The sequence below is a fragment of the Balearica regulorum genome, chromosome 3 (assembly GCF_011004875.1).
Source record: "Balearica regulorum gibbericeps isolate bBalReg1 chromosome 3, bBalReg1.pri, whole genome shotgun sequence".
NCBI lineage: Eukaryota > Metazoa > Chordata > Aves > Gruiformes > Gruidae > Balearica > Balearica regulorum.
In genome coordinates this window covers 111318402-111390490 of record NC_046186.1, presented here as the reverse complement: position 1 = coordinate 111390490, position 72089 = coordinate 111318402, and positions in this window count along the sequence as shown.

Here is a 72089-nt window from a genome sequence, read left to right as displayed (position 1 = left end):
GTATGTAGATCCATATGGGATAACATAAACCTGGCTCCATGTGCACACTGTCTTCAAGTAGCTTCCAGGGTTTATTTGCATACCTATATCTCTGTAAACCTTTGTCTGCTTTACATTTTATAAATGACTATTTGCTTTAATGTTTTGCTCTCATTTGAGTTTAAAATGATTTTGAGGTAATGGGCAAACACAAAAGCAAGCACCCCTTTGAGCAATTGTGATCCTTACAGCTGAGATGTCTGAGCATTTGTTCTGTTCTAGGGCTTGCTCTAGTGTATTCAGAATAACTGACAAAACTGATATTCTTTCCAGGCTTGCTTAGGAGATGGTTGCATGGGGGTCTGTGGTCAGAGGACAGTGACTAGCACTGCTTATCACTGGAGATAATGCCTCTGGAGCAGTGCCTTCAATGTGAGAGAGGTGTTGACGCATGAGAGGAGAATGTAAGGGAAAGCAGAAGATTGTCAGGAGATGGCATTACAAATGAGGAAATGCTAAGGGGGGGTTGAGGAAAGGCAGACAGACATCTCTCGGGTGCAGTACAGAAAACAAGGCATCACAAGTTGAAACAAGGGAAATTCCAATTTCACGTAAAGGAAAAATAGATTTCGCCATGAGAGTGGTTCAGTACTGGAACGGATTACCCAGAGAGATTGTGGGATCTCCATCTTTGGAGGATTTCCAAACTCAGCTGGAGAAAGTCCTGAGCACCCTACTCTAACTTGGAAGTCAATCCTGTTTTGGACATGGGGTTGCTCTAGGTGACCTGGTCCTGGCCAGCCTGAAATGACTCTGATGTTCCCTAGAGTGACCAGCCCTATTCAGCAAATCTTCTCTGCAGTTTGGTCCAGGGGCAAGCCTCGTCCTGATGTGCAGGTGAATTCAGGGTTTGTTTACAAACAATTCTGAGCGTGTAAGGCATCTCTCTGATTTATGTTACTTCTCTCAATTTCTGAAATGACATAAGAAAAGGAAGGTGTGTAATCAGCTATACCCTTCCTCATTTTCACAGGGAAAGGATAGCATATCCTGAGCTCTTTCTATGTCCTGCCTGCTAGGCTCAGATTTTCTTTAGGTTAAGTTGATAATATTTCACAAAGGCAAACCACTCAGTGGATGGTATGGTTATGAGGCACTTTGAGCTTCTCAGTGCCCTTCCTTGCCTGGACACCATTACGCAGCTGAAAGCCAGCTCAATTGTCTTCTTTCAGTGCCTATCATCTGCCTCCTGAAAAAGCCACATGCAGGTTGATTCAGGAGGATTAAAGGACGAAAACGGAGAGAGCAGGAAGATCTCTAATATAATAAGGAAACGGATTTTTCAGTTCCTGCTGTTCTTTCTTATTACTCTTTTTTCCAGTGTATTCACTTAACCTGCTGCCCTAATTTTGACATTTGAAATTTATCCATTAGCTATGATTAAGATCATACTATGTTCATGAGGAGTGACTTTGCTTGCCAAGAAGCTTTCCTGAGGTATTACAGCTCTAGCGAGGGGCCATACCTCACTCTAGTCAAGTTTAATCATTTCTAAAACGTTCATTTAGAAAAAACTGCAAATTTAATTCCATCTCTTTCCTTACTAATTAAATGGTATTTGTTATGTGTATAGTCATGCAATGTAATTATTTCATTACTAGCAACATGATGCACTGTCTTGCAGTAGAATGACCCAGAAGGGCAGATTTGATGAACAGTTTCCCATGTAGTTCTTGCTTTCATCATAAAGAAAACTTTACATGTTATTTGAAAAGCATGTGATACAAAGGTTTTTTGAGACAGTTAAGTTTTGCACGGTGTAAAAGGAAGGGTACTAGTGGGTTATACATGGTCCTCTCCCTGGTTACAGTGATAGGACACAAGAAAATGGAATGAAGCTGCATCAGGGGAAGTTCAGACTGGACATTAGGAAGACGATGTTTGCTGAGAGGGTGTTCGATCACTGGAACGGGCTCCCCACGGAAGGGATCACGGCACCAAGCCTGGCAGAGTCCAAGGAGTATCTGGACGGCACTTTTAGTCGTATGGTGTAGTTTTAGGTAGTCCTGCGAGGAGCAGGGAGTTAGACTCGATGATCCTTATGTTTCCTTTCCAACTTGAGATATTCAATGATTTTGTGATATATATATATAAAAATACAAAAGCCTAACAGGAAAAACCTTAAAAAGGTTATGCACCATATATATGGAGCAAAGAATTGATTCATGCTACCATTAATGCTCTAACGTACTCCAAGTTATCAAATGAATATAGAAAAGCCTCATTAATAACACAGTTAAAATTGTTACACAAAGACCTCCTTTCTCTCTACCCCTTTTCTCTAGTGCTTTGCTCTGCTCCCCAGCTCTGGGTCCTGTGGTCGGCCACCTCAGCCTGCCTCCAGCAGAGCAGAAGGGGGGCTGTGACAAGTCTCAGGCCACCTCGAGGTCTTCACCAGCAGCTGTATGATGTTCGTCGTGGAATTTCTGCCTCCTTGGTCTTTGGTCTGGGTTTATTTTAATACGTTTCTCATTAGAGTTTGCTTCCTTTTCATTGGTTTCCTGCTCAAATGTGCAAGCTGCGCTCCCAGCATCAACTAACATAAAGGACTATTGTTTTTATGCAGCCACTACCTGGGTTTGTCAGACTTCTACCACGTATTATTATTTATTTGCAGAATTTAAGATAAAACAAATCAGGGAATTATCACTCAACCCACTAGACAACTGCTAACACATGCTAAAGCCAGCTGAGGCCAAGGCAATCCCAGACATCTGCAGAGACCATGCACTGTCAAATCAATGTAAAACCTATGGCCTTTTATTATTTATGGCAAAAATCACATTTACTGGGTTATAAGGGAGGGGACAGTGCTTTTACAGTTGGCCATATGCTGTTACGCAGTGAAGGCTGATTTATTGCTCCATGTGGAGAAAGGAGGCCATGAATACAGCTGCTCCAAGAGCAGAATGTTACAGATGTGCGTGTGATAGCACAAGCTGCACTGCCGTAACTAACACAATAGACACTTGAGATGTAATACTCTTAGTGCCAGAAAATGCCTCGTGCTAACTTCAGTGGGGCTGATGAACAGGAGTGAAAAAGGAGGTGGGATCTGTATTATGTAGGCTTGAAATTAGGTTACTTTCTGAACTTGAAATTGTTGCAGCATTTCTGAGAAATTTCATTCATACCATGTCACACAATGCAACCAAATTCAATTTCCTAGTGTTGCCCTTGCTTTTTTTTTTTTTTTTTTTTTTTTTTTTTACACATTTTAAAAGCAGGATAGTGCCTGACTGTATTTGTGCCATGAGTAGGAAGAAAGGATACAGAGCTTGTCTTATCACTTGTACCGCTACATAATAGCCAAATGTATTATGGCATTTACTCTCTTGGACAAAGAATTTGCTGATAACTTACCTGAGACTCCGACTGTGGTCAGAGCTGCCCTGGCTGGCTAAAAGTACTTCTTAAGCTGGTGGGCACAGACAGTATTGTGACGCCAGATTGCTCTTTGCCCTTGTCTGCTTTGCACCAGCAAAGTGCTGTTATTTCACCATCTGACATGGAGGCAGGCCATCTGCATGCTTTTTCTGACACTGAGAGTCATTTTTTGATGTTGTATACAAGATCTTGCATCATTGTAGTCACAGAAACATGGTTCTTGAAATTGTTTGTCTATTTGTTATGTACTTATGTTGATTATGTCCTAAACTCTCAGGCACGTTTTTTATCTGATCTGGGGAGTTTGGATTCACATCTGCTATCAAACAGTTGATGAATGATAGCTGACCAAGCTGAAATGATCAGATCTTCTAGCAGGCACTTTCAAGATACACTAATGGGTTTTCTTCTGTCATCAAGGGCATGCTCAAGAGCTTATTTTCTAGGCATGTAGCTGAACTTCAGCTGTGTGTGGAGTTTAGAATGCAAATGCCCTCATCTGCTGTTTCTGTTTGTTGTTTTTTAGGGCAGAAAGTAAATGAACATTATGTATCTAGAGGTCTTTCATCAGAAATCTTAGCAATATTTTTTGGTTATATGTTTGTTATATTGAATACTGAAAACGATTAAGAGCTACTATCTATAGTGTTACATATACATACACATTAGGTAAATGCTGAATGAAAGTATATAACGTATGCAAGGCAAATCAGATGGGAATGAAGGTAGAGTTAACTTTTCACCTTGCTATAGCTCTGCAACTGTATGGTTTAATCTTCCCCTCCCATGTAATTTCTATATTCTTTGCAAAAAGATGAAGTTTGCAGTATGCCCCAAAATGATAAGATTCATGCTGTTTCAGGAAAGTGTTTGGGAGTAAATATTTCTGTCATTTGAAAGAATTTCTTTACAACTATCTAGGTAAATTACTGTGTTCATGTTGGTTCTCAGACTAACAACGTAAGCATGCAACAACAACAGTGCAAGTTGTCCTGATACAGTGTGCTAATGCGCCTTCAGGAAAGGTGCCATGGGGATTTAAAATTAAGTTAAATTCATTCTTTGGCTCTGTCACCAAGAGGAGCAAAAATGATGTGGAAAACGTGGTGGTCAAATTAGGAAAGAATGGTAGATAATGCTTTTATATACCTTAAAGATGTAGCGCTGGATGAAGAGGAAGGGGTCTGAAGAAGGAAATAATGAGAGGAAATTATTAAGAAGCAAAATTTAGATAGAATATCAGGGAACTCGTCGAGACAAGGAAATCTGTTACAACCTGGAATTGTCTCCCAAAGGAAGACATTGAAACTTAATTGCTTTGGGCATTTTTAACAAGTCTTGTCAAGCTACGTGGAAGAAATGTAGAGAACAATCACGGACTTGCAGAGGGTTACACTAGGTGATGTGCTCGGCTTTGCCACCTGTTAGTGCTCTGATTCTTTAACTGCCAGCAGGAGTGACAGTAATTACGGTGGCAATTTTTACTGGGGGGGAGACCTGTTGTTTAAGAGCTCAAGTGCATTTCTGCATCAGTCTGAACTAGCCTTCAGGCATGGAAGTTCAGAATGTGCTGTATTTGGGATGATACACTGAAACCTGCAGGTAATTCACTTGTATGGCAAAACTTCTTTTAGGTGACCACAGAAGTGGTCAGGGAGAAACGTTGATTGGACTGGAAAAAGTGGAAAGTAGTTGGACTGCAAGGTACAGGAGGTGTGTGCTGCTTGCCTGTAAGACAAGAGGAGGAGGAGGGGAGGATGTCCTCATTTGCCCTGAGGTCCAGGTGGAAGTCTGATACCAAGTATTATTTTATAGCTTTTCTCCTTACAGCAGGCAACATCAGAGTAGGTAGGCAATAAATTACAGCCATTCCAGATAAGATCATCTCTTTTCTCTATGGGACTGTTAAGTGAAATTAATAAAGAAAAGTTGTTAAAGTTTAATTATGCCCTCCTTCTGCACCAAGCCACAAAGACACTCAGGATACAGGACTGTAAACACAAAGAAAGTGAGCTTTGAGAACCTTATAATTAAACAAATTCGTATTAGTTGCAGTGCAGATTTTTGCATGGTCGCATTTAAATCCTATTAACTGAAAGACAATGTAAACTCATTTGTATTAATGTATGCCAGTGTACAGGCACATAAGCGTGCCAGAGAAACAGGTAATAAGAACATTGCAATTTCTTGTGGAAATATCTGTCACAGACATCAAACAAAGACGTCGAAGAGCACTGACCCAAGATAGAGAGGAAAACAGTTCTTTTCCCAGGAAGTGAATCCACTGGGATTTCTGTAGCCAATAGTCCTGGTCTTCAACAGGTAAGTGACTGGAGCTCAGCTCTTCTCTAGGCTATGTCTTTCTTTGACTGAAAGGCCAGTGTTTCTTCTATTTGTTTGCTGGTGAAGACTGTGGATTTTTGATGAAAACAAGCATGGAAAGTGGGGGAAAGGAGAGGCAGCTGGGTCTGAATATAAATATCATGCCCCACCAAGAGCGAGGAGCCCCTGTGTGTAATTCACCTGCAGATGTGATGGACAGGCAGAATAAAGTGTATTTGTACTTGCTGTCCTCTGTTCTTGTGCATACAGCGTTTTGCTTGTGCAAATCTGCCTGGACCCCAATTTCACGTTTATGCATCTCTGTTTCGGGTACGGTGGTGGCTTGCTGGGTATGTGGCAGAAGCGTTGTCTCTTTCTGTCGGGTGCAGCAGGGACATGCTGTGATTTGTCCTCACAGCGTGCTCTGCAGGTGAGGAGCCTGTTTGCCCGCTTCCACTTAAAGACTACCCACAGTATTTTACAGCAATATACATTTACCTGTCATCCAATGCTCTCATTGCTGCCATCTGTTTAGTAGATTAATTTGTGGTTTCTGATTCTACAGTTACCATGAAAGGTCTTTGGATCAGGGAATCATAATTTTATTATGTGTTTGTAAAGCATCCAGCATGATGGGTGTCCAGTTCCATTTTGGGACCAAGAGCGAGTATTACATTTCCAGTTATGCCTGTTATTGTTATCCAATGTAAACCAAATTCTTTTCCCACTCTGCGTAGTGGGCGAGATGTTTCTTGTTGTCTTGCATGGGAGTAGGATTTACTCATCAGAATATACAAAGTGTGTGTATTTTCATCAGATACACTACTGCATTTTTACTCTCTTAATGTGATGAAATTACAAAGCTCAAGCATTTGCTGAGTTTAATACCTGTTGTAAACACTTACACATTGACCTGTGGAAAAATTTAGATGTGCCATAGGTCAGATAGATTTCAAAGAGCTCTTAAAAATAGCGACAGAAGGGTGGCAGTGTATGTGCCAACAATACATCATGTAAATTACAACAATAAATTTTAATTAAAAGATACTAAGATGCATCTTCAGAGGGATAAAATGCTACTCACAGAAAATGTGGCAATAAATGTAAATGGCTTACTGTGCCTCTGCCTTTGCTTTTGGAGAGAGTGAGAGGGGTGGCACACTTCAAAGATTCTGCATCAGTTCAGCAGCTCTATTAGAGATATGCTGAGCAAAGAAATATTGATCCTAACAGCACAGTGAATTTAAGATAAGATCTGACAGTATTAACAAGAATAAGCCTTGATGGTCTCTTCTATCCTAGTAAATAGCATCTCAGGATACTTTAAAAAAAAAATCAGATAGATTTAGATTTCAACACGTGAAAAATCCAGACAGTGTCTGTGATGTACAGGCTGTTTTAAATTCCTACCTGTAAATGACTTATTTCAAGATAATTATTTTGAATTTGCAGGGTGTGTTTTATATTCCATATTGCTGCAAAGCATTTTTCTTTAGTTAACAAACACACACAGTTGCAGATTACATAAATGATCTTTTCATTAAGCTTCAGCCACAACTGTGCAGCCATGGGCAAGTTATTTTTTAAAAATGTATACTTAAATATATCTATTACTTATGCAACTGTTTAAAATCGAACGCACGTCTCAGATTTGGGACACGAGGAGCTTACCTTCTGAAAACATAAGGGAGAGTCTTGGTAAAACGTGGGAAGTCTCCGTCACAGGAGGAGGCTTTGGAGATACCGTTTCTGCGCCCGGAGAGGTGGCACGTAGGTGCTGACTGACAGATGCCTGCCCAACCTTTGCCTGATAATCCTAGTGAAGAAGGTTTCATCACCTGGGCTGGCAGCCTGCTCCACTTCTCACACAGCTGTGTAGAGTCATATGTTTAAATCGCGCTCCTCTGCTCCCATCCCCCTGTGCACGTGGGGAGCGATGGATTGATCGTCTCCTCAATGCCTTTTGCGAACCGAGACATCAGCATCGTGTACCTCCCTAGCTGTCTCTTTTGCAGACCATCACACCCAAGTCCTTCAATGCTTATTCATGGCTAGATGATGAAAACCCACTTCGTTCAAAGCAGCTTGTCGATTTTGGTTCCTTCTCCTGGCTTCTTACCTATTTCTTCTCTGAGAATGGACTCCAGGGGAGGCCTCACCAACACTGGGAAAAGAATAATAACCAGCTCCTGTGTTTTGCAGAGTGCATTACTGTCACTATAGAGCAGTGTAGGATTTGGCTGGGGTTTTTTTTTTTGCTTTTTCAGCATGGGTTGTGTTGGCTTTGAACCTTTGGAAATAGGGATTTACTTACGATCTGGGAATAGCAGCTTGCTCCTGTGACTGCGCCTGGGTCCTCGGTTGTGTCACTGCTGAAAATATGGCACTTCTGACCTGCTGCTCCTGTGGCACTCTCTGCTAACACTTTTTAAGCCTTGGGGTGCATTAGGGATGTTTCTTGTCCAGTCTGACAAATGTGATCTTTAATAGTTTTGGGAGCTGTCCTGGTGAAATCACCAGAAGGAACTGCTCTCCTTTGTCGGGTTTCTATTGTCTGGACCAGCCAGGAACTGGTTTGGGTCAGGGCTTTTAAATAATAGTGGCTATATTGATACATCTGTAAGTAGCTTAGCCAAGGAAGAATTTTCTTAACATCAATTTAGAAGTTAAACGCTTGCATTCTGGAAACCGTCACAGCAAGAGAAAGTAGAAGCAAAGTCTCATAAAGAAACAAACGCTGATATTTTATTGATTAATTTGAACAAAAGAGGAAATTCATATTGCATCCCGGGTCTTGATGAAATGTGGATCCTCTGGAACTTTTGAAACAAGAGGTAGCCTCAAGCAAAGGCAATTGCTCAGAGTCTAAGGTCAGCTGAGACAAAATAGAGGTCAGATAATGGCATCAGACTTAATGGTAGATGTTTTCAATTCCACAGAAAACCTCTTAAGACAAGAAATGAGTTGCCAGAGGAACAAGACATCTGAGGAAATTTAAACTCTAATTCTAAAAGACCAACTTCTTAAAAATATATATTCTTAGGGACAGCTATGGAGAAATTAAGTTATATAGTTTTGTGTTTGTCAATCTGTTGGCTTAAAAAAAGCCTGAATTAGCATATATTTATCTAAAGATTCATATACATTTTTGCCTGGTTGAGAAAAATCACAATAGCCATTCCCTCATCCAAAGTGGGCAACAACTCTGTTTTAAAGATAGGAAAAGGAATGTACCTAACTGCTAACAGTGATGAAGATTTCAAGGCCAGTGTAATTGAGTGAATATTTTGGGAGTCATTACTCTTGTGACTAATTTATACATAGGATATTGAAGCCAAAGACTAACTATTGCAAAATTGTAACTTACTATATGAGATCTACAAAAGACATATCTTTTTAAAGCATTTGTTTTAACTTTACTCTTCTCGGCTCTACTGCTATTTTGTATGGTATATAATTATACTGTTGAACCTACAGAAGCTAGAAACATTGTCTGTGGCTTTAGAGATGATACATACACTTTCAAATTACACTTTATGACCCGATGTCCAAAATCTAATTTTAGCCTGTCTGAAGTAGTGAGCAGTTTGAGTAGCCGCTGGTTGATGTGACAGAGTCCCCTAGTAAACTGATAGCAGCAGGGTCTGCACTTCAATTCCCTGTTTTCAAAACCATCTTCTGATGTGCCTGTATGTCATGGTTATTTTCTGTGGGAAGCTGGGAAGAAACAGCGAGTAGGTGGCTGAGAGATGCCGGCACCAAAAGCGTGATGATTTAGTCAAACTACTGGGGTTAGGGCAGAGAGAGCTTTCTTGCCCTGGTTACATTGTTGAGGGAGTAAAAATGTAGTGACCAAATGGGAATGTGAACCTGATGCTGCTTGATTTGAATTTTCCCTGGCCACAGTCTCTAATGCAATGATATAATTTGAATTTGTAGAAGAAAGAGGGAAAAAAATATTAATACGTGTGTATTTTTTCTATAATTGAAGAACGAGAGAAGCATCATCCCCAAGAGGGCCCTTTGGTACTCCATTTGTATTGCAAGGAAACCTGATAGTCTCTGGAAATATCTTTAAAGCAGCAGTTCCCCCACCTGCGTTGCCTGCTGCTCGTGAGTCAGAGCGGTCTGGGCTGCTGTGAATCCTGCCGTCAGGGTAGCGCTGCCACGTCGTGCTCCAGTCTGCGAGAGCAGCCTGGCAGAGGGAGGCACGCACTCTGCGGTGCAATTTTCCTCTCTTTTCTTCGATGCCGATGCTCCAGTCAATCTCCTAACCTGGTACTCCATTTTTAAATCTCCCCTGTAATAAAACTGCTTCAGGCTGATCTGAGGAATACCAGGTTACCTCCTTTTCTCTGAGAGTGGAAAGCTCATGGACACTGGTCACGACACTCAGATTATCTCTGAGTAGTTATGATTTACCAAACACTTTCTACCAAGCTATTCTCAAAACTGAGGATGCCAGGTACCAGGTTAATGTGGAGTACCCTTGCAAAGGAAAGCAGTGCTTGTGGCAGCTGTTAAATATTGAGCTGTTTTCTTCACTGAGAATATTTTATTATTTACAGGTGGCTAACCAACTTGCACAGTTTACACAGTGATGAGGATAGGTGCCCAAAATTTCACTGGAATGTGCTCAAAGGACCAAAATGACTTAAACGATGGTTCTCTGAAGATCTGATAAATTGTTAGATGTCAAGAAGGTCTTTTGATATTGTGCAGGGTGTCCGTATGCTCCCAGCTGCTGAAATTATAACCTCTGTACAGACTTAGATGCCCAGTTTTAGAGATTTGTCCTTTATTTTTCTAAAACAAGGTGGGAGTGGCAAGAGGGGCATGGGGAAGTAGAGGAAATTATGATGAATCATGTGATACTTTGAATTTCTCCTAAAGCTAATTTCAGGATATAGCTATTTTTAAAAGAAAATGAACACCTCACAGTGTGTTAAGATGTCTTTTAGGAAAATCTGTTGTTCAAGAATTGGAGCTGATACTGTCTTATTGGGAAAATATGCCGATGATGTATGTGACTTTTAACATGCTGTTTGTTCTGGAGCATTCCCATATGGTCTTTTTCATTCATCTCAGCAATCTCTTGCTGATTCTTTTGTCTTTACTGCCTCTCCATCTTCTGCTTTTCATCTTTTTTTCTCTCATTTGGTGTATTAACCATTTACTTGTGCATCTTACAGGCATCTCTCTTCCATCTACCTTGGTGTTCACTTGTGCAGGGGGAAGGGGGTGGTTGCCAGCTGCCTCGAGAAGATATGTTCTCATGGAGTAACTGGCTTCGGTTCCCTGTGGCACCCCAATAAGCATTCCTGTCTCTGTCAGTTTGGCAGAATGACTCACAGGCAGTAAATGCTAGCAGAGGAAACATATTTCCAAAGTTATATCATGTGTATAAGAGTTGATTTTAAAGGCTGGGGAGTTTCATTCTCTGGTTTATGTACTGCCAGTCTGATCTGAATGAGATTTATATTTTGTAAAGGAGGGATTGCAGCCCAAACCAAAGCCCATTGAAAACAGTGGGAATCTTTCCATTGCCTTTGCTGCGCACTGGATCTGGTCTTGGCAACCATGAAAAGTAAGAGGCAGAGGAATATTGAGTCCACAGGTTTTTTAGCCAGTAGCTCTTCTATAACTGAACAGAAAATGTCCTGAGAATGAGCAATTCTGCACGTATGTATTTAAGCATCCAGTGAGAAGAAATTGTAAATAAAGATATCCTATACAAACACGGGGCAGATTTATTTAAATAGTTCTATCTTTCGATATCTAAGAGCCATTTATTGAGAAGATTGTGTGGGAATACATAGGCATGTCTTAATATAAATATTTATTTAGGGTAGCAGCTATGGAAATGGATGAGCAGATTACTGCATTGCTGCACTAATTTTTATTTTTTTCCTAAGATTCATTATGTTTTCAGTTTCTCAGCATAGTTCCACATTTATGTGCATAGTTGGAATATCCCAACCTCATTTCTGATAACAGTTTTCACTGTCTGCTGAGATTGTGGCTGGCAAAAGTGTGTTTCTCTGCTACCTTCTTTGGAGACCTTCCTACCAAACAATATGAAGATCCTTGTTTCAGAAATACCGCCCTTTGCACGTAGCAGCAGCTCCTACTACTGAAGCCTAAAGCGTCTTCATTTTAAAGGTGAGAGGATTAAGATCAGTGCAATGGCATCTGGTTCCTCCTGAAAGCCAGCTGGAGACAAACTGTCTTACACATTCAAAATCCCCCTGTTGGCCTTTGTCTCTGTCTGTGTGTCTCGCAGCCCTGGTTATGTTATAAAAGTCCTTTGGGAACAGTAAGAGCACGTGCAGTCCATGCATGTGCAACAAAAAGAGAATTGCATTTGACATAGACAAGATCAAGTTAAAATGAAAGGTGATATAAATGTTTGCCTCAATTCAGAGCAAAACTCAGAGACAGGAATATGCAATTAGAGTGTGTGGGAAATGACGAAGGGACTAGCTACAGCAATGGCAATGCCAAAGGAGAGCGCCCAGAGTTCACTTGCTTGCAAATAAAAATTGGTCAATAATGTAATGGTAAGGTGAATGCTCTCATCTTCTTGAGATAATGATCCCTTATGAGGCAGGTTGACATCCTTCTCTTCCCTTGGCAAAGCTTATTTACTGTACTTTCCTTTTGGAAAACACAATTACGCTTAAGTCTGAACATTGCTGGCAGTAGAGAGGGGAGGTAACAAGCTACAGGGGAAAGCAGAGGCAGCTCGGCAAACTGCAGCTTCACCCCGTGGTGGATTACCCTGTATCCTCATGTAACAGTTACTGTTTGATGGGGACAAATTAGGTCTTTATCCTAATTCTGGAAGCTAGGGAAGCATTTTATTTTACCTTCTCTAGAACAAGTAGACTGATATCTTACGAGCTAGTACATTTCTGGACAAGAGGTATCTCTGTGCTTCTGCAGTTGCCCGTTATTCTTTTGCAATTGAGCTGTGGCTCTACAATTTCAGAGAAGCCGAGACCACCAAAATGTAAAGCAATAGGACAAAATTCACATCCATCAAGCTTTTGTCATGCACACTCGTATCTGTCAAAGACAATGATATGTTATGCATTTTGCAATTTAGATAGCGTGTACTGCTGTGCTGTACAGTTAAATGTTATTGTTGTGTATTCCACAACTTGAGTTAAAATTGACTCGACTGCAGCTTAATAGGACTTGAGCAGACTGTATAAATGCAAGTCATTACTGCCTAAATGTTGTTGAGCGTTATGGTGAGCGAAGACAAGTGTCAAATAAACCCTTTTATCCAAAGACAGAATAATTCTCTGCTTTAATCCTAAAACAAATTGAATTTGTGAAAAGTCAGACTTGAGACTTGTATTTTGATAGGCTGTATAAGCAGATACTGGGGTAAATGTGATATTCGGAGAGACATGTCATGCCTGTGGGTTAGAACAAATTTTGTTAATAATTAGTGGGGTAAAGCTGTGACAAATAAATGGTAGGTGCTTAGTTTGAGCTCTGCCTTTGCGTTTGTGGGTTGTGATTAGACTATCAGTGCTATATCAATGGTATTTTTTTGTTCTGATGTAATACTACATCACTTCTATCCCCAGTCTGGTGATCTGATAAACATACCTTGAGTCTGGGGAAAAAACCAGCATTCTCACATTTTAGTTTATCCTTCCTGACATTAAATACATTCCAGACACACTTTTCTTTTATATTGCAGCATCTGAATTTCAGTGGATGTATTTGTAATAGGAATTTTAACAGATACATGCTTATTTTTGACATCTAGTGTTAAATGTCTTCAGTATGTACTATGGCATTAAATTCCAGCTTGCATTTGCTACTGGGTTTGACTTTGAGATTGCAAACAATATTCTAGTAGAAATTGAAAGCTTACACATCAACAGCTTGTTTCAGATATCTCAAAGGTATTGCATAGCCTTTCTTTTCATAGGAAATATAGTGGCAGATGCTATCACTAATAGTGCTAAAAAAGCCTCGCTTTGTGTCTCTCTGTGGACTAAATTCAAGTTCCATTAAAATCAATGGGAAGGTTCTGCCTGCCTGCAAGGAAAGCAGAGCAGTCCTCACATCTTTGAACTACACTGACTGCAAATGTCTTCAACACGCACAACATCTTAGTCAACAGTTCGGAAGAAACTGATGCTGACAGCAACTGGGATTATTTTCATTTTCCCATAAATACTGCCTTAAAAATAACTCGTGAATGTGCACTTAGTTGCAAACACATTTTAGAGCATTGCTAATTCCGAAAGTGTTGAGGTGTTTTAGAAGTTTGTTGGTTTTCTTTTTATAAGTTGCAAGAGACACAGTATTAGTAATAGTGAATTTGTCATGTAGACATACATTGCTGCTGTGCCAAATATCTTTTGTAGCATTGGGACTAATGTTATGAGTGGGCCTAATTAAAAAGTGTGTGGTTTTGTATTCTGTTTTTTTTTCTATCTTGAGCAAAGTTCTGACATCTTGTGTTTCCATTATATGTCGTGATAACATCTAATTAACGTCTTTTTTGCTTGCCTGGAAATTACCGCAGGAAATCCTTCCAAACATCAGCTGCCACTATCTGTTTGTCAGTCCAGATCAAGCGCCAGCTTCGATAAAAAGCTAACCGGTTCTGGGAATTGCGGTGCAGTTAACTGTAGCGAGGGTGCTAGATATATATATATATGTGTGTGTGTGTGTGCGCGCATGTGCCTGCAGCGATGCAAGCCCAGAACGTGGGATGCCTGGGAACAGACCTGGAGGTGCGATTGCGACTGACTGCGCAACCATCAGGAACGGAAAGATTTCTATGAAATTCATTCTCCATAGATTTACGGTCACCTGACTTTTATTAACTCACTGCTTGGCTCCTGCACGATGATTTACCTTGCTGTGTTATCGGGCCTGATGCAATTCTCTCGTCTTTAGCTGAAGTCTAGAGTAACGGCGAAGCGCAAAACCCAGGGAAGGTGGTGCCTGCTTTGGCATTTCAGTGCTCTCTGTACCGTCCCTCATAACTCCCGGGCTTGCTCAGCGGATTGTTTCTGCCAAGCGGCAGATATTCTTTCTCCCTTCCAGTTGCTTATGTTGAGTCCATTGCTCTGCTGTTTTATCTTATATTTGCTGTTCAATTAGCATTAAAACAAGTACCGCTTTGACTTCACAGAGGCTGTGTCAGGTGGCACATCTTGGGTGGTTGTCAGTGGTGGTCAGAAGTTATAAAAACACCTTTCCCACCACCGCATTGCCCTCACAGTATAGGAGTTCTGTTAAAATCTCAAGCCTTTTTAATTTTCTTGTGTCCATTTTCTGCTTCCCCCAGGAACCAGCGGTGGTGGAGGCCATCTGGGAGAGCAGGGGATGTGCTTGCATTGCCCTCTGCGCCCAAGGGCTCCTTTACACCCTCCTTTGGAGCAGGAGGCCGCTGTGCTAAGGCAGAAAGGGCTGCTCTCCTGCACGAGCTGAGACTAGGACTGCCTTCCCCACTGCCGGCCTTGTATGCCACCTTTTGGGGGGCTTTGAGGGCTTTTTGGCTGATCCTTTCACTTACTGAAAGATGAAGAGTGAGCAGTAACAGATGAGTTATTGCCAGCTTGTTTCCCGCATTTGTTGAGTGAATAGATTTAGGACCTGATTAAACCACAGTCTCAGTCACCTTGTTCCTCCTCCTGCAGTGTCGGGGCCGATGGATGAAAGCTTTGCCAGAGAAAAATCCCTTGTCGTGACCTATGTAGGATTTTCAAATTCGGGAAATGATTACATCATCTTTCCTTCACACAGCAATTTCCTTTTAAATTGTATAGAAATGCAGTGGACAGCCTTGTAATCTGTTTATAAAAATACATTTCCTTCATAAATATAGTTTTATTGTTACCATTAGGAAAGAGAAAAATATGCGTATATCCAGATAGATATATGTTCAGATGCAAGTAGTCCGTGAACACCAAAGGCAGTTTTTAAACAGCTCTAGAATTGCAAGTCGTATTAATGCTTTCTAATATGTGTGCATATAGTTGTTCACTTTTCTGCTGACATGTTTTCCCAGAGGAAATAAACACATTTTACCAGTTTGCCCATAGCATTCACTCCCTGGCTTTAATTTCATAACAACGGAGCAAAAAGCCACATAAGAGTTTGCCTGATAAACAGAGATGTTTCTTTCCTTATCTAGCTATTATGAGGCAGTCATCAAAATTAAGTTAGGAATGAAAGGAAATAAAATAAATGATAATGAAGCAAATGTTCTAATACATGTTTAGCATTTTACTAAATGGCAATGGTGTTAGCTCTTAGCAAGATGTTGTTTTGTTCTGGACTTATCATGCCAAACCCCACTGCATTAAAGTTATTAACACTCTATTCCAGCTTTGCTCCACTGTAGAAAAGGTACCCAATCAGTTGTATGGGCACCCTTTTAAATTTAAAATATATGAGCTGTTACCTGAAATGTTATGGGATTTCTCTGGCAACTGTGAATTTTGCTGCAAAGGTGTGTGACTGTCAATCTGTAGGTACAGTTTACCTGCTAAAATGCTGTCCCAAAGCTCCGGAGCCTGGGTGCTACTCCTGTCTCTATTGCCGGCCTTTGGGTGATCTGGCACAAATTACTTCCTCTGGGTTTTACATGCAAATTAGATATGATGATGCTGGCTTTCTTTTAAAACGCTTTGAAAGAGCAAGATGCAAGGTATTGTTTGTTAAAGCCCAGGACAGTAACAATGAATCAGAGATGGTTTAATCAATAAACTTAATATTGGCAAAAAGTTTTCTGATAATCTATGTGTTTAATGGTACCAGTCTTTGAAAGCGCTAAAAGCCTATATAGATACTCTTTGAGGTAATGCAATGAGTAAAGAAACAACAGACAAAAAGACTCCTCTCCAGTCAACAAAGAGGTGTTGCACGCAATGTTAATAATAGGTTATTATCAAGATGATTTGCTTAAAACTGATACATTTATGCCAACAACAAGGCATAAATTCCTGGCAACAAGAAGGAAAAAAATGCTTTGGAGTCATTAATGCTCACTTTGCTCTCATATTACATAGGTCTGTCCAGATTTTTAGATGTAATTTTATTTTTTTTAAAGAAGAAAGAGCTGACTCTTACTCTCCTGTTGTTGAAAATTCACATAGGATGCATGTTATAAATTGGTAGTCTATAGCTGTAGCCCCTTAGGGTTTAGAGTTAGAACATATTAGCTGCCACGGAGGAAAGTGAACTTTGTTGTCAGATATTAGCTGTCCAGTCTCTTGAAAGCCTTGGGGTTTATGAGGCAGGATTTCAGTGTTTGTGGTCATGGCAAAAGCAGCAAGATAATCAACTGGCAAATAAAATGCTTAGGCTGGAATACAATCTAAAGGACAATAGTTGCAAAATGAAAAGCTTTACAGAACCCAGAGGAAGAAGGAAGCAAATTAAAGATGTTGGGACTTATTACAGAGTCAGGCTTATTACAGATTCAGCCTTAAATGATCTGTGAATTCTGTTTATGAATCTGGAACGGTATTTATTCTGAGACATAAAGAAAACAAACAAAACACAATAGTAGGTTATCCAGAGCAGTTGGAGAGGAAATGAAATGAAACTGCAAATGGGGAGCTTTCTACATTTTCATTTCTGATGCAATTTCTCATTCTAAGGATCTTTTCCACACAGAGACTCTCTTTAATAATGGCGCCTTTTCTTTGCCTCTGAAATAAAATATAAGGCAAATCAGGAGGTAGCTGTCTGCAAATTTATTTTTACCTTGCAGTGCAGTTACTTTTTAATGAGAACTAAAGAAGCTGATTAATTGTGGCTTCTGCATCTATAATTTAGGCAGGACACATTTGCAAACAGACTGCCCATCAACCTGAACTCATCAGGAAATTCTTCTGTTTACAGTAATAGAAGAGCATTTAGGCATTCCTCCCAGTACCAAGATTATAACAGAGAGCCAAGGCTGTGTTGGAAGTGCTGAGAATTTGCACCTTCCATTAAAACCATTGAGTTGGTGCTGTGTACCCTGTATTCACCATTAAGTGAGCATTTCTTCGGGTCAGTATTAGCAGAATTGAGTAATACTGTTTTACCTAATATGTTATCCTATTTATTAATGTGTTATTTATCCCAATATGAGATTTTGTATTACTGATATGATTTATAATTTTAAATGTTTTTCAAATTATGAATTATAATTAATATCTATCTACAGTGAAAAATTTACATATGAAGTCTCTGAATTAAGGTCTCTCTAGCAGTCTAATGTGTCCTCTGTAGCAATCATGTGTTTGTAGCATGCTTGAAAGAGGGATCTGTCATAATCTAATGAGCAAATACTGTATTTAGATTCAGTTTTCATCTAAATTGGAGGGTAAGTATAGTTTCTTAAGTGAAAGGATTGGCACTGAACACATAGCCCCAGTTCTGGAGGTCTTCCACTGCCAAAATACGCGGGGACATGCAAGAAAATAATTCATTCACCCTAAATGGCTTCTGTTCAGTCACTTATTTTATGGGATTTTTTCTGTGCCACAGAAATTGTAACCCATGTTCAGTTTTCCTTTTGGCTTTGTTTGCTAACTGTGTGGGGTTGCATTAATACTGCAAGCCAACGTGGCTTGGTAATGTCCTTCCTCTGGAAGGGAGATGTGGTGCCAGATGGTCAACTAGAACACGGAGGGTCACGCTCTGCAAGAAGATGGCTCTTCTCTCTTCCAGCTGACTAGCAGAAAGAGTTTAGCACATTGTAGCATTAGGGTGCAAGGTGGGTTTTGATCTGCTTTACATCTTATTATATCTAATTTAATGTTGAGCTCCCCAAGAAAAAAAGCTGTTTGCCCTAAGATGTCTTATTTGGGTTAGACCAAAAAAAAGCAAAAATATGAAAAGAGTTAATCTATAATGATGATAATTTGACTCATGGCATATGCTTTTTGGTTCACTGGGTTTCCTGTATTGATTTTTGAGCTTGAGCATTAATGAATTCCATTTTCAAGCAACATGCACCCTTTGGGATGTGCAGGCTTTCTGAGTATTATTGAATTAAGGCTGTGGGATGCTCACATGACGTATTTTTTCCTTGGCTGCTGATGGCGGTTCCAGCTGAGTTTTTGTTCTGCCGCACTGTTTCTGCTTCATGGTTGTTGTCTCTTTTGATTTTTTTTGGAATGTAATCTTAACAGCTTGATAATTTTAATTAAAACATTTGATAAATATTCATACTAATTTGTATATGATTTGCAGCATTTTCACTAGAGATCAGCCACTGCACTGGGTATTCTCACGTGTAGAGTGAACACCAACAGTTCAGTTTTTCCATGTGTTTGCAACCATAGCTTTCTGGGTTTTATTTAATCATGTATGCAATATTCTGTACAACTTTCAGTTCTTTTGAATAATTCACAATTAATTTTCTTGTATTAGCACTCATCAGCATCACCAGAAAACCATCAGGCACTGCTTTCTTTAAAGAAGAATACTTGGTGGTATTTCACTCTGAACTTGCATTCTATTTTGAACATTACTCTGGTATCCCCTCAGCCATCTTCCTAGCTGAAGAAGACTGAATTTATATCTTGTGCTTCCCTAAAACAATGATATAGCATTAAATTACATTTAGGAGGAACGCATTTTTCTTTTATTTGAGTATTGGGTCCCATATAGGGTGGCATTTTAAGTGGAGATGAGCTACTCTGGTACAGCTGGTACTTTTAGTTATTGCTCGTACTCGCATCCCTCAATTAGGTAGTTCAATCCACTAATTGTGGTTAAAATGTTGTACGAAAATAGACAGTATTCTTGTGATAGCTATTCATATGTTTCATGACAGCAGTGCTTGTGGAAACATGATTCTGACGTACTGTGTGCAGTAATGAAATTAAAAAGTGAGAGCTCCAAGGTTTATCTTGTCTATAGCAGACAAATTTACAGAAGCAAAACAATCTTTGAAGAATAATGTGATCAGGAATATGACCTGTGTGTGGACTCTGACTGTATCGTTCCACACATACTTAAGAGCTCCACAGAGTGCATACAGCATCACTCTGTGGTGGTGGCAGGGTCTATTTTTATATTGTTTGCAAGAACTGATGCGCAAGTTGGTCGTTTCCTGGGCTATGAGAGACAGGAGGGCTGACCGATTTTCAAAGATGACTTGCAAATACAAAATAATAGTTTCTTCTGTGTAGAATCATGACAGAGTGCTTGCTGGCTTTTTGAGAATGGTGTCGCAGTGGATGACAAAGCAGCAGGCTACATTTGTGTGTTGCTAGAAGAAATCTCCCTGTAGAAAAAAAGAAAAAAAAATCCTGCTGCTGGATTCCATAGTAGTTGTTGGGTTGGGAAAATGGACATGGAGACTGCATCACTTTGTATGTCCTTATGATTGGCATCGATAGCATAGATATTACTAAACTGTGACAGTTTGCTGTTCACCTCTGCTTACTTTCTTTGTCATAAAACAAGCTGGTTCTTTGCCCACTCTACTTCATTGCCCAGGGACCTGGAGACAGAGGCAAAGTTTAAGATTCCCCATCCTTCTTGCCCACCTGCTTGCCCATAGCCTGCAGTAGTGCCCCGGGGTCCAAGGGGCTTCCCAATATCCCTTCAAAGCAAGGAACTGAAATTTCAACTCCTCTAAAAACCTTCTCCTAATTCTGCTACTGTTGTGACAGGAACAAGAGAATATTTTCATCCAGGCCTGCTCTGCATGTCTGCAAGTCTAAGTGCATACCCTCTGTCCAGTTCTGCTTTTATTCTAAAAGCATGAATTGGGAAAGGTCAAGTTCATTGCCAGACCATATTTCCCGTGAAATACATCTTTTTCTGCTTCCTGACTGAAAAGTCACAAAGTACAAAGTTGGGCTCTGTTTATAAGTGATCAAGATTTTATACACACTTTCTGTTATCACCCACAACTAAGTGAATTCTTAAAAATAAAATAACTTGCTAAAGCAGAGGGCAAAATACAGAAAACAGCCTCAGATCATCAACTTTTTTATTTATTTTTAAACTTTTATCTCTTATGGTGTTTACAATGATTAATGGTAAACAAATCGTCCTCATTATCAGCCTCCTCGTCTCTCTGACGACACTCAGAAATATATTCCAGGACGTGTTCTCAGTAACAAATGCTTGTTTATTTTTATGAATGTCACTCTAGCAGCTTTTCAGCTAGAAAACCAAGCTCATCTATCATTTGCAAAATGCAAGGTATTGAATTCTATCCAGGGCCTAATTTGCACACCCAAACACCTACACTAAGCAGCCAGCTGGGCCCGGGGATGCCAGCACCCTTATGTAAACTGGGTTTGAATAGGCCCACAGGTCAGTCTCAGAGCTCATTTAACCAACTGTCTTTTGAACTCCTTAATTTCCAGATTAGTTTGGCACCTTTGAAAAAGGACTTTGTCACAACTGAAAAACAGGGATGCACACTGGGAATTTAGATAGACAGGATATATTGCTCCAAGTGAATATATGGGAGCCATCTGTTATTGAGTCAAACAAAAGCATCACAACATCATGTCAATAATGCTGCATAATATCAACAATTAATCTGAGTCTTCTTTTGTTGCAATCAACCCTGTCTTAAAACTACGGTACCGTACATGTATGTTCTTTAATGCGAGCCTTTATTAAGTTAATTGACAGTCGCCAAGATATAAGTAGTTTATTCAATTCAAACTAAATTACTGGATAGAAATAGTCTCATGAAGAAAGAACACTTGAATTTGATAAGCCTATCCGGTAGGAGTTTTGGGAGGAACAGCCTTTTCTTCTGGCTGTACCCTCTTTTCTGAGAAGAACATCATCTGCTGTGCAAGCGTAGGCCTCTTAGAGGCAATTTATAATTAATATAATTGCTTAATGGGACATTTCCTTTGCCCAGAGCATGCCGTGCTGCCCAAATATCCTCTTAGTGTCCAGTGCCATGCTGAAAGGGTAGTGCCATTTTTCAAACACAAGGGAGTAAAAATGCTTCCAACAAATACTTCATCTAGTATCTCTACAAAAGGTCAGTGAGAACATCATGACACCCCAAATCTCATATCCCATATATGTCTGAATTGGTAACATATGAGCTACTCGCACTGTCCACAAATTGCCTCTGTTCAGAATCTATACCTTTAATGACAGGCACTCCAAGGACTGCTTTTAATTTATGGTGAACCGCAAACAGTCCACTGCCAGTCCTTAGGCTGCCAAGGGATCAGTAAATAGTATACATAACCTACTGTTACTATGCAGATTGTGTGTGCTAGCATAAAGGTCATTTTTCTGGAAAGAAATATTTACTATGTTTGGGGTGACATCCCTTTCAAAGACAAGAGGACCCAAATGAATTGGAAAACTAGTGAAATCTCTTCATTAGAAATTGAGCACAGTTGTTGTTTTGTTTATAAAATAATCATGTTTCAATTTTCTCACCTCTCCTCTGTTTTGCCCAGTTGTAATTAAAAGGCTGTGAAGGAGCTTCATAAAGCTTTTTTTCCCAGTAAATTATTTATAGCTTTTAGATTATATGAAACTTGCGGCAAATTATGCTGAGTTTAGTGGCCATTTCTGTCACACACACACAAGCTGTCAAAAAGGAAAGAGGGGAGGACAAACACTAAGACTAAAAAAATCCAGGAAAATGAAAAATTTCATATTAAAATATGAAGTATTTTTTTCATTACTGGAATTTGAGAAGAAAATTTCCTTTGACCTCATACAAATTACAAAGCAAAGCAATGTAAATTCTTTCATTTAGCTCAAAATACTTGGAAGTATCAAGGAGGGAAGTACCAGGAGGGAAAAGCATTCCCATTTCCAGTTGACCAGAAAGTGTGACTTAATTTGCTAAGCTAGCAAACTGAAAAATCAATTATTGACATAACTGTAACTTTATTTACTAAATCAGAGGTATTCTTTCATAATTCCAAGCTGAAAAGAGAAGTACTAGAAATACTACTAGAAAAAAAGACTGAATGGTATTAATCTGTTGGCCTTGATTAGACTACATATTGGTAGAGTTTTATGTTAAGAATAAAGGCAGAAACCTAGCCAAATCTTTTGAAGGTCTGCTGCCGTCTGTCAGACGGGAAGCAAGGAAATTTGCATTATGATGGCATTGTTTCTTATATGTGTATCAGAGAATGATTATATCAGAGATTACTGAGATGATATCTATTCTTACTTTTCTGAAGTTATTATGCATTATTTATAATTTTTCCTGCTAGGACCTCTTCCTTTTGACAATATGGAATGCTGTAGATCAAAAACTAAACAACAAAGCTTAATTCACTGCCTTTTTTTTGCATGCAATTAGCAAATTTTGTTCTTAACATTGTAGGTAAATAAAGCTTGAAAGCTGCAGAAGCCACAACTCTTTTCATCTTGAAGCAGACATATGCAAAACAAAACCACTCTAGGTTTTGAAATCTCATTTTTAGATATTTTGCTACTGGAGGGTGTCAGTGCAACTGAGGTCACTATTATATTTCACTGCTCCTTGAAGTTTGCAGATAAATAAATGCCTGTGTACACTAGCTACCTTCCACTGTTTTTCTCATAAACAAGCATTGCAGCACCAAAATTACTAAGTCCATCAGTATTGTGTACTGGGTTTTGCTACTATGTCTAGGTATACAGTATGCTAGGTGACTGGGACCACTAGTGTTTTCATTCACAGCAGTGGAATTCCGCTAATGGATTTTCCAATGAGCAAGTATCAGTAGCAATATATAATAAAAAGAAACATTTAGTGCAATCCATTTGAGTCTTTAGTCCCATAAATAGTAACAAGTGTTGTTGCCTATTGCAGTATCTGCTAACCCCCACTTTGAAAAATTAGAATAAGAAATAGTAGTAATCATTATTTCAACAGCTTTCAGTGATTGAGTTATTCTGTGCATTACATTGGATTAAGCTGGGAAATATATTTATTCATACTTTCTAAAGGTATTCAATGGAACAATAAGCTGGACAAATACTTTTTGGTGACTATATGATTCAACTCCAATAGATTCACATATATTTATATCTTAATGTCATTTTTTTGTAGCATTATCTCCAGTGGAAAAAGCTAAAAATTAATAGCAGCAACAGTGAAAAAGTTTATGATGTAACTGCATCTTGACATGCAGAAAAGATTAAAGATCTTGCAATTGATGACTATGTTTGCAGCAGTTAGGATGGCTAACAGAAGGTTGCCATGAAAAGTGTTTTCAGTATTTGCTCTGCGGTTTGGCTGGTCCTCGAGGAGGAAAGTGGGTCGTTCTGCGTGTGCCTGACCCCTGGGGGAGGTGAACCGGGGGTGCTTAATCACAACCGTCTGCAGCACAGTTCTGATGAGGAATACCTCAAATGCCCAAAACTAAATCTGATCGATGAGATTGCTCTGTTGTCCGGCAAACACTTTTTTGCATAAATGACACCTGAGAACATAATAGCCACTGAATACTTCTAAGTAAATACTATTCTACCAGTAGGCCAGTAGTTTTTTGGCTCTTTTCTTCTAAACCATTTGCGATCATCCCAAGCATGAGAGGCAATACTGCAGAACAAATGTTGTTCTGTTTAACCTCTCTGTTTTCACTGATTACAGAATGAATATATGTAACTAAACAAAATACAGGGGAAAGTCATATAGCAATGATTGAGTTTTCCTTAGAATTAATTTACTTTCTATTGCCCTGTATATTTGGGAAGCAATCACAGCAGAACTGTATTCACAGTACTTCTTACTTGTTCAAAAGCAAAACACTTAAAGGAAAATCACACTTAGAGGTCTAGGATATCGAAAACATCCATTAATTCCTTTGAACCGTATCAAAGATAGGGTGTTGCTAACAGAAATTAAGGACCTTTGGTATAACAGTCCATTGATTTGATCAATCCTGTTACCATTTCTACTTAAAAAATATACTGTTACTGGTGGACTTTTTTTTTTAATTGCCTGTTTCAGCATTAACATGGTATCCTTTACGTGAAGCCGTACCTCCGATCAAGCTGGGTATATTTCCGTCATCATACATCATACTTACCAAAAGAAAGACGGTGTCCAATGTGATGTGATGGATAGGCTTCTGCTTTTGGCTGCCCTTTGCCTTTTCCTCATCCTTGCATCTAATTCAAGATTTGCTGGGGGCAGGGGGAGCAGAGAGTTTCATTAAAAATTAACAAAAAATGTATTTTCGAGTACTCAGAACCCTCAATTGGCTTCTGTGGTATTTAATCAGTTAAAGGTAGCTCTATAGGATTATTTCTTGGTAAACTGGTTCCTACAGCCACCTGTACTCTGTTACCCTTCAGTAACCTTTCTGCAGTGCTTGGGATTGAAAACCTGACAGTGAACTCCCATTTCTGTACATGCAGCCAGCACAGGCAGTGAATCTAGCAGTCCCAGGTAAGGCTTTAATGTCTCCATGAATGGTATTTAAACAGCTTTTTGTGAACCGTGAGGGGTGCTTTAGATCTGTAGTGTTGATGAAGGGTAAAATACATCATCTTGGGTAGCTTGAATGAGGATGAAGAGGTGATATTCAAGATGTAAACCTGGACTAAAACATACTATGGCATCTGTGGACACGTAAACAGGCTGCTCATTGAAAAGTGATGTTTGGAAAGTAAATTGAGCTATGATTTGTTTGGGAGTCAATTTGCCACTCTTGGGATGGGGCTAAATCACCTTTAATTTTGTGTTACATGTTCACAGGATGGAACCAAATGATTTTCAGCTGCTATTGTGATGTATTCACAAGGATATAGCTAAATCAGTTTCAGGGATGGTGTTATGTTTTTATAGCTCTTTAAAATGGACCAGGTTATCTTGCTAAGACTTCATTCTTCATGTATGGTTGAGTTAATTGGCTTAAAATCAAAAGGCAACTCAATGTTAACCTCTGCAGCAGTGCAGAATAGCCAAAGTACTTCTGGGATTTCAATATATTCTTAAGGTGTTTAAGTGCTTCAGCTTTTACATTAGAGGCAGGGGGAAACAAGATTGTGCATCAGCCACAAATGGTAGTTTTCTCATATTTCTGAGGTCATTGCAATAAATATGTAGTAAAAATCCGTCATGATCAGCACTTTCCAGTTACGTTTTCAAGCTAAGGGACTAGATAAAATGCAGACGTATTTTTGTATATTCTATAAATTGAAATAATGGAGTCAGTATAGTTTTACTTATCAATAGTGTAAGAGCCAGCAAAAGTGTTTACTGTATTTTATTACCCTAATGCTGTTGTCACTAATTCTTTTCAAATGCCATACTATTCTAACCCTTGCTGTCGTCTGCATAAGGCTTATTTTCTTCTGCTACTTTCTAAGCTTTCCTGTAATATTGTGAAATCAGTTTAACATCTGACCTTTTAGCCAGCAGACTGAAGAGCAGCCCTGCTGAGTTCATGCAGAAGGACTTGATTGCTCTGTTGGATAGTACAGTATTTTGGATATGCAGATGTTAGTGACTGAAGTGTATTATCCATCTTGAACACCACTTGAATTTATGCTGAAGCTTTCAAGTTCTGTTCTTTGAATAGGTCCCACAGTAATTGAATTCTCATATTGTGCACAAAAAAAACCTCTTACCGTATGTGCAGAACTGAGAAGTCCCGATTGTTAAAAATTGGCATGAGAGGGCTTTCGAAAAAAAGGACATCCGACACCTGCAGCAATATTCTAGCTCTCCAGGTTCTGATGGTTTCATATAGAAATTGATTTCTATTACTGACCTAGGAATGACAGACAAGATGACAATGTGCTGAGCATTCAGTGTTATTGCAGCTCCTGGAGATTTGTTGAAATTTTCAGTCCTTCATTCCTTTTACCTGCCAGAGCTGTCTTCCAGTGCTCAACTCTTTTTATGGAGCTGGTTAAGTTCCTATGAGCATGCTGCTAAATGAAAGGAGGCTCGCATAGGAAAGACGCGGCATCAAAGAGTCAGACAAGGTTACCTCGTATGAGAACAAAGTGAATAAAAATTTCTTCAGATGTTAGTTCAGACCATCCCTGAGAAAGACCTTCAGCCTTCAAATACTGGGTCTGGAGATTCCAGTGGACTTCACCGTACACTTTGCTGTCACTTCTGTAGGGAAGGCAGGAATACCCAATTTACTGTGAGTTTATAGGGGGAAAATAGCCACTGTGTCCTGACAGAATGCAGACAACTATTGATTTTTCCCACACTAGGAAAGATAGACCTCAGAGACAAACTGAGATTGAAGAATATGAGCTTACAAAAGTGGAGGTGAAGTAACAAGCATTCATTTAAAGAAAGCATGGTCTTGCAGAATAGTAATAATAACTGAGCTCTGTCTAACAGCTTAAAGAAAACAGTGATTTGAAATAAGGCCTTATTTTGCTGAATCTCATTCAGCTGAGGAGGACTGGTGAGAGAATTTCGGTTTTTCTATTTTAGTTGAACAGCCATGGGAGTTGTCTGTCCCCTTTCACAGTGCAGTAATTGGCTCAAATGCTGCTGCCAGTTAAGCAGCTGCTGGTGACTTAATGGGAATCTATATTGTGCTCACAAGATTAAAGCGTTGGTCAAGGTCAAAGCAGTCACCGTTATGGCAGTACTGGGGACTGATTAAAAATATTAACAGAGTGGAAAGAAAAAGCATTGCTTGACCATGAACCCCATTTTCTATGGTCTGTGTTTAATAGAAAACCTAAAATAAAATCCTTGAGGGTCGTGCTGTCAGAAGCAAAGAGACACAACACCATGTGAAGGCAATAAGACCTGTAGTTGCTTGGGACTTCTGTAGACCTGTCTTTGTGTTGCACAAAAAGGGGTGTTGTACAATGAATATACGGTTTTTGAAAAAGTGGTCTAGATTCTTTATTAGTTCTAATGATGGTTGGAAAGTTCTTCAGCAATAAACCACTGCTGCACCTAACATATTGAAAGGAATGGGGCCAATCCTGTGTTCTTGATAGGAAGCCATGAAATCTTCTTAACTGCAATGTTTGGCAAGGGTGTAAATTTCGAACTGCTACTGATTCTCAGTTTACATCCTCTGCATATGACCCCCCCATCCATAGTTAGAAGACCATTTTATTCCTTTGTATTTCTTTTACTGAACTTTTGATCTTTGTTAGGGTTTTTAACTTCAGGAAATGTTCCTCAGAAGTTTTGCAGTTGTGCAGAATTTACCCTACAAAAATAATCCTGTCATCAGGGAGCACTCACACCTCCTAAGGTCTGACTGGCAGAAACATGTTTTCCAATTGAGTTCTGCCAGCGGTATTTGTGTATGACAAATAGGACCTCGAAAGAGAAGAGGTTCAGGCAAGACAGTGTGATAAATCCTTCTGCACAAACTTAAATGATTTATTATATTATTATGAATTATTAATAATGTTTCATCAGATGGACTTGAAAAGCTTCAGCACATTATTGTAAACACTGCACCATTTTGAGTGACTCCAGGTATGATTAAAGGAAAAAGCAAGGTAGAAAACGGAGCTGACTGTAGGGACTAAAAGTCTCGGAGGGTCACAGAGGGAAAGAGCTTTAATCAGTGTTACCAAATGAGTAAAAAACCCCCCCATCAGTAATTTTTTGCAAGCATGAAGTGTTGTAAAAGTACACGTGATAGAAAATAAATGTTTTCACCAGAAGAAAAGTTAGCAGTTATAACACCAGATGTAAGAAATGTTTCACAGTGAGTCGGTCGCCATAAACTAAGAACAGGCTTGCAACCCTCTGCTCAAGTAGTTTGTCTGAATCACTGCAGTGGCTCGAATTCAAAACACCCTTTTCCTGTTCAAAATCTCAGTGGGTATCTCCTACTTTGAAACTATGGGAGTTCACATCACATACTGCATAAAATCCTACCTATTGCTTAAATTTTTTATCTTTGCTTTTGATGCAAAGGCCAAAACACTCTGAAGGGGGTTACCCCAATTTGGCCAAGCAGGGCAGGGGCCTCTGGCTGCCTGGGAAGGATAGCCTTGACCCTTCTGTAGGCTGCTAGTAGCCCTTCTGGGCTGCTACTTCCCACTCTGTGTCCAGAGTTTATAACAAGCTTCATTTCATTGTTCTGTGTAAGGTCAGCATTGGGCTGTCTTCAGTTGGTACCTTTGTCTAAAACGTGGTACAAATTTTAGTAATTTTTACTCTATGGGTTGGTCATCAGCTTGGGGAGAAGTTTCCTCAGTGACTTGCATTTTCTGCAGCGTTCTTGGCATCATTCAGGCCACACATGGCATCTTCCACATGTATGTTGGAATACATGCACATGCAGAGCTCAGCTGCTCCTAGATAATGCTTCCCAAACTTCTGAATTGAAAAAAAAATGTTTATTTTGTGACTTCCCTTCAGCTTCACTTCATGTTGATAACATCTTCTCTCCCTGCTTGCCTGACCCTCTCTGTCATTTTCTTCTAACCTTTCTCAAGTCTACTGCTCTGATATAATTCATCTTTTCCTTTCTTTCATGCCTTGAATAAACAGTTAATGTTTTCAAAGACACACGGGGCAGCCTATTGTGAAGATAAATATTTCAAGGTCTTTGGGGACTGGAGAGCACTTCTGCATCATAGATAACAGTTTGGTTTCCTTAGAGAAGGTTTTCTCAAGTCCAAACTAGTTTTTCTTCTCCGATGAAAGCTGATATTCTTGAGGACAGCTTAAAAGTTTTTTCCCTTCCCTCTCATGCTAATTCTTTGTATTTTCTTCCTAAGGCAAGAGCCTCCTGCTTTCTAAAAGAGATTGATATAAATAATGTATTAGATACATATCTTGGCTGGAGCATGGATCCAATATTCTGCTAGGTTCTTTGATGACCTCCTGATGGTCAGGTGTTGTGTAACAGGACAGCTTTTCAATTTAAACTTATGGCACTTGGTTTTTTTTCCTTCTATGTCTCTCTGGTCAGCTGAGGTGCTGAGTCTGGATTCCCAATGGTAGAAGAATAATGTGGGGTATAAAAACCTCTCATGGAGTTTTCTGTCATGAACTTTAAAATACAGTTTTATGCTTTGAACTATTTTGTTCTATAATTTTTAGCTTTCGGAGCAGAGCAAGATGCAAGACCCAGCTCCTTTTGGGAGCTACAGAATAGGGAAAGGCACTACAGGAATTGGTGCTTGTTGAGGAAGCATAGCGGTGTGAGTCATTAGCTCATGTACCCTGGGGACTTTTTGTGTATTGACAAAGATGCATCGGCTTAGATGCTTTGTGTGTAAAAGCTCTAAAGCCTTGGGTGAAACAGGTATTTGTTATGCAGATTCTAAATAGATTTAAAAAAAAAAAAGGAAAATATAATGAAGGAAAGTGACAGATATTTACAAACAAAGAACATTTAATTCTACATGTCAGTTTGCAGAAAATTTCAAAGAACGGAATATATATCTTTGTTTAATTATTTGCATTTGGGTAAGGGGTGTGTGTGTCGCACTTTGTGTTTTGACCTCTTGGGGAGTAAAAGCTTAGCAGCTAAAGAATTATATATCTCCCTCTCTTCTGAAAAAATGAACAATTCTTTTTCTATAGCTTGGAACAAATATTTGGCAGGCGTCTGTCACAACCTACACAAATGTGTGCATGAGCTAGCTGACAGTCAGTCCACCTGAGGTTTAAAAAACAAGAAGGGTTTGAGGGGAGGGACCCAATGTTGATGCTCCAGAGCTACTACCTAGTGAAATTTCTTTTTATCTGAAAAGTCAGTAACCTTATCCACATTTTAAAAGCAGAAAAATAAACAGCAGAGTCAAAGATCACTTTTGCGAGCACACAAATATATTACTCTTCAGCTGAACATTTAAACTCTCTTACTTAATAAAACACCAACTTCTTGGTATTGCCAGCAAACTTCAAATTGCCTCAATGAGTTTTTGCACAATGTGAACTCTGTAGGAGCGAAAAGGATAAAAGGAACAATAAAAGGTTTCCTACTGCAGAAGGCTTTGTGAGTGAATATGTTAGGCTAGACTATGCTATTAATGGGTCAAGATAAAAACAAAAGCAATAATTCTCTCTGAAGTAGTATACCTTAAAAGAAATAATTTCAAACTAGAATTTATTATAAAAATTTTCTTTTTTTTAATGTTCAGTTACCAGTCACCAGTGATACCTATTTTCAGTATTACTTTTGTCCATACTTTTGCATTTATATAATGCACTATTTAACCAGAAATAAAGTTGTTCCACCATTTAAGATTTTTTTTTTTTTTTTTAAGCAAAGGAATAAATCTAGAAGGCAAAAAATAGTGTTCTTAAAAATATCACCCAAAAATATCTGAAAGCTCAAAGAATGTGGACATTATAGCTCAGCTGCAAACCAAAACAATTTCAAATAATCTAAATGGACTAGAAAATAATCTTTTTTTTTTATGGACTGATATTTGCATACATTCAAAGTGAATATTTTTCTTCCTCTTTATTTAAGTCCAATTTATGTATTTTAAAACTGTAGATGGACTTCAGACTGAGACTGTTTTGGAATAATAGGTGAAATGTTCCTTTCAAATATAACTATAAAACATTGTGAATTTTTAAAGATGAAAATCAGGAAACTTTTCTAAAATCCCTTCCCTTTTTTCAAACTATTTCATGAATTACTAGTAGATAGGTGATCAGTTTAATTTCTCCCAAGTCATACTTCCATTTTCTCCAAACCTGTAGGTTTTGGTGAACTTCTTATTTGTGAAATAGTTTTGCCCAGCTCTGCTTCCTAATGACGATGGTGACGATTTTATCAGGGATCAAATGAGAGTTGACTTAGGTTCCAGTGCTGTAACCGTTGCATAACAGTTCTTTAAATTTTCTAGCAAGTTTTTTCCCCAGTAAACTAAGTTATTTTAGATGTACAGGCCAAGAGAAATAAGGGATATTTCAAACATCAAATCAGAAATACTTCCTTGGGTATTCAGTGATTATTGATATATTTTAGGTAAGCTGCTTAGAAAAAGTCAGGGAAGAGAATAATACGCATTATCTATTTTCTGCCGTATTAGGCTTTTTGTTGATGCATCATACTAATGTATTTGAATGTCAAACTAGAGCTCAACTATTAAAATTGGTTTAGTTTTTATATTTGATTAGTATTATTAGGCTGTTCTACTAGCCCTTATGGCCATAATGGCTTCTCAACCGAATTTTAGTGCAAATTAAAAACAAGATGCAGTCTACCAATGTTCTTTTCAGTGCTCTTAAACAAGTGCATTTGTGGGTTGTGCCATGTTAACTGTTCAACACAACACTGTCTTTACACAGGCAGTTTCTTCTGGGTTTGATGATCACCATTGAATAATAAATGTAGTCTGCTGTTAATGTAAGTTTACACACTGGGTCTGATTTTACACTCCTACAAGTTTATACCTTTTATAAAACTAAATTTTTATTATTATTTTATAATTTTATAAATTATTTAACTATCTTTTACACTTTTTGCTTGTTTTTGGGAACAGGAATAATACATAAAAACTCAGATAACTCTAAAATAGTAAAGACATTTGTACACTTTTGAGTACTGCTGTTTCTTAAAAGCTTTTTCCTTTTAAACATTATGAGACACTACACCCACTGGGGACAGAGGTTAAAAGAAAGCTGATGTTGTGCATGAAGAGTACTACATAATTTAATATAGACCCATTTCAGCTGGTGTATGTTTATGGTCAAATTAGCCAAAATGTTCTTTCACGATGTGTTGACTTGAGAGCTTGGGCTGTACTCAAATCCTGAGTATGATCAGAAATAAGTTCTTGAAATGGGGTAGGATCAAAACGTGTTGCAGGTGGCAATTTCTGCTACTGATGTCTTGACAAAAACCTTGGATGTAGATTTATTTAAAAGTTAGGATTCTTGTCTCTGTGTGTGTTCTTCCATTGATTTGTATGTAAATATTCATAATAACATCCTAAAAGTAGAAAGCTCCCATCTTTCATTCCAGAAGAACAGAGACACCTGAGCTATTTCAATTAAGTTGTCTGTTTGACTCTTTGTGAGGATCCACCAGTATTTTCTATATTTTCTTTTATATACTTTTTACAAATTCTTCGTTGTGATCTCCTTTTCCTATTCTTTTTGAAAAGTCTAGATTTTTAACGGAGTGTTTTTATAAAGGTGAGGGAACTCAGATGTGGAGCATTGATTTCAACTGTGCCTTCCTGCCAAAAGCAGGGAGTGTTGGGTCAGACTCTTCCACTCTGTCTTAAAAAGCCCTGGACATCCGTGGGAAACGTGTCCATCCCCTATGTCAGACCAGCGAACGCCATCTGGACAGAAGGCACTAAGGCTTTCTCTGAGTAATGAGGTCATGCCTCAGGAGTGAGATGTGGCAAAAGCATGCCACTTCATAATTTACTTATTCACTGTTTTCTAGACTCATTGAAACTGGCAACCCCCCCGCCCCCAAAATAAAAAAACCCAAAACCCAACCAACCAACCAACAACAAAACCCCCAAACCTAACAACCAAACCAGGAAAGTGTAAGAAATACAGAAAATATCTACTGAAATACAGAGAACTTTTCTTTGTAACTTAATTGTTCATAACAAATATGCTCTCAGTGGAGGCTTTTTGTGCCCACCATTATCATAGTAAAATAAGCTGGGCTGCACTAAAATCCCCATGATCCATGGATGTTAGAGGCTGTATTTGTGAGTTAGATGGTGAAGGTGCGTTGCGAACCTGTACGGTGAGTCTGTGAGACTGGAAGTTCTGTCTGTCCTATTGCTATAGAAAAGCCCACATGGTTTGATGGCATTTTTTAACAACAAAAGAGCCTAACTGTGTTTGCTGAGATTGTCTAAATTATAAGGAAAAATACAATGGAAATAGCATTGCAGCTAGGGCAAAGAAAGAAAGTACTATTTCTAGGAATAAGGTAACACATAAGTAATGTTATTACAATATCCAGATGAATAGTAGAAGCGGATGAACTGAGTAATAAATTTGTTGAAGTTCTATGCTATTTCCTCAACAATATTCATCTCTTGGGAGACGTTAGCAGACACCAGGCTGGCCTGCAATCCTCTAGTTCCTCCAGAGGCAATAGACGCAGCAGAAAAGAGAAGTCTCAGTCTGTTCCAGAGCCCATCTGCTATTTCAGAGCTCGCTGCTTACCTATCCATCCTTCCAAAGTAGTGGAGAGACAGAAAACACCGTGCAGCAAGGAGCGGGCTGCAAATCTTCCCATGCATTTTATATACCATGTGCTGTAGAGATAAAGATTTCTTGCTGCCTTTCCTCCTGCTGTAAACCAGAGAAGAACTTCTCTTTCATCCTTATGTGGTCATAAAACATTTCACAGGATCACACCCCACAGAGAGATTAAAAGCACTTTGGTCAGTCTAAATCAAGAAGAACAAGTGAAGTGGAAATGTTGCATTTGAGCAAAGGTGTGGAAGCTACCAGACAAAGCTCGCAGTGGAGGACCAGTGAAGGGTCTCCATGCCCGGACAATGACATTTTTATTTTTCCATTATGTTTTGCTAATGGAACTGAGAAGGTGCTAGACCTAGGGACTGGTTGGATGTATAATTAAGAGACAATATCATCTATAATGAAATAACACAATTTATTACATTTTATTATTTTATTAAATTAATTTTTAAAATTACTTTAGGATCAACTTAGTACTTGATACCCCACAGAGATGTGTTTGAAGTATTGATAACTGAGCTTGCCACAGAGAACAGATGCAAACTACATCTATGATAAGTATACCCAGAACCACCTCAGCTGTAGTTATTTTCTATAGAGAGGGAAAGGGGCTTTTCTGCTGCCAAAAATTTGACTCAAATACCTATTTTAACCTGGTGGCTAGATTCCTGAACTGGGTTACAGCTTTGCCAGCTCTGCAGCAATTATCAGAATGAAACAATTCACAGGAATTTAAGGAAAACATAAATCATTTCATGAGGTGTTCTGCTTGTTTTCCTGCCCTCTCAACCTACCCACAAGGCAGTTCTGCAAACAGGGCAACATCCATTTCAGAGTAAAAATAGGACGAAGCATTACCCAGTGGTATGAGCTGAGTATCTGGGCTTGGTGAGTCCCTTCTCCGAGAAGAGGCCGTTGCTGTCCCTCTGTCTGGCCGTGGCAGCGTGTGGAGGAGGATGTGTGGTCTCACAGGAGAGGGCTGGACATGAGCAGCTTTCCGCAGAGCTTCATGCCCACTCCAAAGGGATGGCTGCTTGTATTGCAAATCCTCCACTTGCAGCATTTTTGGCCTCTAGCCCACCGGCCCCTGGCTTTTGCTGACATTTTGACCAGCACTTACCATGTTGTCCCTGTGCAGCACGTGGCTGTGGAGCAGCAAGCCCTCCTTGGAGCATGGGAGAATTAATAGTTTGCTTTGGAGGCTTTCCTCCTGCCCTATGCTGCACTTGGCAGACAAAAGGCCATTTTCCCCAGCCCCATTATACACATACCTTGCTTTCAGCTTTGTGGTACGGTATCTGTGGCTTGCCCGCTCTGCTTCCCCTCTTCTTTACTTTCCCTCGTGCAAATCCCCTCATCTTCAGGTCTATTTTGGATCTCTTATGGCCACTGAGACCCATGGCATTTCATTTCATAAACAAGGGGGTTTTCTTGTCCTGTGTATTGTGATGTTTCAGGGATCAATCCTACTTTAAAGAAAAATAATTAGTGAAAGCTTTTCCTTTTACATCTGTGGGAAAAGGCTAACCCCCTCACTGATTATGTCTTAGAAAACAATATAATCTGGTTATGGTACCATGACGTCTCAGTAAATTCTTCCTGTTGTGCTAATCCAAATAGCATGTGCTATATACGTGAATGCACCTTAGGGTATAATCCTTTCTGTCTATAGTTTTGGATGTAGCTGGTAACTGCATAGTTTTCAAAAAAAATCTCATTAGCTTGCTCTAGATAGAAAGCTTAATAGATCACAGATGATGAATGTATTTTTAAAATATGCTGTGTGAAATCCCTAACTGTGAATTGTGTGAGAGAGAAAGAGATATACTAGTTACTGCAGTACATAATACTGCTTTGCTTTAGTGTTTCTGGGATGTTTTAAGACAGAAACACATTGTAGTGGTTCTGTGGACCAAACTATTCACAGAGCATATGAGAAACAAATCTTGAAAGCGCAAAGTCTGGTTCCAGCCCTCCCTCCCCCTTTACTCTAACTTGCTCCAGTCCTTCCCAAAAGGTAGTCGTTCCCAAACTGATGCGTTCATTTTCTTTTCAGATCTAATAGACTTTCCTGTTCCCATAATTGTTTTTCTCAAGATAGTTTCTCCCAACAGAGCGCCACTTTGTTCCACCTCTCTCCAAGAAGCTCCTTCACTTCTGCTAGAAATGTCTCCAGGCAGAGTTCCCCCATCTGCTTGTTCCTCCCCGTAAAGGGTTGCTGGAGATTATCGAGGTGCTGGAGAGCAGTTGGAAACCCAGGCTGGACAGCAGAGCTCTATGCAGCGTTTCCCAACGGGAGCAGGCTGACCATAACTGGGGATTATTCAGTTCCACCTCGCAGGAGAAACAGGTGGTTTTGTACAGCTCAGTTACACTGTAATATGATGATTACTGAGAATAGCTATCCTCCCATTGTATCGGAAATAAGAAGTCACGCACAGATCTGCTTATCACCAACCAACTGGCAATAAAGCCAGGGCAAACAGATGGAGAAGTGTTTTATGAAGTTTTGAAAGTATGGAGGTACAATTTGAAGAGGGATATTTGTTTGTCTTTAATGCAGGATTCAAACTGTCCAGCAGCATAACTTCATTTTTAGTTTATAACTTGACCAGGATGCCTGTTGATTATTGGCAAACCAGCTATCTAATGAGCAGTGGGAAGCGATGGATCCTGTTATACCTGGAGCAGAAATGCACTGTACCAGGGAAACGTGAAGGGGCAATGCTCTTAGGGCATGACAAAAAATCCCATGGCTGTCCTGCCCCTCTGAGGGATCTGGTTGTGTTCCTCAGCGCTAGCGGAGAGGGCAGTGCCACTTGCCGTCTTCCTCTTGCTGCTTCTCCTGTGTCTGAACGAGGCGCATAGGGACAGTTGCACTCAAAGGACTTGCTGCAGAGAAGGCGATGCTCATGTCTCTGTCGCAGACCTTAGATTAATTGCACCATCTTTCTTTTGCTGTATGTAAATTGGGGTTTCTGCTTCCTTTTCACAATACACCATGAGGTCTAGTTAGAATATATGTAAAATTGCCATTCTTCATATCCCCAAACCAACCAAGTTATGGAAATAGAAATATTTGGAAGGAGAAGGCCATAGATAGATTTTTTTGACCCTATAATTGACTTTTTCCATTTTGGTTTTGTAAAACAATGTGTGCAGCTTTTAGCTTGCTTTGATCCTACCTGAAAGCCATTGTCTTGGTCACGGATCCTGTTCCAGATCTGGGATCAGTAGATACAATAGCAGTTTTTAGGGCTCTAAGCACACTCGGATGCTGTTTGTGTTTTTTCACATTTTCTTTTTCATATAAAAACCCTTTTAGGGTTGTCTCAGTGTAGCCCTCCTTTCAGAATTTGAAACAGAAGGCTTTTTTTATCTTGTATTTCAAAAACTAGGCTAGGACTGCTTGAGGGGTGGAAAAGTTTTTTAACAGTGCTATGTTAATCTGATTTTTCTATTAAATAAGATATATACGGGGCATATTGAATGTTAACAATGTTTAACATTAATTCTTCATTGGTTTCGGGTTTATCTACTACAATAGCATGTATTGTGTAACAGCCTTGTCAATAATTGAAATAAATCAAGTTTAAGTAGTGGAAAAAGCACTTGCAGATTTAGTTTGGTTTTAGATTGTTTGTCTAAGCGGGTCAGTACTCTCCACGTTTTCAGTGCCAGGAAGAATTATATATTGTAAGCTTTAAAGGACTCGTCAACTCAAGGTTAGGTAAGAGGCTGTTTATCATGTTTTATCAGGAACAGAAAAGGTACCCAGGGGATGGGGAAACTGAGCATGTTACACGATTTCAGCATAAAAGGTGAGGAAAACACTAGTCTGTCATGATTTAGGAGTGAATGAACTGGTATGGAATAAATTTTCCAGCTGTTGCAACTAGCTGGATAGCTTCTAAATCCTGTGATCAAGCATATTTAACCCTAATGATCCTGGCTGATAGCCAGCAATAGTTTAGCTGTTCCTAATGTATGAAGGTGGCTTTTGAGAGCGCTGTGGCAGAAAGGTCAGATCACAACTTCCTTTCCACCTGCGGAGAAGTCCTAAGTCCTCCTACTCTGCAGCCTGGTTCTGAGCCCCTTCCCTCCAGCATGCCAAACCTGGCGTGGGGCAGAAACACAGGATCTTGTCTTGTTGTGGGAGGTAGCCCTGGCTGACACAAGGATTTTAATGTCATCTCGCGTGAATGTCCCTCAGTGAGGGAAAAACTAATGTTTTTTGTCAGTCTGAATACAACACCGGAAGGCATGTTAAAGAGAAGTTACTATCTCAGCAAAAAATAAACCTGAAAGTTTAAAGTTGGTTAGGTTCATATTTAATCTTTGTTGTTAAGCAAGAGGAGAAGAATCAGCTAACTGAAAAAGGGAAATAAAAGAATCATTCAAACATTTCTCCTCTTGGGCCTCTGAAAAAATTTCCTTAGCTTTTCGTTAAGTATCTCCTTCAGCAATGCTTTGGCATTGCCATACTGAAAACATATAGGTACCTGCTCATTCATTAACACTTGGAAATGTTCTTTATGTGAATCATAACTCAGAGCATTGTGGTAAATAAATTGGAAATAAATTCTTAACATCTTTTAGATTTTAATTTTATGATAATGTGCCCTTAGCAATTTGGGCAAGAATATGGAGTCACCTCTCACATTTTCTAGATGGATATTTTTTATAGGGAGAGGGTTACTGAGTTCTATGTGTTGTTTGAAATCTCAGGCTAACAGCCCCTGTACTGTGAAGGACCACAGCAAACCAAACAGACTTTGTAGTGGTAATTTGTAGTGTCTATGAAATTGAAGTCTGATTCACAACTTACTGATGTCAAGGGTTCTCATCAGTTCCACCAGCCCAGGGTCGGCATTTTTCTCACCAAGGGTGAATTTTCTATTTTTTTCTTTTTCTTCTTATTCCATTAATCATAGGACATGACGTTTGGGAGGTTAAAAAAAGGCATCCTGTGAGTTTTGCTCTTTTAGGAGAGCTATGGATTGTCTTTCATAATGAATTCAGCAAGCACTTGGAAACTTGTCCATGCCTCTAGCTCTCACACATTTCCTTAAAATACTCATACCTGTAAGATACCTCTGTAAGAGATGATAGGCCAACAACACTCAGAGCAGCTGAGAGTCTCACCTGCTCCTTAGTCTCAAGAGGGCTTGATAGTCCTTTTCTCAGGGAAACCCATGGCCGCTCAGGTACACTGCAGCACTGAAATCAGCCTTGATTTCTATGACTGATACAGAGTTAAGCTGAAAAAATGCAGTTGATGCAAATGAAAAAGAGTCTCTTTCCATTATTAACTTGGGAAATGACTCCATTTCCGGTGGGCAACTAGTGTTTAGTGAACAAGGAAGAATGTGATGAGCAGGAAGAAACACAATCTTTTCTTTCATCTTGATCAACTTTAAAAAGTGCAAAAGCTATTGAGATTTGTTGCTCTGGATACGCTCTATGTTTTTCAGAATGATTTAAAGCAGCAAAGAAAGTATGAGTTGAATGTAAATATGTGCTGACTGTAATTGTGAGGCAGAACCTGCCTCAGATGTAAGCAGGCTTTGTCTCCTCTTGCGTCTTAGCCATCATCTGCTTCAAGACAGCAAACAAACAAATGTCTAGTAAAGCCTTTAATAAGATCACAAACCCGCACTGAAAGTGCAGGATCTCCTGGGCCACTGGAGAAACAGTAATAATAATAATAATAATTAAAAAAAAAATAAACCCCCTCTACCTCCGTTCCTAATGAGGTGACTTCAGCAAGGTTCATAATCCTTATCATTGCATTCAGCTTTGGGCATGTAGTTTCACTGAGGTGTAAGCCCCTTGCGTGCCAGTCAGCGAGTCGCTGGTTCAGGGTCTGGACAATTGAGGTGTTCGTTCAACATAGAGCCTTGTGAGAGAAATTACGGGACGAGCCATGCAGGCAGCGTGCCAGCTCTTTCTTTTCTGAAACGTCTCTTTCCCCAGCAGCCCCCAGGAGGGGCCGGATCAGCAGGCGTCCCCAGGCAGCAGCAAGTCTCTCCCTCTCCGTGCGCAGGGAAGAGAGGTATGAACTGCAGTGCTCCCACCTGTGATGGAAGGAACTGGTGAGCAACACGTGAACTCTGAGACTGGACTGAATCTTTCTATTTTTCCAAGCTTTTATAAAAAAACAGCCATTGAAGTACATAGTAAGACTCTCACGAACTTTATCAGGTGTTGGATCGGGACCTTATTTTTCTCTTTTCTTTTCTTTTTCTAGTCCTGTAATATTTATTCCAAAGAGGTTCAACCAAACCACCAAAGTTTAATAGCAACATTTTGTTTCGTACAGGCATTTCTACCTGGAGCTCAGTAAAACTGATTATTACCTGCAGCAAGAGACAAAAAGGAAGGGACTTGCTGACTTTTCTGCATATCAGTGCTTTAAAAAAATGAATATTTTCTGCTTCACAAACATGCTGAATGAAATGCATGTCTCATTTATCACTTAAATAGTAATAACAGTATCCGCTGCGTGCTGCAGGCTGGATTCTGACATAGGTGGATTGACAGTGTTCGCTCAGTGGAAGCAATAAACAGATCAATAACAAAATGTAACCTGGGGGGCTGGAGGTGTGACAAGTCAAGCATGATTTCAGAGTCTTGCTGAGACCCTTATTAAACTCATTTGTACATCTGAAAACAACTGACGCCTCATTGGGTCAAAGGTAGCTGCAAGTATTGGTCTGAAGACGACTTGAATCCTATCTGCGCCCCAGATGAACACGGCTGCTCGAGAGCAGCCTGATGCTCTTCAGGAAGAGCAAGCAGCAGTGAAATCTAAAGTGTAATTAACTAAAAAGCCAACAGTTTGATTTTGTTTCCTTCCCCACAGCTGTTTATTTGTCAGTGATGGTCTGGACCGAGCCCTTTTCTTACATGTGGGAGGGAGGAAAATCCAATGTTTACCTGTCCTCTCCTTCTCCTCTCCCCTTACTCCCCACTAAGTGATGGCCACGGACCTCCTGGGTGAAGGAAATAGCTTGCTCCTTCTAGTTATTTTGCTGGAGGAAGTGATGATGAGAGAGTGCCTTGCCTTCTCTCCTGCTGAACCCGGGAGATGGCTGTCGGGAGAAAAAGTTTGCTTTCTTAGGGCAGCTCTGGCTCAGGTTTCCACTCCCCCCCCCCATTTAGGGCTTCGTCTCAGGGATGCTGCTGTGGAGGGGACTGTGCTCAGGCCGTGGTTGCTGCCTTTTGCCAAGAGATCTCCCTAAAATCACAAGCAGGTCTTATAAATGTCTTGCTCATCTTTCAAGCTAGAAAAGGAGGAGTATCACTCATCTGAAGATCAGCCAAGGTGACAAACTTCTACTCTTGAACATCAAGTGTGTGTTCTTTTTATCACTTCTGTGGGCAGGGATGCGGTCTCCGGCAGGAGAAAGCGCAGTGTTTCAGAGGAGCTCAGGGAGCTTCTGAGGTGCTGGCCACAGGTGCTTGTGTGGGCAGAGTGTGGCCGTCTCTCGCGCTTTTTGGATGAAAGTGCCTCGTCCTTCAGGAAACACTGCTGTAGTGTCTGACGCTCAGCATGCTAAAATGAAACACTGTCCGCTCTGAAATGTCTTCCCCCAGCAGGTTGATCAGAAAGGGTGATGACCTCACTATCACATGCTTCTTTTTGGAACTTTTATTAATTTTAAAATAAATAAAAGTAACAAGAGATTCTCTAAGGAAAGAATTTGCTAATACTCTGTATTAGCTTCTTGCTTTGTCTCTAGTTTAGCAGCATTTCAGTAAGGATTGTTATGGGTAGGGTGGAGACTCACGGGGAGTAAAGTGTTTAGTATATGTCTTTCAGTTCAAGAGCTGATAACACCTGTTTCTACCCAAGAAACGGCAACTTAGAAATTGAAACAGTCTGGGCAAAGTGGCTTCCACTGCTTATCATCTTCAGAAGTATGGGGTGATAGACATTGATCAGTCATAAGAAAAGCCAACCCTGTTTGAATAGCAGGGTAGGTATCTCTAAAAGCAGCTGGCAAGAACATCTCTGGGACGGATCTTTCTCTGAAAGAAGCCTCTGCACTGTGGGAAACTGTCTTGTCTTTTGGGATGCCTCCTGCACTCAAGCAATGAGGATCCCATGAGTTCTTGCAAAACAGCATAGCTGTTCTCTGCTAGCTGGAACCATAGTGCCTCAGTTATTGGCTTGCCATCTGTAATGTCTGTGACTCAAGACGAGCTAGACTGTGCATAGAAACCCACGGTACCAGTTAAGGACTTAGTGACTAAAGGGAAATGAGAAGGATCTGGCTGCAAATTTTGGAAAGATTATTTTATTTTTTACTGAATCCACTTCAGCATGCACGCAGATATTCTGTCACAAAAGGTTACATTTGCAAAAGCACTTAATTCCATAGGGTTTAGATATTGATTTAAATTAGTCACACAGCATGAACTTTGAAAATATAGGGGGAAAAATTAGACTAGGAGTCAGACCTCAAAGAAAAATAAATCAAATACAGGGTAGCTTGAAGATGACCCAGAAAAGAGCACAGCTGTTTTCGGTTTAAATGAAAACCTTAAAAAACTTGTACACTTAAAGTTTATGTTCAGTGATGCATCACTGTGTAAATATATAAATAGCTTATCCACAGCATTTAACTGGGTGAGATGGAAACTAAAAGGGAGGAAATGGTGTGGAGACACAGAGGATTCAGACTACTGGTGAAGTCATCAAATTCATCCTGGATGCAGTGGAGAAATAGCACAAAATGGCTTACTCCTAGGTTTTAGTGACTATCTAAACAGGTTTGAATTGGCACGTTTAAGAGGTCCCATTGGTTGTTTTGGAACTTGCAACCAATTACAGATAAATAAGTATATATGCAGATCTGTATCTTCATCTCTGCATACACAGAAACAGGATAATCATATACTGTATCCAAAATCATATTATATCTTACTGATAATCACATTAATTAATTTAAAAGTTTAGTTTAGCATAGTGTATACAAAGTCATGAAAATTCAAAAGAAAAATAAAATTAATAAAGCTTTGTGTCCTAGGTGATAAATACATTTTCACTCTTCATTTTATAATGGCGGAACTTATAGCTGGGGTGTCTTCACCAAACAAATGTATGCAAAAAGGTTAAACTTTCATTTATGAGCAGAAAGTTCCATTTTCCTAATCATGATCAAGGTGGATGGCCCAAATCAATGCGGCATATACACAGCTGGGAAGGAACACTTTTTATACAGAAGTCTTCAGAGATCTACAGTTATTAATGCAATCAGTGCTGCAGCTTTATTACCTACGATTCTGTATATTTGTATCCCTATTGATTTCTGGTAAGTGAATGTTTTGGACTTTATTAAAAATGTAAAAAGCTCACAAAACTTTAGAAAGTTGTTCTCTATTATCTTAACCCTTCTTTTGCTAAATTTCAGTAATGAAATATTTTTTCCTAAAGGATTTCCAAGTATTTTGCGTGAAAGAATTTGCACGTTGGCATTTGCATTATCTTGTTTAGATATATAATGTGCTTCCTAAATTATTTTACTTTTTCTCTTATAGTGCTATCCTAGATGCTACTTTCTGTTCTCTTTCAGCATACTGAAGAACAGTTACAAATAAGAAATAATCTTATTTAATTATATTTAGAAAGAAAAAAATCTTATTTCTCTACAGAAATAATCTTAAGAATTCTAGCAATCCAAGGAGTCCAAGAAAATGGAATATTCTGAGAACTCTGGACTGTTTCACAGAATAGGTGGGTGATACCACATACAAACCTTAGGCATAGACAAATGAAAGAAGTGAATGTATTGGGCTTTTCCAGGTGTCATCTGGAAAGATATTACAAGGAGTAATCACCAAATCATGGAGTAATCACAAAGAAATTATCATTTTACTTCCAGAGTAATGCCTTGGTACTGTTTAGAGGTGCGTGTGTACAGGGACCAGTGAACGCTCATAAAGACCAGTGCTGAACTGCATTTACTTATTATTTTCCTCTCCAAAGAATTAAGATTGGCTCATCTTGTAGGATATTGCCTGATTCTGGTACTTTATCACCAGCCTTGATTTCCTAAATCATGTTTTCTAGGGCTCTTCAGCTAGTAAGGAATTTTTATCTTGATTATTTAAAATGGTCACAAACCAGTGCAAACATTATATTATGGAAAAAGATTTTAGTGGAAGAGGAAAAATAATTTGCTGTTTAAATAGAATGTCTATGTATTGAATAATAATTCGCTTTAGTAATTAGCTTTCAAAATAGAGCTAGTAAGATGGATAAACTAACAAAGAAAAATAATTTGTTCTGCCATCCTTCATGTGATTTTAATTTATAGTATGTTATTGGAAGGAATATTTGGTGAGATGGAATTTCTGAAGGACAATTCAACAGGCCACGTATAAGACAGAAGAAAGAAATAAAATTTCATCCTTTAAAATTGGCAAATTGCAAGTGGAAGGTTTTTTTTTTTTTCCATCTACTCAGTCTGAACAATCTAGGGATTTTCTTTCTGTCTTAGTGGAGTGAGAGAAGCATCTATTGTTAAGATTACTTGGCAGAGATTATAAATCTCTTGCTCATTTTAACTTTGCCAAACTTCAGAGTCATGGAGGTGAAATTTTCTGTGCCTAAGGTCTGCTGAAGGCTGTTCCCAACATTAGCTGCTAATACGTGAAAAGGAGGCCATCAAATGTGTTGGCTTATGCCTTCACATCATCATACTAAAGACACAATCCTTGCTTTTATGTCATTTTATATCTAAATTTTGGCATGAGAAATCATCAGGTTTAGTTCAAAGTATACTAAACCATTAACCTTTACAAAGACATTTTTCTCTTTTCATGGAAAGAGTAAGTTGCGATCTACCTCATGTAAATCACCATGATTCCAGTGATTTCTATAATTAAAACAAGCAAAGCTACTTCCCTACCTTAATTATTTATACTGCATTATCCATTATAGCTATGAATATTGTGGAATTAATGATGCTTTTCTAATTTATACCAGCAAAGGCATAATATACTGGCCAATATATGTAACTTAATTGGTATGGAGTGAATGTTACTCTCTTTAAACAAAGGTAGACTTCTTCCTGTGCAATTCATTAAAATACATGGCATGACTGCTGATTTTATATAGGACCTCATTGACTAAGCATCATTTAACAAGAAGCCCCACACGTGTGGTTTAACTCAAAAGAGGACCTTGTTCTCTGCCTGAAATAATTCCGACCTTATGCTTCCAGTCTGCCCAGGATGGCCACTGAGCGAAACACATGGCCAGCTAAAGAGAGAGAGCACGTGTGTGTGCATGTGTGGGTATGTGTACGCAGGGGAGGAGAAGTGAAAGAAGAGGTGAAAGAGAGAGGATTACGATTAATTTGAACACAGCTGTTATGGGAAATGAAATTACTCCTTTTCCTCAACAAACAAAAATTTAAGAGGCAAATTATTCCAAAAAACCCAGTATTAATTACAAAGTGAGCCAAACTGAATGCAAGCCTCTGACCTTCTCAGTGCCTCTATTGCAATAAATATTTTATGACTGTGAATAGCTTTCATAAGATCTAAACCCCACACACGTGGTCACGCTCACACACACACAAGCGCACCCAGAGGGAAGGAGCACTTGAGTGTACCAGACACCAGAGGCAATATTCCTGTGGAGGAAGCTGCCGAGCTGATACCAGACTGTGTATTTATCGGTGTGTGCTAAGCAGTTCTCAAATCGGAGGAAGGGCTGTTGATAACCTCCCTGCATTTGAAGAAGATGGGCATCTCATTGGAGAGTCTGGGCTAATTCAGATCTGTGCCAAGATGTCAGCAGTGCTGGGTTTTAATGCCCTGTACGTGATGAATAATTGCATTAATCAAGCACTGGCTATTTGCTTTCCTTAAGCAATTAGGGACTCCGAGAGCAGATTTTAGTTGTGAATTAGTCTGCCTTTTTTTATTCCCATAGACCTTGGCCTGATATAAAAATTGAGGTCAGTTGAAAGACATCCACCGATTTCCATAGACTTTGAATGGGGCTCTGTAGGGACTGAACTGAATTACGGATACAATGATGAGGAGTCTTGAATCCCTTTCACATGTCCCTGACCTGTGTGCGAGATATTTCACTTCTCTCCCTCAGAACAGAATCCAGCTCCATATATTATGTTTATTAGCCATCCTGAACCCCTGCTGTAAATCTCATGGCCTGAGAGGAAATAAGACATCAGTTTAGGATATATGTGGGGCCAGGCGAGAAAAGTTCTGTTAGGTAGAGGGAATCTGCTCACTTTTGTAGGACAATTATAATTATTTGCTTTGTAGAACAATTTCTTTACAGATTCATTTAAATGGTTAAGTAATTACACTGTAAATTAATACACTTATCTTCTACTATTTATTAGTACAATTAATATTATGGAGGGAACAGCACAGAAAAAAAAGAGAAATAATGTAATTAAGAACAATTTTATTAGAAAGGATGGTTTTGTGATTAATGGCAACAGGAATCTCAGTTCCGTTTTTGCTCTGCTACAGATGCTCCAGATAAACCGAGTACCCTAGTTTTCCCACTTTTAGGTAGGTGTAGTAATCTTTGCTTTTCAGCTATTGCCTGTTTGAATTACAAGTGTTGTAGGGCACATTTGGCTTTGGATGAATGCTTGTAAAACCCAAGACAACTGAGAAACCAGCCATAGTCTTTTCATTTCCCTCTTCTCTATTTAGGGGATCTTGAAGAGCCTTTTTTTTCAAAATTTCTATGGTCAGGAATAAGAGACAGGAATCAGGAAGATTTATACAGTCTCTTGTTTAAAAGAAAAAAAGGAAAACTATTCATCTGTTGCCTTTTACTCCTCCTTTGATGTGGTGTCAGTGCAGACCAGGGCAGTCAGAGAGGCTGGACGTGCCCTGGCTTTCTGTCTGCTTTCTAGGCCAGGTTGGAGTTGATTATTTCCATTTTCACTTCCTTTTGCCAATTTAACGGCTATTTGCCATAGCCAGCTCCACTCCTTTGGAGTTATCTCACCTTCTAGATGTTTTTTGCCACCTATTATGCTGCTTGTCTTTTTTTGATTTAGGACTGATATGATGTTAGGAATGAAAAAGAAGTGTCAAGCTACCAGGAGATAGACACCTGAAAACCTCAGTAGTTTTTCTACATCTTATGGGAAATAGCTCTTCTCTTACTTTTCTTTTAAGATGCATATGAGAAAACTTAGATTATTCATGTCAAAGTTTTTTGAGGCTTGGGGGTTTTGGTTTTTTTTTTTTAAATAGTTTGCAAATAACAGTGTTCATATATGATATTGGAACGCATTGTGTAGCACTGATTGCTGCATTGTCTTGGCTCTGGCATTTTGAACAAGCTTTAACTTTTCAAGTTTCCATTCCATGAGGTCCATACTTTAATTAAGGCAAGTCAGCTATGTAGAAGGGAGCTGGATGGCTTTTTGCTAACATTGAAGGGCAGAAGGAGGGAAATTTGCAGGATTCTGACATTTCTCTGTTATCTGTAAGGCTTCTGAGACTACTTCAAAGTTTTCTGGAATTTCCTCTAAAAGCTGTGGAGGGAGAAATAAAGAGCACCAGCAAATGTTGAGGTTTTTTGTTGTTCTGGGTGGTTTATTTTAATGCTGGGGACCCTAAAAAGATGTTTTTGCAGTTGTGAGACAGAATGAAGAATTCAAGTGCTTGTTGAAATGCTTGATTGAAAGCTTTTTTGGTTTATATAGTTAGAGAGATTAAATGAAAGTAGCAGCATTGGGCTACAGCCTTTGCCATGTTAAAATCTCTTTTGGCACTCTCTCCACCAGCACTGCAGGGCAGCTGGGTAAGGAATCACTTATGGTTTGCCTTTCTGCTTCAGTGTCTGCCGTGCCATGCCGACAGCTTCACCACCAAAGCAGGCATAGCCCAGACACTGCTTTCTCCGGTTGTCTTCAGGCCTTTCCGATGTGTGCAATGGCTTTGTGCTTCACGGGCTTCCTGGTGGGTCCCATGTAAGATATTTTGGATCACTTATTAAGACCTGCTGAGTACTTGGTTCCTATAGCTCAAGATCTGGAAAATATCTTGCAAGCATATTAGTTTAAATGGTTTAACACCCATAAACAGCGAATGAGAAATAGAGCCTGAGTTTAAATGCAGACATTATACAATAATGGAGTGGTGAAGAGGAATAAGCCATGGAGGGGGACCTTGTCTCAGGGCACCCCAGGCCTTGCAATGAACTACATACCACACCATGCCACGGGGGCAGCTGCTGCATCTCAGCAACCTTCTGCTCTCCTGTCCTCTCTTCCCCACCCTGACAAGTCCCCTGCTCTGAAAAACCATGAGGTCGTGGGTGCCCTTTCATCTAACACAGACCGACAAGGGCAGGACCATTTCTTTGCCTAACTGGGAGAGTTTTTACCCCATCTTATTTAAAAACTAATATGGTTGCCCTTGTTTTCCTATATATTTGTTAATTTGTATGGGTTTGGAAGGATTACAGAAATATCTTGCCAGCTCTGCATGACCGTACATAGGGCCTAATAGTTGTTATTGATTAGATGAAGTGCTGCCTATTCCAGCAGTTGTGAATTATATAGGGTAAAAAGGATAGAGGAGGAAATCTAAAACACACTGGTCCTAACTTATAATAATTAGGGCCCGGACTACACAAATGAACCTAGAGACAGCTTGCTGAATTTACACCAATCTGCATTAAAATCAGAGTGGCTCCAGGCTGGAGGCTGCTTGCAAAGGTATTTCCAGGAATGAGGATATATGCTGTGACTTGCGACTGTAGCTAATTAATTTACTTTTTTTTGTTGTTGTTCATTTTGTTTGGTTTTGGTTTGGTTTTTATTTTCAAGAATAGTTGAATTTTAAGAATTGATCTGTTAGGCTGTTTGCTTTCCTGGCTCTGTAAACAGTGTCCACAACAAATGTGCCAATAGCCTGTGCAACTGAACTGGAAAATGGAAATTAAGGACCCATAACGGTATCTTCAGATTCAACGTCCTGACCAGAAGTGCAGGGCATCTACATGAGCGGCATGCGACAGGGTGGGAAAAATAGTGAGAATGCGAGTAAGAGAGTTTTGAAGCTGTGAAAGGGGACATCAGCGTAACTGAAGATGAGTAAAAGGTTCAGAGCAGCTTTGGCTGCTCAGTCTTTGCCCATGTCTGCCAGACTTGTATTACACATGATTACAATGTAATAACTAGACCAAATGCTTGAAGAACCAAAATTAATCCTGTATGGCTCAAAGTAAGTGATAATACCTTGATTGATTTCCAGCAGTAGTAAGTCCCAGACACTTGTCTCTTTTATTGACTTGAGCATTAATTAATTTATGAGCGGGTTTCACATTTCCACATGGTGTTGCAAAATTAGAGTAGAATTAATTATTTGCTAATCGGTGAATCCCATTAGATGAAACAATATGGACTTGTTCAGTAGCTTAAACATTATTCAGCATTAACGTAGCAGTTGTATACTCATTACAATGATGATGCTTTTATTAAATATACCTTCAATTAGTTCTGGTTCATTTTAATTTCTACCTCCTGAAAAAACATTCAATCAAGTGCCATGGCAAGAGCAGAATGATGAATATGCCAGGGCCAGCGCTGCTTAGTCCTTCAAGGGTACTGCACAGGCTACATTAAGGTGGACTTCAGGAATGTTTGCCTTTGGTACTTCTCTTCCTTGAAACGTTATCTAAAGAGCATTAGCATGTTATGTTTTATGCTTTAAAGTAAAGAACATGCATGATTTGACCATTTCCAACATTGTGATTGGACCCACAGCAGGTAATTGGGGGCAAACAGGGTATAAAAAGTCTTTCCTACTTGCCTCCTTGTTGCCTGACATCATACTCAAAGGAGTTTGCCCTTGTTCTAGGAGAAGATCTCCTTCCTTGCAGCTGGTTTCCACCTTTCCAGGTTTTTCTCCTTTCGGCAGCCCTGATGGGTGCAGGTGGGATGCCACAGGGGCAGGGAGCTCCCAGCCATGGGGCAGCCCCAGGAGGTCCAGCAGCCCAGGGGCATAGTGCTGGGGAAGGGGGTTTTCTGCGACATGGGGGCTTCACCTGGGAGGGATACCAAAGCCCATCCTCATAGCCAGGGTTGCCCACAGGGAGGGAGCAGGAGGACATGCCCCTCTTTCGGCTCCAACCAGGGACCTCTCTGTAAAGGCATGTACCACAGCAGCTAGCCTAATAAAATCTACAAAATGGTTCCTGTGTGGGTCACCGTGGGGTTTTGGGTCCCCCAAGACCAGCATTGCACTGCCAGTTGCCTTGTAATCACTTCTACTGTGCTGATACTGCTTTGCTGCTTCTCTTGCCCATATTTAAAACAAAACTATCATTATTAATCAGAGAATTAGAATAGCTAACAAAGGGGACGATTCTTTTCCCCTGGAGGATGTGATTTTCAGGGAGCCAGTAATGGATACAGAGCCTTTCCCCTTTCAAATCCCAGCAAGGGCAGCCATGACTGAAAATCATTACTATATGCTATTTGGTCTGTCGTCTTTGTGAAATGAGTAAGTAGACTGGACAGGTTCCATATTACATAAAATAATATTACAAGAGGCATCTTCGGAGCCTCTGCGTGCTAACTGAAGTTAGCAGAGAGGAACATGGGGGAAGTGAGAACTCCTGAGAAAAATTCAGTCCTACGCTAAACAATTTTTGTGCGGTGATGTTTTTGAATGCCCAGCCTAGAAAGCTGCACTTCATATTCACAGCCTGTGAATCCAAACTCTTTAATGTAGTTTCTTCTGAGCTCTCAGAACTGATGCAAATGATGCATTCCTGATTAATAGCACTCTGAAAAACTTGGATCTGAATTTCTTGTACCCACTCGACTTGCACAGTGACAGTGTGAACTTCTCAGTGACCTGCCACAGCGCCTTTCAGAAGTGCCGCCCACTAATCCGACGACCATTAACCCATCTGAGCATAATATTAATGAATTTATTCTCTGTTCATTTCAGTTCTGCTGCTGAAACACATAGATGAAGAGTTTCTTCATACACTTCATGTGCACTTGTCCTAGGAGATCGTGCAAGTACTGTGTACTTCAAATTCATTTGCTGTTTTGGTTTCTCTGGCAACTAGAAGGTGCCTTTGATCCCTCTACCATCTCTTTGTTTTTGCATTTTGATGATTTTATCATGAATTCATGTTTAATTCATGCTGAAGTGATGCACTAAGTGGCAACACTCAAAGAAAAGATACTTTTTGCAAAATCAAACCACATTCATTTGAACTCTGTATGAACTACTCCATTCCTTTGAAGTAGAATATATTAATAAGAACAGATATTAAGAAAAAAGATACTTATACTAAGTCACATTTATTTTCTCATCTGAGGTTACAGTGGAGGTAGATCTATCTGATAAGAAATGGGTGTGCTTTAAGTAAACTTTTAGTTGAAATGCACTGATAAGTGACTAATTGTTTTGTGTTAGCTTTTTGATTTTTTTTTATTTTTATCTCTGTTTCTGCTTCTACGTTACATACTCACTGATATATGTGAATTTTATGGACAGAACCACGTGCATAATTAGCATGATATGCACAAATGCAAAATATGTTCAATAGGTTGGTGTTTTTCCTCTGGAAAAACAAAGGGCAAAGAAGCTTCATACAGCATCTTCTTTTTACAAGCAGTTTTCATCTTTTTAATGAAAGACTTCTTGTGAAAATATCAGGGTATTTTGTTTTGCTTTTCAATGAATCAGATTGTGATTGAAAGAAAGGAACTGCATGGATTTCTGTCAAAGGAAACCCCAATGACGTGACGTTGAAGGTGCCATTAGCTCTGACGCATGAGGGGCATGTAGCCTCCTGCGAGATGGGCTGCGCACAGCCCAGGACTGCAGACTGGGTAAGCGTCATCGTACGGCGCTGTGCATGGCCTAGAGCCCCACGTCATACCGCCTTGCGTGGGCGTTACAGGCTTACAGCCACTGTGCAGTGCAACTAAATATTTCTACAACTGGCAGGCCTTCTGCAGCATTAACATTTGAACTTTTTTTCATAGCAACAAAGCATCTTGAGCATTTGAGTTTTGATGTGGTAAGGAGAAGGCTGTAGACCAAGTATGTAGCGTTAAAAAAATAAATGCATCTTAAATGGCTTTGTTGGTTTTTAATGGTTTTGACGTTAACTTCGAAGCACAATGTCTAGAATCCCGTTAGTTGTGAGGTAGCAGCTTACCTTACGAGTGGGTGTGCTCTGCTCGGGTGCCGGCGTGCTCCCCCTGCTTGCCAGGCCAGAGCAGAGGAGATGCAATGGGACAAGTGACAAACGGGATGATTTAAAAAGCAGTTCATCAAAGAGCAATTGTGGTCTGAGAGGAGACAATAATTGCAAGTACATAAAGCTAAATTGGATTATATTTAAATATATGTAAATTTGATTGAACTTGAAATTTAATCTCTAGGACAGCATTTTAATTAATAGTTGCAACAATTTATGCTTTTGAGCAGAAATTAGCTTATTTGAGGATTTCAGGTCACTGCTTTTTTTTCCAGGGTTTCGGTAGTTGTGGAAATTGTAGTTCACTGAGCCTGGACTGTTTCATGGTTTCTTCAGCACTTTAGCTTGTGTCTAAATGAAGACCTCAGGTGCGGTTTACAAAATTATTTGTAACTTTGTAATTGTTACTCATAACAATTGTAGCCATTTGAATCTATATGAAATTTGCTTCTGAATTGAGGTGCTGTAATGAAACAAGAGAAGAGTTAAGAAAAAAATTAACCATGTGAGGCTCAGAGTGAACTCAAGCACATTTGGGCTTTCACAAAGAGCACCTTGATTGACATGGGGGGTGACGACAGAGGGGAAATGTTTTGCATGTGAATCTAAGACATCAAATTAAATGTAAGCAAAGCTGTCCTCAAATTCTAGCTGATGTAATAAAAATGATAAACTGATATTTGTCAATTTTTCTAATGTTACTTTCTGATCAAATTTACCTCCTGCTAAGGCGTATCAGTTGGATTGCTCCCTCCTACCCCTTGGTTATGGGTTAGGTATCATGTGAAAGCATGTCTCCTGTTACGCAGCGTCAGCTCTGACGGACAAGTGTGGTGCCTGTGCAAAAGAGATGGGAAGAAAGTGGAAGAGGGAGAAAATAAAAACAGGTGGCAAGGGGCCCAGAAACAATAAAAGTCTGAATGAGAACACCTTTATCACTTTTGCAACAGCAGCTTAAAGGCCCAAGGAGAGAAATAGATTTTGTAAATCAGGCTAAATATTTTTTACAGGGTGCAGTGTGTGGCTTAAGAACCCAGATGGGAAAAATAGCTTTTGCAAATCAGTGAGGAAAATATATTTTTCTGGCTTCTGTTTAGGAGCAGGGAGAGATAGGACAGGGGAAGACCTTTTACAGGGCAAAGAATAAATATATGGGGTATTTTTTTTTTTTTGTTTGAGGTTTTGGGGTAGGGGTTTTTTGGGTGTCCATAAAAAGCTACATAAAAGAAGCCACCAATATTGTGTAGGCATGATTGCTGGTTCCTGTAAAACCTCTAAGCCTTCCTTATATTTTTAAACATTATTTATTGATGTATATTTTTCTATTAACTAGCAATTTGTGCATATAAAAGCATCTCTTTTGTAGAGCAATCCTGATACCGATTCTCCCATGTGTTGACTTATAACAGAAAATGAGTAAATATGTTGGATGGCAACTCTTGTTTTGAAATGAGAAACAGAGGGATTGAGCAAGATGACCCTCCCACAGCTGAGTGAGTATGTAGCTTATCAAAGTAATTATGTTAAAAGGAGATCATAATTATGTGGGGACTTCAAACAGCAGAGGTTGGAGCCATACCTAAGATTCAGCAGTTTTACTGTCGAGTTATGTGACCCTTTCAAGAGGCACGATGCCTGCCATTGCCGGTCCAGGGAAGGTCCTGCTCTGAGAAGCATGACACAGGTAGTAGAAGAGCATCTTTAGCAGATTAGAGGGGGTTTTTTTTATTACTAGTGAAAGGAGTTTGTTAATAGGTCTTAAGGCGTTCTGAAATCGGAAGGAGACACTTACAAATCCGTAGCATTTTTTGTTTTGGTTTGGTTTTTCCTGTCTGATCCATCTTTCTTCAAGATGGACAGAAACTGTGTACAGATTGGGAACAGAATAGACTGGCAAAGAACATACTGAATCTGCCCACTCATTTTTTACGTCAATAAGAAGCTGAATAGAAAGGATCAGAACACTGAAACATTTTTCGTCTTTTTTCAAAAAAATTTGACAAAATACTCTTTTTAGGGTTTGTTTGGTTGCTTTTTTTTTTTTTTTTTTGCAAAAGTGCATGTTGGGATTTTCAGTCTTCTCTAAATTAGTCTGCCTTGGAACAGACTCTCTTGTGCTTACTTGAAAACTGGGGCAATTTTTGAAAGAGGGGAATTGTCTTACTTCTGCTCCCTACAACATAAGTACTGCAGGAACAGTCACCGTTACAAATAAAATGATGTATTACCACTGTCAAAGGAAAGTGTTATATTGGCCAAGATGTTTCCTCCTTCTTTGGGACATGTTATTGTTATTGATGGGAGCTCCAGGTGTCTGTTGCCAGGGAGTATGCTGGGAAGCCATGTATATTCCTTCTCCTTGCAAAAGTACACCTTTTATGCTTTGATATCTGTTGTCCTGAGTTCTGTACGTTTTTCTTTTGATCAGACTGCTTCCAAGTGTCACCCTAGTGCTTCCAGGCTGATTGGTATGGCTGCTTTTAAAGAAAAGTTTCCTCTAAACAGTGGAATTTTTTTGATAACCAGTGGCTATAGCTGGTAGCTTCCTAATGAGGCACTCCTACTCAAGTATAAGGGCAGCAATAGTTAAAACTGTGCACTCCAATGGGCTGTAATTTCTTAAATTTTGGAATGGAGTCCATGACATAATGCACTTAACCCCTTGAGAAAAACTGTCTATGGTCATATATCTCCTTTTCCAGCAAAACAGCCCATTTATGGTTTCAAAACCACCCTTTAATCAAAAATTAAGATAGCCGCATTGTGATAAGGAAGCTGTTATCAAACTTGTTTAGGAGGCAATGCACATATTCTGTGCACCTGCAACAGCTTTGTGTATGCGTTAAGTTGAGCTGCAACTGTATGCCAACTGGATAATAGAAATGTTAGAACTGTTCAAATTGTCTTTTCCCTGGACATATGGCGGTCCTGTCCTGTGGGTGTTCTCCCCTGTCCTCAAGGATTGCTACTCTGGAGTGTGAGGAATATGTGTAAAATCACCGTGCTCAGCCAGCAAAGCAGAAAGCTGTTCAAGTGACTCGATCCAACAGTCTTCTGGGATTCAGCAGGAAATAGGGATACACACACAGTTAATTTTGCAGGCAAGGGAATGCAGTAGCTCATAGGCAGACATGGAGCTGTTGGAGCAAGTCCAGAGGAGGCCACGAAGCTGATCAGAGTGTGTAGTGACAGGACAAGGGGTAATGGGTTTAAGCTGAAGGAGGGTCGATTTAGATTAGATGTTAGAAAGAAATTTTTCACTATGAGGGTGGTGAGGCACTGGAACAGGTTGCCCAGAGGAGTTGTGGATGCCCCATCCCTGGAAGTGTTCAAGGCCAGGTTGGATGAAGCTTTGGGCAGCGTGGTCTAGTGGAGGGTGTCCCTGCCCATGGCAGGGGGGTTGGAACTAGATGATCTTTGAGGTCCCTTCCAACCCAAACCATTCTGTGATTCTGTGATATATTGATTCAGATAGTCCAGGGATTGTCAGGATGGTAGGTTAATAGAAAGAGGACATACCTATTAAAATGGAAATATTTTTGTAATGTTGGAAGTAGATTCTGAGCCTGTTTTCATTATGCATTTAAAAAACACATTTGTAAGCCAAACCCAAGTTTATATTACATATGAATCTGTGCTTCCTAGATGGAGTTTCCAGATCTTGATTTCATGTTGTCTGGAGATAGCCTTAAAAAGAGTAACCACTGACTGGGTGGCAGGGTTTCACTCAGGGAATCACTGCCAGCTAGGGCCTGAGTTCTGGCCATCATTTCAAAAGGAATGTATCTAATACTTTGGAGCACCAAGGCAAGGCAGTGTTGAGATAAGTGGCAAGGACTAGGAGTTCAGGAAAACCATAGTTAATTCCTTGTTTAGTTTACAGTGTGGTGGTTGTAGAGTATCTTGTATATTAAACTACCTTTGGAAGGATCAGCTTGCTTTTTCTTTAATATAAAATCTGTTGATGACAATCTGAGCTGAGCCAGAATCCTGAAATAAGCCTTTTGTTGAAAAGGTGACTTGCCATCCTCTTGAATCTCCAGATAAACTTTCCCTTTGGTTGTTGTGCCTCCAGCTCAGTTATTTCTTTGTAGGGCCTGACATTTCCAATAAAGGTAACCTTGGAGTTACAGTTAAGATTTACAGTGACTCATTAGTGGTAAATATTAGAGTGATGGGTATATTGTAGAAAAATAATAATAATGAGGGATTGATGTAACAAGCATAGTGATGATGAGGTGGTGATTTTTCTGCAGCTGAAGAATGCAAAATGTTAAATTGTATGTAATCAGGATCAAGGTGAAAACTTCAGTTATTTCGGTTAATTCTTCAGTTTTTGCTGACTGCTACGTGCGAGTGGGCTGCCCGTTTATTCCTTCTCTCCACCACTGGTGGGACCCCTCTGCAGTCCCTGGGCTGGGGCAGGGCACAGCAGGAGCAGTTCAAAGGAGGTGCCCTGAGATCTGAAACAAAGCGCTGTTTGAGAAGCAGAGCTGAGCGGGGAACCCAGGAGTGGGGGATTTGAGAAGGGGAGTTGTGAGCCCATGGCCACTGTGACTGCTCTGGAGAGGAGTCACAAGAATTACATGCAAAGCAGGGGAATGGCAAGAGACTTGTGGAGCCGTTCACCAAGCACTGTGAAAACTAGGAATCATTTTCCTGTGAAGAAACAGCATTACGTGTTTTATCTTCTGCTTCATGTAGGATATGGAAGGGTCTGTATCAATGCATGCTCCTGTTTTCTTCCTTTTTGTTTTGTTTAACTATTATGCTTAAATAGTTTTACTGCATTGTCCCAGGAGCCCTGTTGCAAACTATCGTATTAGCGTAGAAGTTAACTAATCAAGGGACACCATTCCTGTGTTTTCCAAGCTGTGGAAAACCATTATTTCATTTGAACTGTATTGCTGAGCACTTAAGCAGTACTATATCTTCTAGGACAGGTTTTGTTTTCTGTTGGTTTTGATGTTGAGGTGCAAAAGGTGTAAAGAAAAGGAAAAAGAAAACCCAAACCCTTCTGCTACTAATCCCAGGCTTAGTGGTTTACTGGACCCTGACAGTGCCAGTAAAAAAAAACCAAAACCCACAAGTCCGCTGGTGGTTCTTCCTCTGCTGGGCCACCAAAGACAGTACCAGTGTGACACAGAGCTAATATTTCTGCTTTACTCTCAGAGCGGAGGGAGAGGTATACAGAGGGGGAAGTTATTGTTTAGAAGAGACAGTAATTGGTTTGCCTCTCCTTTTATCCATTATTGATCAGGGAGGCTCCACTTCTACAGTTTTATAATAGTAAAATGAGTATTATGTGAATGTTTCATAATTATTTATTGGGTTGACTTTTTAGTACTATTGAAAAAATGTTATGAAATGGCGGAGAATATCCATTACTATAACTTCTAAAACTGTGTAAACAAGCATAAGCTTTTACTCATAGCAAAACTGTTATTGAAGTAAAGGGATCCTTGCTTGAGTATAAACATAGTAAGGCCTGCAGAAGTACAGTGCAGCCATCAGGTGCTGGGTAGTGCATGATGCAGTGTAGTAGGTTGTACAGGTGGAAGCTTATATCCCAGGAAAGTGCTGTATGAATGGAGAGCCCTTCCTTCAAGGGCTGACCAGCCTGGGTGAAGAGCCAGGCTTGTGTGACTCTTCTTCCACTTCTAGCATGAGAAGAGGCAGAGCTTGGCTTAAAACCAGGTGAATATCAGATTAATTTGCATGTTTCTTAGGCATCTTTTACATCAATGTATATTATAAATAGTGCTTTAATTTCATTTTTCGGTTGGAGCTTAAAATTGTGTAGAAGGTTATACTGAACCAATTCTTTAGATAACCCTTACATTATTAAAATTGATAGTTGACTAAAAGAAAAGTGTAAAAAAGAAACTCATAGCAGATGTGAGTTGACTTATCACTTACTGCAGAACAAGTGCCTTTTTCAGAATTGGATGGAAACAGGAAGGTACATTTCATTTATTTGCTCGTGGCTAGTTGCCAGCTTGTCAATGAGGTGCTCCAAAAGGACATTGAATCATGACAAGAGCTGTCAGTGCAGCAGTGTTTTTCCATCAAAATTGCATGAAACAATAAGCTTCATGTGGTTTTGAAGCAAAACTGTATTCAAGGTCTTGCTTGCTTGAATCGATGCCCAGGTTTGTTCACAAAGTTCTGGATACCTTCTAACTAATGTCCAGGTTAATAGTTTGCTGGAATCATGGAGCCTGGTTACCTTTGTATGGTTCAGATACTGATTACTGAGGTTTGACCCAAACTACTTGTATGCTCTTCCAAGCATGGGGTCCTTATGTCACGTTGGACCATAGCATTGGGAGCTAAGAAGGCGGCTGGAGGCTACTTCATGTACAGCTATTTAAGGCGGGTTTTTGGTTTGGGTTTTTTTTAACTTCCCTTCTTTCCTTCTCTTCAACACAGAAATGGAACTTCAGGCTTCTCTTGTCTGCAGAGCTAGATAAATATCACTTCTTTCAGCATGTGGTAGCTCTCGCTGAAGGTAGATTTACATGAGTGGAGGCAACTTGATTTATCTTCATAAATGATGACTTTTTAGAGAAATTCTCTCCTGTTGTGTGGTGCTCATGCCCAATTTATTTGGAGATTGCAATGCTTTGACCCATGGACAGAAAATGATACTAGCCTGAAAGTCACGTAATTCAATCAGCTATAGTCTATGGCAAGGCAAGATTCTTCACATTTTTCTGCAAATGTCTGCTCATCATGGGCACCACTATAATATAAATGGAAGTAGCAGTTACAGCCGAAGAATTCTGTAGAAAAACTAGACAATGATTTCATTTCTCTTTTTGTCAGGGTACAGCAGGGTTCAAAGAGATGTGGGGAACATTTATCCTTCACATGTTAAAATTTTCTCCGTTTCTTCAGCACATTGTCAGCAAAGCAGGGGATGTGAAAGTTGCAATGTATTCAGGTGTGGCTATGTTCTGAGGATAGGGCAGCTTCAGAGAGAATATTAAACAGCTCATCTTCTGGTACTGTCAGTCATACAACCCACCGTTTTGTAAGCCGGTCACATACTGCTGGTGATGTGTATTAATCCACTTTCTGCCTCTAGCATCACCTGTTTTATTTTCTATCCCAGTTTCATACCTTTTTTGGCAAAACCACAGGGGAAATATATTTCAGTGACAGTATATGGTAATTTTGCTCTATGCACTCTAGCTCATTACACAATCCTTGTCTTTCTAAAATAGAGAAAGGATTTACGTCTCCTACTATCATTTCTGCCACACACTGATTCAGTGAAAGAGCTTTGGGGTGGTTGGGAGTAAATTTAATTTTCCCTGCTGTTTCATGAAGTGTGAATCACTTTCTAGCAGATGATGTCACTGCCAATTTACAAGTTTTTCTTCCTGTACTCCTGTGTAGGAGGAATCATGAGGACTCTTTTTGTCATGGTAATGCAGTTAGGTGTAGAGGACTATGGGATGAAAGAGGCAGTGTTCAAGCATTTTTATTTTTGCCAGCACAGATAAACTGGGTTTGAAAGGTGGGGCATGGAGTGCCACATTCGGTCTCTAATGGAGAGTGGAGGATTTTGTCCAGGTTTGTTTCTTGGATGCTGTGAAGACTTGTTTTCTGTGAGGTCTACAACTGTAGCTTGAACAGTGAAGAATTTTGTTTCTTTTGATTTTCATTTTTGAAACAGAAGTTGAATTATACACTGTGAGGCTCTTCTGCAAAGAAGAGAACTTTCTCTTCTGTTTAAAAAAAGAAATGCTTTTTACTGCTAAGAACATTTAATACACATAAATTTTGAACTGTGGGTTCCTGTGAATGGTTCTTGACTCCTTGCTCTTGATGTTTTACTGGGAAGATGCATGTGATTGTTTCTGCTTTCACTAGCTTCCCCAGCTTTTCAGTAGGAGGAAAATAGCTGGTGAATAATGCCTATTCTTCCCATACAACTGATCTTGTGGAAAGAACAGTTGCTCTTCAAATCAGTTTTGTGTGACAAAGGTAATTTTATGTAGATATATATAAATGTGAAACCAAAGTATGCAATCCTAAAAATATTAATGCATAGTGCCTGTATGTTGTCTTAGATGTTTTTAGTGCTTTAGTAACCCCAACAAACAGAACCATAGAGTTTAACTCTGTCTCTATTTTATAGGTGAGGATACCGAAGCACAGTTTACTGGAGAGCAAAATGTCATCATAGCCATGGTCTCCTTCCTAACCAAGGACCTGTCACTGCAGGGATTGTCAAATAACAAACTGTGAGATGTAGCAGGAGGGACAAGCTATCGAAACTAAGGAGCCGGACAGAAAAATCAACATGTATGGGAAAGTTGGCAATCTGAAAGGACCGTGTCAGGTGAGAGGTAAGAACACTGCAGTTCATTATTAGTGCAATGAGAATAGAGGTCGTTCACAGATTATCAGTGTTTATTAGCCTTCAGAGGCAGATATTAGTCCTTTCTGTAATTCAGACATTGTTATATAATTCTTCTTTACATATATTCCATGTACGCACCCTTCCTCAGATGCGTGTGGTGCCTTCATGTTAAGTTTGGCATCTAGTTCCAGTCTGCTCTTTGTATATCCCTTGTTTGGGGATTCAGTGTGGAAGTAGGTAAAAGTTGTAGTTTGGGAGGTATAAGTAGAAATTATTCCTTAAAAACCTGAAATAGGAGCAGGTCCCAATTGATCTTTTCTTTTACAAAGGTCTCAGTCTTAAGAACTGTATTTATGTACCATCCAGGTTTGGATGGTTGGCTCTTAAAGACAAGTGTAAGTTCCTTTTGAGCGTTTGGAAATGTATTTGAAAGTCTCCATCCAGCTAGCAGAATAGCTTGAAGGATTAAAAACTATTGCAAAGTGTTCCTGTTAGGCAAAAAAAAGAAAGATGCACGTAAAATTCCTACTTGCATTGAATTATATTTACTTGGCTTTATGAGAATATTCAGTTCAGCTAAGTTTGTTTATTCTTGGCTAGCTCCTTTTCATGTTTGAGGCCGTGCATGCCTTGTAAATGTATCTGCTTATTCCCATTGTGATGCCAAACATTAAAAGGGTCAAGCTAACTTTGTGTCAGTGAATGCATCTTCTAATACTTGGTACTTCTCTAAGTGCCTTTTAGGCAAGCATCTAGCGCATTACAAAAATTGTGCTCAAAATATTACTTATCTGCGAGCTAAAGCAATATTATTTTATAGGTAGGATACTGATAAACGGAGAGGAGCAAGTATTGATTCAGTAAGCTGGTTAAGAAAAACCTTCAGTTTTATTTGGGTGCAGTCCCCTTACAGTGAGTAAAATACGTCTTGTCCCACCTACTCCAGGCCCTCCTCCTCACCCACGTCCAGTGTGGTCATTCTTGACAGAAGTAGTTGAGGAGCCCCGTCTTTTTGTATTCTTCCTCTCAAGTATTTAAGATCATTGCTAGGGAGGATGTGTCTTTGTTTTAATGAATAATAACTTTAATACTGTTGTCAGCGAAATTAATATACTCTGCAGAGTGTGTGGGATTGCTGCATAATTGCTGTGACACACCATAGCCAGGTACATCGTGTAAGCCAATGTTCTGATTGCGCCTGGGTCCGGGCATCTGCATTTCTGAAGGTGACTGGTTCACGAAGTGCTGTTTCCATGCACCTTGGGTTCCTTTTATTCAAAGGCACTTCCTAATTGTAGATGTTCATCTCTTAGTTTTTTGCATGCATATTTGACTCACAAGCAGTGGGAGAGATTTCATGGGCTTTTAACATCCGGTGTATAATGCTGATGCACTTTCAGTCACAGAGAAGTTGAGTTGTTTCTAAAGCCATGTGTTGGTTTCTGCTGGTTTGTAAGCCATATTTGGAAAAAAAAAATCAAAACCTCAGTTCTCTATATCCAACATTTTTCTACACTTTAGGTTGCAGCAAGCATCTGGATTTATTCTTGGTATGTTTTGTAAGTGTGTATTTCAGAAAATCTAGCCCAGTAGCTCCTATAAATTATGTGCTTAGTTACATGACCAGGTCACCCACTGTAAGACTGTACTGTATGACATGATGAGTTGCTTGCTTGTTTTTGATTTCTCCTTTCCTTTTGCCATATTGTTGGATTTGTAAAACATAAATTAGTATCTTCGCGCTGTCAAAATCTGGTGCAATTACAGAAGCTTGAAAGAAAATTCCTTAGTTTTTAATAAGCAGTGAATCATGTTACTTACAACATTTGGCTACGTGATAGCTTTCTTCTGCCCCCCCCCGCATGCAGAATAAACACTCTTGCAGATTTTTACAGACATGGTAATTTATACAAAGTCTCTCTTATATCTTACAACAGCAGTATATGCTACCTTTAAAAGAATTTGTGATCCAAAGGGAATAGTTAGCACAACCTTTTAATTACAGGGAAAGAAAGTAAGGTTACTACTCTTTCTACGTGTTTCATTATATCTTCAGAACAAGTGGAGCCATCAGCAGCTTCCCTATGGACGTCTAGATATACAACGTTGAAACAAGGAAGCCCAAATTAGAGCAAGTCAAGAGCTGCAGTTTAGAAGATTTGTTTTTCCCAGAAGTTAATTTTGTTTCCATACAATTTTATCCCAATTTTGCAACTTTCCGTGAAGAGAAACTGCCCTGGCTACTGTAATGTGGCCCTTTTGTGCATATGCGTTATGATTCAGCCTTTAATCACACCTCCGATAGGACCTCTTTTTGTTCTGGTAGAAAAGGTGAACGCTGCTTGATTATTTATTGATGAGCACATGTACTACGATGAAAAAATTATTAATAATCTCATGGGTTTCTCTATGATGCTCCTCAGTGCAGTGTCTGAATGCCTTATAGATGCTAATTTTATCTTCAAATTAGCCTGGGGCGTAAAGTCATGGCAAAGTTCCTGTTTTACAGATAGGGAATTCAGATGAGAGGTTAAGGCCAGAAGTGCCCACCAGTTGTTAGCAGCTCGTCCAACCAATATGCAACATCATCTATTTATAAAAGTGAAATAATGCTTTTGGTGTCTTCTGTTGGGTCTGTGGGTGCTCAGCATTTCTGCTGATTAGATCCAATGATTTTCAGGTGACTTCCTAGAACACAAGCACAGACAGTTAAGTACAGTTTCCTCAAGTTCTTTACATACCTAATCTCCACTGCAGACAAAGGTATTTAGGTACGTTGTAGATCTCAATGACTTCTCGCAAAAGATCGATTTTAAGTGATGTGCTTGATCTCAGTAGAAATGCTATGGTAGAAGCATGTATAGAATTTGATTCCTTAGGGAAGCATTTACCTCTCATACAAATGATTAGTCTCCTTTTAACTCTTGCAGTCTTACACTTCATTCATCCCTATATGGTGGATATGTGATGAGAAGATGCATCTTTAACCACTTGAGGTTTTGACCCATGCTTTGGGCAGCGCTTACTGTCTCCAGTCCCTTTCGCAGCTGTGCTCTGTTGGCATGTTCTGGGATCACTGGCCTCTGCGTGCTGCCCACCGTGGGTCTTCCAACAAGAGCCACCTCTGTGTCTGGAGGCTGCAGAACTGAGCCTAGGCTTGACCGGGTGTACGAAATAATCTGAATAAGGGATACCTGGCATTTCACAACTGGGCTTTTATCTAAGTATTTGCAGAGTGCTGTATTATACTTTGCAGGGGGTCTCAGTAAAACCCAGAATAATTGCCACATAACTTGAAGTAAGGCACAGCATGATGGCACCTTGGCTCAGTGGAGCCTCTACAGGTGCCTTATGAATGCTCCTGGTACAGTTGTGATCGACATATCTGAGGTATCATCCAGGGCTTTTATGATCTGTCATGAAACAGTCTCATGAGCTTTTGCCTTCCGTGTATTACTTTCAAAAAGCTAAAACGGCACAGTAGCCATACATTGCTGACATCTTTTGCATGGACTAGACAAACTACTACAAAGCAGTGCTGAGCAACAGTGGCCTCTCACTAGCGGGGCAAATTTTTTCCCTGCTGTGAATGCTGGTCTTGCAGACACCAACCAAGCTCAAAGGTATTTCTAGAAGCAGAAAAGGTACCAATAGAGTTAATGGTACAATGGACTGAGACAGAATAAAGCAATGATGGAAAAGGCAGGCGGAAAATAATTTGTGGCAGGATAGCTACAGGAGATGAAGCGATAAAATGGGAAGAAACAGCAGGGAAGCATCTGTTAGTGCTTGAGATTGCCTCTGTGAGGGAAAGGTAAGTAGATACTGATGTTGGAGAGACAAGGTAAAAAGTATAGTCTGAGAAATAGAGAAGGAAGCTGGGCTGACATGAGGTTAGTTGGAAGTTTTTTGAGGAGGAAGACTAAGACACACACCCAAAAAAAAAGCAGCACATAGGTGGCTATAGCATATGGATGAGTGATAGTTCTGAGAGCTTCATAGCATGTGTAAGTAATACAGAGAGAGTCTGCATAGATGTGCAGGAGACATTGGAGAAGACTTGATAATATTTGGGTTTAGTAGTAGACTTCATCCCCAGAGTCTCAAAGCAACCAACAGAATAAAGATTTTTTTTTTTCCACTTTAAAATGATATTTTAAACAAGCTATGTCATTCTAGTGAAGTCAGCCAGACCAATCAGGCAAAAATAAGACAGTGATGATTTTTTTTTATTGTTTATCCCACTCACAAGGCTTGCAGGCTACAAATGAAGGGTGAAAATAAAGCACCAACGTTGTCTGAGTCTCCTGGGTATGAAATGAAGCTGCTGTCTGCCATCCTGCACCTTTCTCTGACTCATTTAGCCCAGTCTTATCCCAGTCTGAACTGAGAAGATCTGTCTCCGCTACAGTGGAGGAAGAGGGCTCATTCAAGGTCTTCAGATTCCTCACCCCACCTGCTAGTGAGCTCTGTGGTATTTATGCTTGTGTTTCTCCTTAGAAGCTCGCTTTGGAGGGACAATAGGAGTTTACGCTTAGTCTAGCCTTCTAATCCCTTTGACAGGAAATATTTAGTTTACTGAAGGTGGAGCCAAAATTGCCACACATAACAGGCAGGAATCAACTGCACTAGGCACTAAGCTGAAGACCTACAAGGAGTGGTCCATGGACCCATTTTAGCATTGCTGATATAATAGGGCAGAAAGATGCTGAGGTGGCAGTGATGAATGGAGGCTCAGCTCAAAGGAGGAAGAGGGAATATTTTGATCACCCTCTCTGGAGCGAGACTAGGAAGAGAAACCTCTGACTTTGAATGGCATAGGTGCTCTGGGAGAAATCCTGGGCCTCTGCCTATCCTCTTGCCTTCTCTTGGAGGTTGCTTCAGTGGTTTTAATGCTGAGAAGGGTGTGATAGTGTGGTGCTCTGTCCCCTGCACTCCTGTGTCGTGGGGCATCTTTCCTGCCTGTGGCCTGATGCTCCAGCAGGGATTCATACTTCTGCCAAGGAAGCAGCTGAGTTGTTAAAAGCAGCCATGTGACGTTTGTGAGTGATGAATGTCGGTGTTGCAAGAACAGATGTCTTGTATGTGACTGCATATTTTCATGGTTTCAGAGTGTTACCTTTGCCATGTTACACTTACCTGTGTCGTGTCTCTTCTTAATGAAGAACACGGTTCTGAATATTTTCTTTTTAAAGGCAGAGCACTGTAATCTCCAGACCATTACTCTGATTTCAGTGTGTTGTGTATCTCAAGGTCCTGCATTGTATACATCTGCATGAGCTGGATGCTTTTCTTTACCGAGTGCTCCATGAACTAGGTATTTTTAGAGGACAACCTGCTGTTCATCCTAGGTTATTTTCAAGCTCCTTTCTTTAACTCAGTCCTGATCAGTTGTGTTGAGCACAATGGCTATTACTGCATATCTGTAAAATGAGTTGCTTTTTTATCATAGCAAAGCTTGCTTTAAAAGAAAAAAGCGATGGAGGTTGGGGTGAGGGGAAGGTCTATTATTCGAAGCCTGGGAAATCTTTGACTAAGGTCGAGCACAGTGGTGGTGCCTATAACCTGAGAAAGCGCTTTCACCGATAGTTTACCCCCAGTGTCTGTGGAAACAAATCCTATTCAGTATGATATATGAAAGCATAACCCTCTGTAGTTTAGGAATCAATGGAACCATTCATATAATAGATGACTGTTCGGGCTTGTGCAGTCTGCTGCTCGAACATAATTGGCAGCTATGTAATAAAATACTGAACACCAAGGGAAATGTTTTAGGTGTTTATGAGTCATCACATGGTTTATTATAGAAGACTGACATATGACTGTGTAAAACAGAATAGGCTAACTAGCACTTGAGTTACCGTTACAGTATTTAATACTGTGTTAAAGAAATACAAAGGTTTTAGACTTTCCTTGTGTTTAATGTACCATCAAAATCAGTTATTGCGGGTCTGGTGGGTATAAAAGAGCATCAGATTGGCAAGCCAGCATTTTTACATGAAATCCTTAAGTCATTGGTTGAAGATGCAGATGTGAAATATGGGGTTTAGAGTGCAGCGTTGCTGACAAGCAGAACGGGGTGAACAGTTGCACAGTATGTTGTACATTGTAAGCTCTTCTGAACGGAGCTTGTCTTTTGCTATATGCCTACATAGTGTTTAGCACAGCTGGGAGTCCTTATCTCAGCTGGAGGCCTCTCTAAATGCTACTGTAAAGGAAATAATAATATATTTGTCAGCTGCATGTCTTAAGTATGTTAATAAATTCCCTGTTTATAAAAAAGGATCTGCTTGCTTGGCGTTTGAACAGACTTGCAGCCTCTTGATCTTATCCTGCAAGTCTTGGGCTCTGTCTGTTTAGAGTGCTGCTCCCAGCAGCCAGCAAGCAAGTTTAAAGCTACCTCTGGTCTGACAACATATTGCGGTCTACAATGTAGACATGTTAATATTAAGTGTTGTGCTTGCTCCGCAAGATGCTTCTCACGACCGGAGTTAGGAATTGCGTGTGCTGAACTACCAGAACTCTCCTCTTATTTCAGCTCTCCTCACTTGACCGTCTAGTTTAAGTCACCTTCCATTCAACTGATTTTTTGAGTGAAGCAAGAGAAAGCAAATGAGTACAACTCCATCTGCAATAGAAAGCGAACGAGTGCAATGCTCTCTAACAACAAGCACACAGTTGGCTGTACCTATTTTGTTTGTTTTCCTGAATAACGATGCTCAGCACATCTGTCTCGCTCCGTGCCATTCAGTGCCTTGCAGGAGTGTGCCATTTCTCTTCATTATTAATGCTTTTGAATCTACCACAGCAAATGGGAAGAAGAAAATGGTGCTCTGCCTTTTGAATGTTGCATTAGCTATGCTAGTACTTCTTACCCTCCACTTCTGAAAGGTGGCTTAACCACGCCAAGGAAATTAATTAGAGATGCAGTACGTGCAAATGATTTGTAATTCACAGGATAGTAATATAAATCTTTGTCTGCATGAGAGGTGGGTGTCTGTCCTTTTCAGGTGCATGAAACTTCTCCGAAACAGCTCAAAGTGTGTCTTAACTAGCACAGGCTTTTCTTCTTCCTTAACTCATGCATGTGCTAGATCCTTAGCTGTGGTGCTTCTGCTTAGCCCTGCTGGAGTTTAAGGGGAAACTTTTACTTGTAGCAGAGGTGCATTCTACCTTTTATGTAGTTTTGGGTTTTTTCTTAATCTCTCTTATCTCATTCCTGTCTTGATTATAGGATGGGTCAATTAATATCATAGCTCTGAGTCTTCGATTTCACTATGAAAAGTCTCTCTCCTTGGGTGATGTTTCTGTAAATCATGCTTTGTTTCATTGTCCTGCAGCAGTGCTTGGCATTCCTATATTATGGGTTGTTCTGGGGGTGCGTGTGATAGACATCAGTTCTTAACAGTAACTCTCTTAACATGTGATTTTGGACAGTTGAACCAGGTTTTCAAAGTGAGTGAACATAAGCAGAGTTCTTGACAATTAGGAAAAATTTTGACTTAGGAGGTTAATACAGGTCTTGCCCTCTGAGATGTGCAACAAGAAGTGCTATTTCAGTGCTAAAGATGTAGAAATGGGGAAAAATAATATGATTTTGAAAAGAAAATTATCATCCATCCATGGAAAATACTGATAAAATTTGCAGAATTGAAGGATGAGCCTGATGGTACCAAGCTGCACAAGGATGTAGTGGGGGTGCAGGAAAGCAGATGGAGACAGAGTCCCTAGAGTATAACTGCTGTGCCATATATCAGCACTAAAGGTACAGTGAGACTCAGGAACAGTAAAAGGGAAATAAAAATGTGCTTTTTAGATATTGGGAAAAGACGATGTGCTTAAACTGCTCCTGAATGATTAAAATTTGCCGAGATAACTCTAGACCTCAAATAGAGTGTGAGGGAAATGTAGAGAAAGCTCCAGCGGATGAAATCAAGCTGTATCTGGGCCATGGGAACAGTCCAGGTGAACATCGTGCTGTGATGTAACCCCATCTAAACTTCAGTGACCTTAGAGACCTAAGCATTGGATCAAGGCTTCAATTTAGGGGCTTGCTGGGGAAGGTTTATAGTTCTCTGTAGTTCTAGAAATAGGCTAGCATTAGGCACGGTGCACAGGCGAGGGATACACTAAGAGGCAGATCTGATGAGACGGTATGAGGATACAGTGTTATCCCATGATGAGGACCATATGGTTTGGTGGCTTGTGCTAGTGTGAGAGCTAATTTCCCTTCCTTCTCCTGGTAATCTGACTGTTGGTGAATAACAACCAACTGACATTAATATCCAGCTGCAGTTACTTGAGTCATAAGCTTTACTTGGGGTTTATTGCTGTTGAAAATTGGCTGGCAGACTGTATGGTCAGCTGTCTGGTGCTGAGGAATTGCCAAACCTGGTCCAAAGGAGACTGCTGAATAGCACCTGGGTGATCAGTGACCTTCCTTTCAGTTCTGCATTGTGGAGTTGGAAGCTCCATCCATTTAACACCACATGTTTTCAGCTCTTAACCAAACCTCCAGGCTATAGAAAATTCATGTGGAAATCTCACAGCAGAACTTCTCCTGGGACTTCTTAATTTTCTCTAGTGTGGAACATATTCTGCGAATAGGTAATTTATAGAAACATATTCCTTTGGGGGCAAATCTAAAATGAGAACAGCTATGAGAAAAGTGAAAATAAAATATTTTGAATCTCAGAAGAGATTCAGTATGGATTTGATCTCAAGATAATTTGGTATATTTGGGCCATTCTTATTAACTCAGAGTGATTCATGTGCGCCTAGTAGAAAAGTGGAATGAGGAATTGAAGAGAGTAAAGGTTGGAAGGCTGTTTTTTGCTCAGGCAGCTTCATAAAATGGGGATTCATCTACAAGTCAGAATAGAGTCCTATTTTCCTCAATACTTTGGACTTTGAACAGAAATGGATATACATATATTCACTGTCTGACTTTTGAGTAAAAATAAAAGTAAGGATGAAGGTATTTCGTATCAGTAGTCTTTCACAAAGGTTGTTTTTCCGTTGTATTAGAGCTATATTATTTATTTAATGGTGTTACTTTTACGGCCATGTATGTAGTGCAGGTTTTAACTGTGATAGCAACATGATTATTAGCTAATAAATACATTTACAGCATGACTGAAAATATGCTAATATCTGTTGCAGTGTGCTTAGCCGTGGGAAAGTGAATGGTAAAATAGTTAGCCATTTAAACAAAAAGCACATTTTTTTTTAGTAAGTGACAAATTACTACTGCTTTTTTGTTCACCAGTTGCTTTCCCAGCCTAGGAGGTTGGGAATGAGTAACACTTCATCTCAGGTTTGGAAGACTGAGAATTTTGCAAATTGCACAAATTGCCTAGCAAAAAGGATCTGATTGTATTTTTGAAACTGTTAAAATGTTCTTTATGGATTGGTGAAAGCTTGACAAAAATTACCATTGCACACTTCATTTCTTTTACAGTGGATGATACAGTATTTTTTAGTAAGCAGATTCTATGTCAACTCTTGTTACAAATTTGGTTTAAAAATACCAACTAACCCTTTTCTCCTATTATTTTATACAATGGTCAACCTAGGGAAAGGATTCAGATACAGGAAGAGAGGCGGATTTCTTAATATCACCTTTTGTTCTAGCTCCCTAGACAACCTAAAATCTGATTTTTGTCTATCCTTTGTTATTATGAAGAGATTGTGAAATATAAACTGATGGGTTGAGACCCAGCCCTGCAGCTGTGTCTCCTAAACAACAAGGGCAGAGGCAGCAGCAACAAAAGAACTTGAACCCTGCAACCTCGGTCACCTCTGCCACCATCGTCACATCGCTGGTGCAGTGATAAAACCAGGTCTGAGAGTGGCAGCAGGGGCTGGAATTGGGAAAGGGTTTCAGCTATGAGGATAAGTTCATGTTTGCCCTTTTGTTATGTTTTCTTGCATGAATACAGGCTGAGGCGTAACTGGAGGAGCTGTCAGGGACCATAAGTTGATCTGTTTTTCCACGGGCTTAGAGGGACTTTGTTTCTGTTTAGTGAAGAGTGGCATGCCACAAAAATTATCAATTGCTAAGTCACAGGCCTACAAGTAGCTGCGATTAGCCTTGATTCAGCGCTTCCCTGCGATGCCATAACTCAGTGTAATGGAAAGTCCTTGGCTCTGCTTTCCTTGGTGATGCTCCCTCTGTGGCACAAAGGTCCTTGCTGATGGGGAAACAGCATCTTTTTGCTCCTCGATACTGGTAGTAAGAGATTGTCTTGTGCATAGTCCTTGATAGTCTCCTTCCTGCCAAGTGTGGTAGGTTTTGTGTTTTCGAAAGGGGGATTTGTTCTTTTGACTGATTCTTCAGAGTGTAGCTTCTCTGCATAGTTTCTTCCTCAGCTTATTGCTAATCCTCACGTATTCAAATCTTTGCTTCCTTGGGGGAAGGATGACATGTAACTTTTTTTTTTTTTTTTTTTTTTGATTGCTTCTGCAACTTGCTGTACACTGGACAAATCAGAGGCTGTGCAATTGTACATCTTGCATATCTCTTATGCAGATCCAGCGTCCAGCAAGTATGCTTGCAAAACCCTGTCTGTCATGCAGCCAAGTTCTCCCTGCATGCCACCAAAGCAAGAGAAGCACTGTGAAGTGTATGCAAAGGCCTCTTCTAGCTATAGAAAATTCCTGCAAATCCTACTGGCAGGTTCTTCAGTCTGCTGTGGTCACTGATCATGGGGTCCATTCATATGCCAGAGTGATTCACAGCTGCCAAAATGGGAATAAAATGCCATTTCTGGTGACTTTTTTTTTTTTGATAACTCAGTCGAGTGTATGAGAAAGTCTTACGAAACTTAATTGTGACTCGAGCCTCAGTTCAGGAACACCTTTTAATTGGTTTCTCTGGGACTTCAAAAATATTTCCTGCAGTTAATTGTTGAAGTGGGGACAAGTGCTGTAGGATTTTGTGGACACTTAATAGACGTGTTCTAGAAAGTCTGCAGACAGGAATAATCCCATAGCTTGTGCCATTCTCTAATAATTCTTCACACATTATATTTGCCTGTTTCCTTTTGTACTTTCTCATCTAGTAAAAAAAATTTTTTTTTCCCCTCTGGCTGGATGTGGCTTTTCCATACAGGGGTCAAATATAAAACTTGTGGTCTCTTCTTTCCAAAGATGAACTGGGAGACTGGTTAAAACAACAAACGGAGAAGAGACTTGCACAATACACTCAGGCAGTTTTCCACAGGCCATCGGGAAGTGCTCTCGGAGGCACTGAAGGAACGCAGATCAGCTTTAAAATCTCTCGGATATTATCACTGGATATGGTGTCTATCTTCTTCTCCATCCTAAACAGTTCCAATGCCATTAAAAGTCAGTGTGCTTCCCAGCAGAAGAGGTTGCGTTTCAGAAATGAGAGGAACAATTGCTGTGTGCAGTTGGCAGATGAGTTTGTAATGTGCTCAGGGATTCTTTTCCACGCTGTAAATTCAAATTACATCTCATCATGTGCCTAGTTAAAGAACAGAATATGTCACAATCGAGAAAGAGAAAACCAGGGACAGATTGTGATTCTGTCGGCAATTATGGAAGTCTAGACCACTTCACTGTCATTTCTTATCCCAGGATGAATGAGAGCAGCGTAGGGGGTCTTTGGAGAAAAA